This window comes from Delphinus delphis, chromosome X (assembly GCF_949987515.2).
Source record: "Delphinus delphis chromosome X, mDelDel1.2, whole genome shotgun sequence".
NCBI lineage: Eukaryota > Metazoa > Chordata > Mammalia > Artiodactyla > Delphinidae > Delphinus > Delphinus delphis.
Window position 1 is genome coordinate 47,610,079 of NC_082704.1, and position 72,089 is coordinate 47,682,167.

Sequence of the window (72,089 nt, forward strand, 5' to 3'; positions counted from 1 at the left end):
ACTGAACACAAGACCAGAAAGATGAGAAGGAGAAAACTGTCAGGAAGTTTTAGTGCACAAATGGATTGATGCAGAACAGGGAAAGCTTTGGACAACTAAAGAAATTAGACTCAAAGGCAGTAATGAAGGGAATATCAAACACGGAAGACAATTTCTTTTTTTTTACTGGAGTTCTTCTTGGCTTACAGATTTGCCTGTGTTTAATTATTGAATATTCTAAGCATACTTTCTAGAGAATGTGAAGAATGACATTTAGAATATTAGTAGCAGTTTTCAAAATCAGTATACTCACTTGTTTTACGAGGGTTGTTTTGTTCTAGTCCTGATTTTAACATCCTTCATAAGTATGAGCTGCACTTTTACAGAGGTTTTTGCCTGTGAAAATATACAGTAATTTCTATATTTGATAGCAGACATTTTTCTTTCCATTTCATTACCACATCATCCATAACCTGCAATATGTTTTATTTTTGTTGGCATAGTTCTTTTCACTGCCAATCACTTTATATTCATAAACAACAGGAAACAAGTAAATATGTAAATTTGCTATGAAATATAGGAAAAAATGTTAGAATGTAACAAAGTAGAAGAAACATATTATGATTGCATTTGAAGAGTATAACTCTATGAAAGGAAAGCCATGGCTAAGGCAGCAGGACAATTAACCTAATTGCAATCATAATAGCAAGATTTTTTTTCTAAATTATTTTTTTACTGATGAAAAATGAAGAATATATAATTCCATTGATTTCATCACATTATGCATTATATTAGGACAGTTGCCTATTTAAGTATTCATAGTTTTTAAAAATGTACTTTGAAAGACATCTAAACCCTTCCAAAATCTAATTCTATCCATTTCTAGAGTAAATATGAAGCTTAAGCTTAATTTTCTGATGTTTAAAATATTTCATTAGATTTCAAGAATACATGCATAATGAATTTTACAAGTGCCATTGATTATAAACCAACAACAATCTTAATGCAGCACCTTATGTATAATACTATTTTTATTGCTAAATATTAAAAAACATTCTACACATATTTTCACCAATATATATAATAATGAAGTCATTTATGGAAATCAAAAGAAAAATATAAACAAATAGTAAAGTAATGCTTTAAAATTTTTTCACTGAAGTTCTTTCTTGTGGGTAAGAAAATAATAGAACTCCTGTATTTCCAAGAGCCCCGTACTGCCTTTCTAGTGAAATTACATGATTTCATGGATATACACTTCATGATGATCAAAAGGAGAGACTGAGGCTTTTATTAAGAATGTACCATTAGCAGCCTGATTTATGTCAATGGGTCCAAAAATAAAACATTGGGGAAAAGGGGAAGAAAAAAGGAAAGAGAGGAATGAATACAGATGAATAGAATATCACAGGGCAAGGCAGAATCATGCAAGTGAAACATTGATCACATTACTCCTCATCAGAGACTTTTTAAAGTTGTTGCTTTTCTAAAAATGAACAAAACCCAATTTTTTTCCACTTAATTTGAATGCTTATCCTCCAAAAAAATAGTATTAGACAGCCTTAAGTTTCAAGTAAAAACAAGACATTTAATCCTTTGAAAATTGCAATTTTTATATTTTAAATGAGGACTAAACAATATAAGATCAATAAATAGATTACATGGAAATTTCTGCTCCTTAGGAGGTAACAGAATATTTTTTTAATGTACATCTAGCTATGTATTTGGGAAAACACCACTCAGATGTGAATGTACCAGTCGATTCTTCCCTAAACTCTGAAGCTGTTCTTGAATAGATGACATAATTATCTTCATATTCTAATATCTAGAAAGACTATAACTCTTAAAAGGCATGTAGTTTTTTTCAGAATGATAGTTACACTAAGAACATGACTACTTCCATTTTGTATTTAGAAAATAAACCTAGAAAGATAAACAAATGTTTTAGAAAGATTCCTGCAGTTTATAGTATACAGTGTTGAGATTTCAAATTAAGTAGTTATTAGAGACCAATAGAAAACTTCTTAAAACATTATGCACACAAAATTCTATAGTAATATATTTGTGTGTATGTTTGTGTGTGTGTGTAAAATCATAGAGGTGAATCACACTATGTACTCCATAATATTCGATTTTACTACTTTAGCACTTACTCGTTATGATTATTTTAGGGACTTTCTATAACATATGCAACTTATTAGAGAAAGAGTGAATAATTCAAGGAAACTAAATATCTCTCTCTGCCTCAAATTTTACCATGCAGATGTCAGTTTAATAAATTTTATTATAAATATACATACTGAATATACTGGATACACATATTCCACTAATAAAATAATCATGAAGTTAATTACTGAATGTGTAAAAACACAAAGATTTTATTTTTTTATGACTAAGTGTATTCTTCCTCTAATATTTTCTTACTTGCTTAAACCTGCAACCTAGGAGTAGTATTGCTGAACCATAGGGTATGTGTGTGTTCAGCTTTACTAACGCCAAAATACTGTATAAAATAGTTGACCAATTTACACTCCCACTAGCAGTGTTCGAGAATTCCCTTTTATCCACATTCTTTCCAAAGCTTTGTATTGTAAAATTTCTTTATTATTGTGAAATTAAATCATACAAAACATTATATCATTATAGTCTTATTTTGCTTCCTTTTCTGAGATTGAGTTTCTTATGTTCATTGGCAATTCATATTTTTCTTCTATAAAATGCTTGCTTATGCCCTTTTTATGTTAAATCAAGTGTCTTTTGATTGATTTTTCAGCAGGATTTTTAATTTGTTTTCTCTGTATTCTGGATACTAATACTACTTTTTTACACAGTTATAAATATCTTCTCTTTATATGCTGGTCATCTTTTCATATTTTTAGATTGTCTTTTGACTGTCAAAATATCTTAATTATGTAGCATCCAAATTTATTTCTCATTTCTTTTATAGTTAGTACTTTTTATTTGCTTAAGAAATTCTTCCCTATCCTGATAGCTTAAAAATATTCCTTTATATTTTATTTTAAGGGGCTTAAAATTTTGTTTCTTTTTAAACTTAGATCTTTAATGTTTCTGGAATTGATATTGTGAATTAGAGATGCATACCTTTTCCATATAGATAGCCAATAATCTTAGCATAATCTTTCGACTAGTTCCTTCTTTACCCACTATTATTTAATGTAACTTCTGTAATATATAAGAATCCATAAATTTGTTGTTTCTTTTCGTTCTCCATATCCTTTTTGATTTTTAAGTGTGTCTATCCTTACACAAGTAATATTCTGATTTAATTGGTATAGGTTTATAATAAGCCTTGACATTTGGTAGGATACATATCTCTATATAATTATTCTATTTCAGTAGTTTCACAGCAACTTTTGGCCCTTTGCACTTCCATGTACTTTGCATGATCAACTTATGAAATTCTAGAAAATTACTGCAGTGATTTTATTGAGGTATAATTGTTATACAAAAATGTATATAATTAATGAATAGAATTTGATGAGTTTGTACATTTGTAAACATTCATATTACCATCACCGGTAATAAGGATAATAAACATATCCTTCATCCTCAAAAGTAGAAGGGTTCCAATTTCTCCACAACATTGCCAACACTTGCCATCTTTAGTGTTTTTTGGGTTTTTTTAATAAAAATCATCCTAGCAAGTGGGACGTGACATCTTATTGTGGTTTTGATTTGCATTTCTCCAATAATTAGTGATGTTGAGCAACTTATTCATATAACTGTAGGCCACTTGTATGTCTTCTTTGGAGAAATGTTTATTCAGGTCCTTTGCTCATTTGTTAATTGGGTTATTTTTTATTTTTCTGTTAAGAAGTTCCTTACATATTTTGGAAATTAACCCCTTATCAGGTATGTTGTTTGCAAATATTTTTTTCCCATTCTGTAGGTTACCGTTTCACTTTGTTCATCATTTCCTTTTCTGTGAGGAAGCTTTTTAGTTTGCTGTAATCCCACTTATATATTTTTGCTTTTGTTGCTTGTTCTTATGATGTTGTATCCAAGAAATCACTGCCAAGGTCAATGTCAAAAAGCTTTTCCCCTATATTTTCTTATAGGAGTTTACAGTTTCAGATACTGTGTTCAAATCTTTAATATATTTAAAATTATTTTGTATATAATAGAATATAACAATTCAATTTCATTCTTTTGCATGTAAATGTCCACTTTTTCGAACACTATTTGTTGATGAGACTATTCTTTCTCCATTGTGTATTCTTGGCACCTTTGCAAAAGACCAAGTGTTCATGGGTTTATTTTCATGCCAGTAATATATTGTTTTGGTAACTGTAGCTTTGTAATACATTTTGAAACCAGAAAGTGTGATGCCTCCAGCTTTGTTCTTCTTGCTTAAAATTGCTTTGGTTATTTGGTGTCTTTTGGAGTCCATATTAATTTTAGAATTATTTATTATATTTCTTTAAAAATGTCTTTGGAATTTTGATAGGGATTGTACTGAATCTGTAGATCACTTTGAGTAGTATGAACATTTTCACAATATTAAGTCTTCCAATCCATGAGCACAGGATATCTTTCCATTTATTTGTGTCTTTTAATTTCTTTCATCAATGTTTTATAGTTTTCAATGTATAAGATTTTTACCTCTTGGATCAGGCTTATTCTTCAGAATTTTATTCTTTTTGATGCTACTGTAAATGAGAGTGTTTTCTTAAATTTCTTTCTGGATAGTTTGTTGCTGGTGTATAGAAATGCAACTGATTTGGGCATGTTGATTTTGTATCCTGCAACTCTACTGGATTTGTTTATTCTAACATGTTTTTCTCTGGAGTCTTTAGAGTTTTCTAGATGTAAGATCATGTCATCCGCAAACAGAGATTATTTTAATTATTCCTTTCTTATTTGGCTGCCTTTCATTTCTTTTTCTTGCCCCATTACTTTAGCTAGGAATTTCAATACTATGTTGAATAGAAGTGGTGGGGTAGGCATCCTTGCCTTGCTCCAGATTATAGAGAAAAGCCTTTAAGTGTTTAAATATTGAGTAATATATTAGCTGAAGGTTTATTTTAGATTTTATTTTATTTATTTATTTATTTTTTTGTGGTACACGGGCCTCTCACTGTTGTGGCCTCTCCCATTGCAGAGCACAGGCTCCGGACGCACAGGCCTAGCGGCCATGGCTCACAGGCCCAGCTGCTCCGCGGCATGTGGGATCTTCCCAGACCAGGGCACGAACCCGTGTCCCCTGCATCAGCAGGCTGACTCTCAACCACTGTGCCACCAGGGAAGCCCTAGATTTTATTTTTTACAGCAGTTTTAGGTTTATAACAAAATTGAGAGGCAGGTACAGAGATTTCCCATATACTACCCTGCTTCCACATGTGCAAAGCCTCCCATATTTCACATCACCCACCAAAATGGTACATTATTTAGAAGGAGAAACTATTGACATGTCATAATCACTCAAAATTCATAGTTTCCCTTAAAGTTCACTCTTGTGTTATACATTCTATAAGTTTGACAAATATATAGTGACATTTATCCATCATAACATAATACAGAGTATTTTCACTGCCCTAAAAATCCTCTCTTCTCTCCCCATTCATCTCTCCCCTCACATATACTCCTGGCAGCCTTTGATCATTTTATTTTCTCCATAGTTTACCTTTTCCAGAATGTCACATGGTTAGAATCCTCCATATTATTTTCCACAGTGGCTGCACCAATTTACATTCCCACCAACATTGTACAAGTGTTTCCTGTTCTCCACATCTGTGCCAACATTTGTTATTTGTGTTCTTTTTGATGATAGCCATTCTGACTGGTGTGAGGTGATATCTCATTGTGGTTTTGATTTGCATTTCTCTGATGATTAGTGATGTTGAACATCTTTTTATGTGCCTATTGACCATCTGAATTTCCTTTTGGAAAAATGACTATTCAGTTCTTCTGCCCATTTTCAAATTCTTTATTTCATTTCTATTCTTTATTTCATTTCTTCCTGTTCTTATATTAATTATTTGTATCTATTGCAGGATTTTTCATTGTATTTACCAAGATGTTTCCTTTGAAATACTCATTGTTATAATAGTCTATTTTAATCTGGTAAGAACTTAACTTCAATAACATGTGAAAACTCTATAATTTACTCCCCCTCACACACTTTATATTATTAATTTCTGAATTTATTTTTATATTGTCTATTGTCAAGTATTTTGTGATAATAGTTATTCTTAATACTTTTTACTTTTTTTGTGTGTGTGATACATGAGCCTCTCACTGTTGTGGCCTCTCTCATTGTGGAGCACAGGCTCTGGACATGCAGGCTCAGCAGCGATGGCTCATGGGTCCAGCTGCTCCACAGCATGTGGAATCTTCCCGGACCGGGGCATGAACCCATGTCCCCTGCATTGGCAGGTGGACTCTCAATCACTGTGCCACCAGGGAAACCTGACTTTTAACTTTTATATTAGGGTTAAAATGATTTATGTGCTACCATTAGAGTATTACAATATTCTGTGTTTGTATATTTACAGGAATACTTTGTTTTATTGTGTCTCACTTTATTGAGATTTGCAGATACTGCATTTTTAATGAATAAAGGCTTTTGGCAACCTTGTGTTGTCAAATGATGGTTGGCATTTTTAGCAATAAACTTTAAAAAATCAATATGTATACATTGTTTTATAGACATAATGCTATTGCATACTTAATAGACTACAGTATTGTGTAAGCAGAAATTTTATATGCATTGGGGAACCAAAAGTTTCTGTGACTTGCTTTCTTGTGATATTTGCTTTATTACAGTGGTCTGAAACCAAACCTGTAATATCTCTGAGGTATGACTGTACCTTTCTTAGTGAGACTTGTTTTTCATATGCTTTCATGTTGCTGCTTAATATTTATTCATTTCAACTCAAAGAACTCCCTTTAGCACTTCTTTTAAAGAAGATCAAGTGATGACAAACTCCCAGAATTTTTGTTTATTTTGGAAAGTCTTCAGGTCTCCCTTTCATAGGAAGGACAATTTTTTTCTGAAATAGTTTCTCAGTTGGCAAGTTTTGGTTTTCACTATTGTGAATACATCACTTCACTCTCTCCTAGCCTACATGGTTTTAGCTGAGAAATCTGCTCAGAATCTTATTGTAATTACCTTGTATGCAACTAGTTATTTTTCTCTTGCAGCATTCAAACGTCTCTCTTTTCCTTTGATTTTGACAATTTAATTGTAATACATCTTAGTTTAACTCTCTTCTGTTTCAACATATTTGTGGTCCTTTGGACTTCATGAATCTGGATGCCCATTTCCCTCCCCAAATTTGGGATTATTCAACTATCATTTCTTTAAATATGGTTTCTGCCTCTCTCTCTCTTTTCCCCTTCTAGGACTCCCATAATGTATATATTGCTCCTTTTGATGTTGTCCCATAAGTCCCACAGACTTTCTTTACTCATCTTCATTCATTTTCTCTTTGTTCCTCTGACTGGAAATTTCAAATGACCTTTCTTTGAGTTCACTAATTCTTTCTTCTGCTTGGTTGATGATGCTGAAGCTCTTTATTGAAAAAAAATAATTTAATTGGATTCTTGTTTTAATAAAATACATGTTATTTACTTTACTACCTGGTTTTTGGAAGGAGTTAGACAAAAGAAAATAATCATGAGGGAAATAAGAGAGCAAACTTTGACTACTCATGAAGATGACCTCACCTTCTATTTTACAAATAGAAATGAATCACCTCAAACTCCTATTATAGACACAAACAACCTACCTTCATGCCCTCAATTCTTGCCGCCCATATATATGAATCGGACTTCATCTTCTTGTTGAAAATGAATCCTTTTATGTTCTGGTTCCAAATAATTTTCATCTGAAAGGAATTCTTTAATTATTTTCCTATTTATTTTATCTCTGTCTTCTCCTTCTGGTGACATTTCCCCCCTTGTACACAAAAATTCTCAAGTCTAATTGCCTAAGGGGGGAAAAATCCTCTTCATTTACTGTGTCCCTTTCTTTTTTTTAACAGCTTTATTGGCATATAATTGCTTTACAATGGTGTGTTAGTTTCTGTGTTATAACAAAGTGAATCAGTTATACATATATATGTATATATATATATATATATATATATATATATATCTCCCCGCATCTCTTCCCTCTTCCATCTCCCTCCCTCCCACCCTCCCTATCCCACCCCTCTAGGTGGTCACAAAGCACCGAGCTGATTGCTCTGTGCTATGTGGCTGCTTCCCACTAGCAATATAATTTACGTTTGGTAGTGTATACTTGTCCATGCCACTCTCTCACTTTGCTCCAACTTACCCTTCCCCCTCCCCATATCCTCAAGTCCATTCTCTAGTAGGTCTCTGTCTTTATTCCCACCTTGCCTGTAGGTTCTTCATGACCATTTTATTTATTTTTTGATTCCATATATATGTGTTCGCATATGGTATTTGTTTTTCTCTTTCTGACTTACTTCACTCTCTATGACAGACTCTAGGTCCATCCACCTCACTACAAATAACTCAATTTTGTTTCTTTTTATGGCTGAGTAATATTCCATTGTATACATGTGCCACATCTTCTTTATCCATTCATCTATTGATGGACACTTAGGTTGCTTCCGTGTCCTGGCTATTGTAAATAGAACTGCAATGACCATTGTGGTACATGACTCTTTTTGAACTACGGTTTTCTCAGGGTATATGCCCAGGGGTGGGGTTGCTGGGTAGTATGGTAGTTCTATTTTTATTTTTTTGAGGAACCTCTGTATTGTCCACCATAGTGGCTGTATCAAATTACATTCCCACCAACAGAGCAAGAGAATTCCCTTTTCTCCACACCCTATCCAGCTTTTATTGTTTCTAGATTTTTGGATGATGTCCATTCTGACTGGTGTGAGATGATATCTCATTGTAGTTTTGATTTGCATTTCTCTAATGATTAACGAGTTTGAGCATTCTTTCATCTGTTTGTTGGTAATCTGTATATCTTCTTTGGAGAAATGTCTATTTAGGTCTTCTGCCCATTTTTGAATTGGATTGTTTGTTTTTTTGATATTGAGCTTCATGACCTGCTTATAAATTTTGGAGATTAATCCTTTGTGAGTTGCTTCATTTGCAAATATTTTCTCCCATTCTGAGGGTTGTCTTTTGGTCTTGTTTATGGTTTCCTTTGCTGTGCAAAAACTTTTAAGTTTCATAAGGTCCCATTTGTTTATTTTTGTTTTTATTTCCATTTCTCTAGGATGTGAGTCAAAAATGATCTTGCTGTGATTTATGTCATAGAGTGTTCTGCCTATGCTTTCCTCTAAGAGTTTGATAGTGTCTGGCCTTACATTTAGGTCTTTAATCCCTTTTGAGTTTATTTTTGTGTATGATGTTAGGGAGTGAACTAATTTTATACTTTTACATGTACCTGTCCAGTTTTCCCAGCACCACTTATTGAAGAGGCTGTCCTTTCTCCACTGTACATTCCTGACTCCTTTATTAAAGATAAGGTGACCATATGTGCGTGGGTTTATCTCTGGGCTTTCTATCCTGTTCCATTGATCTATATTTCGGTTTTTGTGCCAGTACCATACTTTCTTGATTACTGTAGCTTTGTAGTATAGTCTGAAGTCAGGGAGACTGATTCCTCCAGCTTCATGTTACGTTCTCAAGATTTCTTTGGCTATTCAGGATCTTTTGTATTTCCATACAAATTGTGAAATTTTTTCCTCTAGTTCTGTGAAAAATGCCAGTGGTAGTTTGATAGGGATTGCATTTAATCTGTAGATTGCTTTGGGTAGTAGAGTCATTTTCACAAAGTTGATTCTTCCAATCCAAGAACAAGGTATATCTCTCCATCTATTTGGATCATCTTTAATTTCTTTCATCAGTGTCTTATAATTTTCTGTATAGAGGTTTTTGTCTCCTTAGGTAGGTTTATTCCTAGATATTTTATTCTTTTTGTTGCAGTGGTCAATGGGAGTGTTTTCTTGATTTCCCTTTCAGATTTTTCATCATTAGTGTATAGGAATGCCAGAGATTTCTGTGCATTAATTTTGTATCCTGCAACTTTACCAAATTCATTGATTAGCTCTAACAGTTTTCTGGTAGCATCTTTCGGATTCTCTGTGTATAGTATTATGCCATCTGAAAAGAGTGACAGCTTTACTTCTACATTTCCAATTTGGATTCCTTTTATTTCTTTTTCTACTCTGATTGCTGTGGCTAAAGCTTCCAAATCTATGTTGAATAAGAGTGGTGAGAGTGGGCAACCTTGTCTTGTTCCTGATCTTAGTGGAAGTGTTTTCAGTTTCTCACCATTGAGGACATGTTGGCTGTGGGTTTGGCATATATTGCCTTTATTATGTTGAGAATGGCCACATTATGCCTACTTTCTATAGGATATTTATCATAAATGGGTGCTGAATTTTGTTGAAAGCTTTTTCTGACTCTATTGAGATGATCATATGGTTTTCCTACTTCAGTTTGTTATTATGGTGTATCACGTTGATTAATTTGCATATACTGAAGAATCCTTGCATTCCTGGGATAAACCCCACTTGATCATAGTGTACGATGCTTTTAATGTGCTGTTGGATTCTGTTTGCTTGTATTTTGTTGAGTATTTTTGCATCTATGTTAATTTATGATATTGGCCTGTAGTTTTCTTTCTTTGTGACATCTTTGTCTGGTTTTGGTATCAGGGTGATGGTGGCCTCGTAAAACTAGTTTGGGTGTGTTCCTCCTTCTGCTATATTTTGGAAGTGTTTAAGAAGGATCGGTGTTAGCTCTTCTCTAAATGTTTGATACAATTCACCTGTGAAGCCATCTGGTCCTGGGCTTTTGTTTGTTGGAAGATTTTTAATCACAGTTTCAATTTCAGTGCTTGTGTTTGGCCTGTTCATATTTTCTATTTCTTCCTGTTTCATTCTTGGCAGGTTGTGAATTTCTAAGAATTTGTCCATTTCTTCCAGGTTGTCCATTTTATTGGCACAGAGTGGCTTGTAATCTCTCATGATCTTTTGTATTTCTGCAGTGTCAGTTGTTACTTCTCCTTTTTCATTTCTAATTCTATTGATTTGAGTCTTCTCCCTTTTTTTCTTGATGAGTCTGGCTAATGGTTTATCAATTTTGTTTATTTTCTCAAAGAACCAGCTTTTAGTTTTATTGATCTTTGCTATAGTTTACTTCATTTCTTTTTCATTTGTTTCTGATCTCATTTTATGCTTTCTTTCCTTCTGCTAACTTTGGGGTGTTTCTGTTCTTCTTTCTCTAATTGCTTTAGGTGTAATTTTAGGTTGTTTATTTCAGATGTTTCTTGTTTCTTGAGATAGGATTGTACTACCATTAAATTCCCTCATAGAACTGCTTTTGGTGCATCCCATCGGTTTTGGATCATCATGTTTTCATTGTCATTTTTTTCTACATATTTTTTGATTTCCTCTTTGATTTCTTCAGTGATCTCTTGGGTATTAAGTAGTGTATTGTTTAGCCTCCATGTGTTGGTATTTTTTACAAACATTTTCCCATAATTGATATCTAGTCTCATAGCACTGCGGTCAGGAAAGATACTTGATAAGATCAATTTTCTTAAATTGGCTTGATTTGTGACCCAAGATATGATCTATTCTGGAGATTTTCCAGGAGCACTTGAGAATAACGTGTATTCTGTTGTTTTTGAATGGAATGTCCTATAAATATCAATTAAGTCCATCTTGTTTAATGTATCATTTAAAGCTTGCATTTCATTATTCATTTTCATTTGGATGATCTGTCCATTCGTGAAAGTGGGGTATTAAAGTCCCCTACTACTATTGTGTTACTGTCAATTTCCCCTTTTATGGCTTTTAGTGTTTGCCTTATGTATTGAGGTGCTCCTATGTTGGGTGCATAAGTATTTACAATTGTTGTATCTTCTTGGATTGATCCCTTGATCATTATGTAGTGCCCTACTTTGTCTTTTGTCATAGTCTTTGTTTTAAAGTCTATTTTGTCTGATATGATAATTGCTACTCCAGCTTTCTTTTGATTTCCATTTTCATGGAATATCTTTTTCCATCCCCTCACTTTCAGTCTGTGTGTGTCCCTAGGTCTGAAGTGTGTCTCCTGTAAATAGCATATATACGGGTCTTGTTTTTGTATCCATTCAGCCAGTCTGTGTCTTTTGTTGGGAGCATTTAATCCATTTACATTTAAGGTAATTATCGATATGTATGTTCCTATTCCCATTTTCTTAATTGTTTTGAGTTTGTTATTGTAGTTCTTTTCCTTCTCTCTTGTTTCCTGCCTATAGAAGTTCCTTTAGCATTTGTTGTAAAGCTGGTTTGGTTGTACTGAATTCTGTTAGTTTTTGTTTGCCTGTAAAGTTTTAATTTCTCTGTCAAATCTGAATGAAATCTTTGCTGGGTAGAGTAATCTTGGTTGCAGGTTTTTCCCTTTCATCACTTTAAATATGTCCCCTGCTCCCTTCTCACTTGCAGAGTTTCTGCTGAAATACCAGCTGTTAACCTTATGGGGATTCCACTGTATGTTATTTGCTGTTTTTCCCTTGCTGCTTTTAATATTTTTTCTTTGTATTTAATTTTTGATAGTTTGTTTAATATGTGTCTTGGCATGTTTCTCCTTGGATTTATCTTGTATGGGACTCTCTGTGCTTCCTTGACTTGATTAACTATTTCCTTTCCCATATTTAGGAAGTTTTCATGTATAATCTCTTCAAATATGTCCTCAGTCCCTTTCATTTTCTCTTCTTCTTCTGGGATCCCTAAAATTCAAATGTTGGTTCATTTAATGTTGTCCCAGAGGTCTCTGAGACTGCCCTGAATTCTTTTCATTTTTTTTTCTTTATTCTGCTCTGCAGTAGTTATTTCCACTGTTTTATCTTCCAGGTCACTTATCCGTTCTTCTGCCTCAGTTATTCTGCTATTGATCCCTGCTAGAGAGTTTTTAATTTCATTTATTTTGCTGTTCATTACTGTTTGTTTGCTGTTTGGTTCTTCTAGGCCCTTGTGAAATGTTTCTTGCACTTTCTTCATTCTATTTCCAAATTTTGGATCATCTTTACTATCATTATTCTGAATTCTTTTTCAGGTAGACTGCTTATTTCCTCTTCATTTGTTAGTTCTGGTGGGTTTTTACCTTGCTCCTTATCTTCTGTGTGTTTCTGTGTCTTCTTATTTTGCCTAACTTAGTGTGTTTGGGCTCTACTTTTCCCAGGGTGCTCTTACATAGTTCCCATTGTTTTTGGTGTAGGTCCCCAGTGGCTAAGTTGGTTCAGTGGGTTGTGTAGGCTTCCTGCTGGAGGGGAAAAGTGCCTGTGTTCTGGTTGATGAGGCTGGATCTTGTCTTTCTTGTAGGCAGTCCACGTCTGGTGGTGTGTTTTAAGGTGTCTGTAGCCTTATTATGATTTTAAGCAGCCTCTCTGCCAATTGGTGGTGTTGTGTTCCTGTCTTGCTAGTTGTTTGGCTTAGGGTGGCCAGCACTGGAGCTTGTTGGTCTGAGTGGAGCTGGGTCTTGGCGTTGAGATGGAGATCTCTGCAGACTTTCCCCGTTTGATGTTACATGGAGCTGGGAGGTCTCTGGTGGACCAATATCCTGAACTTGGCTCTCCCACCTCAGAGACACAGCCCTGACGCCTGGCTGGAGCATGAAGAGACTGTCATCTGCACAGCTTAGAATAAAAGGGAGAAAATGAAATAAAGAAACAAAGAAGAAGATAAAATAAAATAAAATAAGGGCTTCCCTGGTGGTGCAGTGGTTGAGAATCTGCCTGCTAATGCAGGGGACACGGGTTCAAGCCCTGGTCTGGGAGAATCCCACATGCTGCAGAGCAACTAGGCCCGTGAGCCACAACTCCTGAGCCTGCATGTCTGGAGCCTGTGCTCCACAACAAGAGAGGCTGCGGTAGTGAGAGGCCCACGCACCACGATGAAGAGTGGTCCCCGCTTGCCACAACTAGAGGAAGCTCTTGCACAGAAATGAAGACCAAACACAGCAAAAATATATAAATAAATTAACTCCTACCCCCAACATCTTCCAGAAATAAATAATAAATAAAATAATTTTTAAAATAAAAAATAGGAAATAATTATTTTTTTAAAAAAATAAAGTAATAAAAAAGAAAGAAAGAGGAGAGCAACCAAAGCAGAAAACAAATGTACCAATGAAAACAAGAGCCAAAAACCATAAAAAAAAAGAAAAAGAATAAAAAAGAAAAACGGGCAAACAGAACCCTAAGACAAATGGTAAAAGCAAAGCTGTACAGACAAAAATCACACAGAAGTATACACATACACACTCACAAATAGAGAAAAAGGGGGGAAAATATATTTATATTGTTGCTTCCAAAATTCACCTCCTCATTTTGGGATGATATGTTGTCTATTCAGGTATTCCACAGATGCAGGGTACATCACGTTGATTGGGGAGATTTAATCTGCTGCGCCTGAGGCTGCTGGGAGAGATTTCCCTTTCTCTTCTTTGTTAGCAGAGCTCCTGGGGTTACGCTTTGGATTTGGTCCTGCTGCTGTGTGTATGTCGCCTGAGGACGTCTGTTCTTCGCTCAGAGAGGATGGGGTTAAAGGAGCAACTGATTTGTGGGCTCTGGATCAGTCAGGCTGGGGAGAGAGTAGGTTATGGAGTTCTGCATGAGCCTGTGGTGGCAGAGGCTGGCGTGATGTTGCACCAGTCTGAGACGCACCATGTGTTCTCCTGGGGAAGTTGTGTCTGGATCACGGGACCCTGGCACTGGCGGGCTGCACAGGCTCCCAGGACGGGAGGTATGGATAGTGATCTGTGCTTGCACACAGGCTTCTTCATGGATGCAGCAGCAGCCTTAGCGTCTCAAGCCTGTCTCTGCGGTCCATGCTGATAACCATGGTTCGCGCCCATCTCTGGAGCTCCTTTAAGCAGCACTCTTAATCTCCTCTCCTCACACACCAGGAAACAAAGAGGCAAGAAAAAGTCTCTTGCCTCTTCGGTAGCTCCTGACTTTTTCCCGGACTCCCTCCTGGCTAGCTGTGGTGCACTAACCCCCTTCAGGCTGTTTTCACGCAGCCAACCCCAGTCCTCTCCCTGGATCTGACCTCCAAAGCCTGAGCCTCAGCTCCCAGGCCCCACTCGTCCCAGCGGGTGAGCAGACAATCGCCTCAGGCTGGCGAGTGCTGGTTGGTGCCGACACTCTGTTTGGGAATCTCTCCACTTTGTCCTCCACAACCCTGTTGCTGTGCTCTCCTTCGTGGCTCTGAAGTTTCCCCCTCTGTCACCCGCAGTCTCTGCCCGTGAAGGGGTTTCCTAGTGTGTGGAAACCTTTCCTCCTTCACAGCTCCCTCCCACTGGTGCTGGTCCCATCCATATTCTTTTGTCTCTGTTTTTTCCTTTTTCTTTTGTGCTACCCATGTACGTGTGGAGTTTCTTGCCTTTTGGGAAGTCTGAGGTCTTCTGCCAGTGTTCAGTAGGTGTTCTGTAGGAGTTGTTCCTCATGTAGATGTATTTCTGATGTATTTGTGGGGAGGATGGCAATCTCCATGTCTTACTCTTCCACCGTCTTGAAGCTCCTCCTCTACTTGCATTCTTAAGCTCCAGTATTTTTGTTTTTTGTTTTGTTTTGTTTTTCTTCTTGTAATGCTTTCTATTTCTTTGTTGAACTTCTTATTTTGTTAATGTATTGCTTACTGATTTTGTTTAGCTGTCAATCTATGTTCTCTTGTAGCTCATTGGGCTTCATTAAGACAATTATTATGAATTTTTGTCACCCAATTCTTAGATCTCTATTTCTTTAAGGTCAACTTCTGGAACTTTATTAGTTTCTTTTCATGTTGTCATGTTTCCCCAATTCTTCATTATTTTCATAACCTTGTATCATTTGCTTGTACATTTGAGGAAGATATCACCTCTTCCATTCTCTAGAGTTTGTCTTCAGTAAAGAAATAACTTCACCAGTCAGCCCAACCTGGGGTTCTGTGCAAGCCAGCTGGTAGCATCTGCATGTTGGTAGAACCCAATGCCAGTGGTCTTCTGTCAGTCATTTCTGGCTGGCTGTGCTCTGCATTCTGGTAGGGCTGGATAGATGATATCTGCAGTCAGTTGGGGCATCTGGAAGTCTCCACAGCTTGGTAGGGCCAACTGGCTGGGCTTCATGATCTGGTAGGGTCATAGGCCGTGCTGCTGGTTGGGACTGCTAGCAAGGTTAACTGGTTGAGCAAGACTGTTGACTAAGCTTTCTGGTCAGACAGGGCTACTGGCTAGACTCACTAGTCAGTGGGACCACTGATGAGGTTCCCTGCTTGGGAAGGACCTGTCACTTGCCTCGTGTTAGGTGGTATTTTGACTGATCTCTGGAGTAGGACAGAACTCCTGACTATGTTCCTTGGTTAGGTAAGCCTACTGACTGAAATCCCTGGTCAGATGGGGCTCCTGAGTAAGCTTTCTGGTCAGATGGGTCCATTAGTTGGGCTCCTTGGTGAGGAAGGGATACTGATTGGACTCCCCAGTATTGTGGGACTAATTGGAGGAGTTCTGCAGCCAGGTTGGCTGTTTGGGACGGCTCCTCAGTTGGGTAAAGTCATTGCTAAGGTCTTGATCGGAGTGGCAGCTCCTGGGGACATAGAGCGATGGGCCTAATATCAAGATATGTTCATCAGTTACTGAGATCTCCCTTTTACTTTGTTCCAGGTGGTCTAACCATACCAATTCCCCCCATATTCTTTGTGAGGGAAATCAGAAAGAGGCCTCTCAGGCAGCACCCTGGAACAGTGGAGAATCTGAATATTCACCTGAGTGTCTCTTTCCTCCACTGGAGAAATCACAGGCCAAGGGGACTGCACTCAACAGGGTACTGAGACAACCTGGGAGACTGGCATGTGAATAAACTGAAACCATTCCTATTATTCTTTCCAATGCACTTTTTCTTGTTTTCTTTCTTTTTTTTTTTGTGGTTTACTCTCTCAAAGACATTCTCATCTGTGGATAGTTGCTAATTCAGTGGTTCTGGGAGGGAAACAGGACTGGGGACCCTGTACTGTGCCATCTTTCTGATATCACTACTTTTGGGCAGTAATTTTAATTGAAATTGCATTGACACTTCAAATCAAGTTGGGGAGATTCAGTATCTATAGTATTGAATCTTCCTTTCAATGAAAATGGCATTTGCCTTTATTTATTTAGGTAGTATTAGGTATTAGTGTCTTCCAAAAACTTATTAATTACATATATAGATGTGTGTGTGTGTGTGTGTGTGTGTGTGTGTGTGTATGAATCAGTCATAGCAAAACTTTTGTTACATTTTTTAAATGATTCATAATTTAAAATTAGATTCTATAGCTCTTGCTAGTTTGTGCAACTAAATCTTGTATATTAATATTCATCTTCTAGTCTTTCATACTGATACATTTTTTAATTATTTATTTTATTTTCAAATCCTTCTACATTTAGTGTATTTTCCTAGTCTTACCACACTGACTAGCACTTTTAGAGCTATGTTGAATAACTGTAGTATAGTAGATATCATGTTTTTTAACTGATTTTAAAAAGGATATTTCACCATTTCATTACTAAGAATACTGTTTACTAAATTCTGTTAAATAATCTGTTATGATAAGAAGTGTTTTCTATACTTTCTTTTCTGACAGCGTTAACATTAATGGTGTTACATTAAATATCTTTTCTGCTTTTACTGAGATGGTTTATTGATTTTTTTGATTTATTAGAAGAATGAAATGCATTTGCACACTTTTATCAATATATAATTGATGTATGATAAAATTTAACCTTTTGAAGTATATAATTCTGTGGGCTTTAGAAACCCCATACCCAAATTCTTCAATACTGTCAGGCTCAAGCCCTAGATACCACAAATTTACTTTCAATCTGTATTGATTTTCCTATTGTTGGCATTGCATATAAATTAAATCATAAAATATGTGGCCTTTTGGGACTGACTTCTGTCATGTGATATTTCTTCTTTCATTCTTTTCTATTATAGCCATCCTAGTGAGTATAAAGTGTTATATCATTGTGTTTTTTATTTGCATCTCCCTAAAGACTAATGATACTGAGCATCTTTTCATTTGCTTATGGCCCATTTGTATATCTTTTTTTAGAGATGTATTGTATGGTTTAACCTTGAAAATATTCAATGTGAACTTCAGAAAAATGTGTATTCTGATTTTGGTAAGTAGAGTATTTCACAGGAATCATATTTTCTCCCCTCTGAGTATTTGTTATTTTGTTGTAGTTGTTATTCTCTGTTTAGTGATTTTTTTCTGAACTAATTCTGTAATGTCTGTATTCTTTCTCATATGTGACCACTGCAATCTTTCCTTAGCTTAATTGTCAACAAATATTTGGACAGAAATTTCTTAACTTCCTAGGAACAATAAGTCCCCAATCTTTGCCAAGAATCTCTGTGCATGTTGGGACAAAACTTCACACTCATATAAACTTATAAATAAGTTTATAGCTACTCTCAAAAATAGTCAAAGGTCTAGAGAAACCAAGTGAATTCCCAATTAACAAAAAGCCACATTCAGAGCAGTAGGAAATTTCATGGGGTATTTATTTACCCTTGCTCCAACTCCTCCTTTCCATGATACAGCATGGTCAGGAGGAAGCAATGGCCTAATTCCCAATGGCCTCCCTTGAACCACTGGGTAATGAGAAAATCTTATTTGTAATGTTTACCTGTCTGGGGAATACCTGAGGAACTGTTTTATTTTCGTTTCTGCCTCACTCAGGGCTCAGATAGGAAAAGCGGCACAGCTCAGTTCTTAAGTTATAAAAAGCTGCTGTAAATAGTAAGGGATTACCCATAAAAGTTGAGGGGGGATATAGAGCTTCAGATGCCTGTGACAAGAAATTACATGTAGAGGAATATGATAGAACATTTAAGCCACTGAGAAATAGCTAAGGTCATACTCTTCAGTTAATTAAGACATTCAAAAGCAGGCATGTATAAGAAAAAGAGAACATACACACAGAAAAGACAGACAAGATACGTGAACATAAAAGACCGGAGAATACCTTAAGCTTTCACCATGGGCTGATCCCAAGTCTCATAATATTTCTTGATAATTAATGAAGGCATTTCACGGCAAGGAGCCAGTCTGCAAAGACAGGAAGAGGTGGCTGTTTTCTCAAATGCCCAATTTTCAACAAAACATCACAAGACATTCAAAGATAAAGGAAAATATGGTAAATTAAAAGGAAGAATATAAAATGGCAGAAAGCATTCACGAGGAAACAAAGGCATCAGACATACTACACAAAGACTTAAAAACATGTATCTTAGATATATTCAAAGAGCTGAAGAAAAACATAGACAAAGAACTAAAGTAAAATAAATAGAGAAATTATACATGAACAAAATTAGAATGTTTACAAAGAGATAGGAATGATAAAAAGAATCAAACATAAATTGTGGAGATATAAATTAAATAACTGAATTAAAAAAAATCATTAGAAGGGTTCAAAAAGTCAGTGTTTTCTGACTTGAGCAGGCAGAAACAGATTAAGTTAACTTAAAGATGTGACATTTGAAATTTTCAAGTCTGAGGAAAAGAAAGAAAAAAAATGAAGAAAAGTAAGCAGAACCTAAGTACTTACAGGCCACAATCAAGTGGATTGACATATACGCTATGGAAGTCCCGAGAATAAAAAGGAAAGGAAAGGTGCAGAGATTATTTGCAGAAATAATTGGCCAAAAATTTTTTAAAAATCTGAGTAAAAGACATACAAATCCAAGTTGCTCCAAAAACTTCACATAAGAAGCACCCAAAGAGACCCACAACCAGACACATTACTATCAAACTGTCAAACTTTAACACCAGACAGAATCGTGAAAATAGCAAGAGACTTATCATGTACAAGGGATCTCTAGTAAGATTATTAAAGTATTCTTCAGCAGAAACCTTGTAAGCCAGAAGCATTGGGATCATATATTAAAATGCTGAAAGAAAAAAAGAAAACTGTCAATCAAAAATTCTATATCTGGCAAAAATATACTTCAAAAATGAGAGAGAAATTAAATCATTCTCAGAAAAACACAAGCTGAGGGTGTACATTACCACTAGACTTATTCTACTAGAAATGTTAATCAGAATAGTTCAAGCTGAAATGAAAGGACACAAGACAGTAACTCATAGCCATTGAAAATATAAATATACTCAGTAAAGGTAAATGTATAGACAAGTATGAAAATGTGATTATTGGTTAGCCAACTACATTTTAAAATTTTTCTACAGGATTTAAAAAACATGTAGAGAAAAATAATTATAAATCTAGCTACTGTGTACAAAATACATAAATATGTTATAAAGTGGGGGTGATGAGCTATAAAGGAGTAGAACTTTGTATGCTATTGAAGTTAAGTTGGTATCAATTTAAAACAGATTATTATATTTTAGGATATTATATGAAATTCACATGGTAATCACAAAAATAATATCTATAGAGTATACTCAGAAAGAAATGAGAAGGGAATTAAAAGGTGTCACTACAAAAAATGGCTGAAAAATTAAGAAAGCAGTGATGGAGTAAATGAGGGGAGAATGCTGTAAGAGCTACAGAAAATAACAAAACGGCAAAAGTAAGTCCTTCCCTTTCAGTACTTATTTTAAATGTAAATGGATTAAATTCCCATATCAAAATGTAAAAATAAGTATAATGGATATAAAACAGGATCCACTATGGGCTACCAGAACCCAATTTAGATCTACAAACACATATAAGTTGAAAGTGAAAGTATGGAAAAAGGAGATTCCATGCAAATATTAACAAAAAGAGATCTGGAGTGATTATACTAATATCAGAAAAATTATACTTTGTCAAAAATTGATACAAGGGACAAAGAAGAACTTTATATATTGATACAAGAGTCAACTCTCCAACAATATATAGCAATTATAAACATATAGTCAGCCCTTCATATCTGCAGGTTTTGCATCTGTGGATTCAACTAACCATATACAGAAAATATTTTAAAAATAAAAATTTCAGAAAGTTGTAAAAAATAAAACTTGAATTGACAGCATGCCAGACTATTTACATAACATTTACATTTTATTAGATATTATAAGTAATCTAGAGATGATTTAAAGTATATGGGAGAATGTGTGTAAGTTATGTGCAAATACTACACCATTTTGTATGAGAGACTTGAGCATCCACAGATTTCAGTATCCATAGGGGATCCTGGATCCAATCCCACATGAATAGGAGGGAAGACTGTATATACCTGAAAGATCAGAGCTCCAGCAAAAAGTAGTGCTAAGAGGAAATTTTATAGCTATAAATTTCAACTATTAAAAATAAGGAAGATATCAAATCAACACCCTAACTTTACATCTTAAGAACTCGGACAAAGGAGACCATCTTTTAAAGGATTCAGACAGCCGTGGGAGACAGGCTTGCAGGAAAAGTTTCATTACCTATAGTGCACTGGCACTGACTAACAAGACTTGAACTGGCTGTCACTAGGAAGTATGGTCCAGTTGCCAACAGCTAACACAGTGGAAGGGTGATATATTTCACTATGAGTATGCTAAGGACACCTCTAAACTTCCTCCATGTCAGGCAGATGAAGTTACTACTTTATTTCACCACCTTGCAGGTAACTGAAATTGCATTATCCCTGCAGCTCACTCAGTTCTATCTCTCTGCATTTAGATAGCTCCAGTGACTCTCAGAACTCCCCTGTCTGTTCTTTTTGTTCTACTCTAGAGGTGAGCCTGCCAGAGCCAGCAAACTGCGTCTTCTTTCCATAATTCACTTAACTGAACAATTCAGCTCTATTTGAAGACCTTCTGCCTTGGTCTCTGGAGCCCCCATGCTTAGGATTGTAATGAGGAACGGGCCTGAAGCAGTCCCATACCTTGGAGTTTATTTGAATATGGTTAACTCTCTCATTTTAGGGCTCTGTAAAAGATATAGTGAAATTTCTCTTGAAGTGAATTACTGTAGGAGAAAAATTGCATACATATATATTTTAAAATAAAATACCTCTATATAGGCCTACTTGAACAATTATGTAAATGAAATTTGTTTTTTAAAGTAATAACAAACTGGAACTTTTTTCTAGAAAAGGCAAAGCAACAACAAAAAGAGGCGCAGGGTGGACCTGATGCCCACCCTCCAGACACGTGTCCCAGAAAGGGGTATATTGGTTCCTTTGGAGCCAAACAGCCTCTCACTACTTCTCCCCCAGATTGCTTGGTAGTTTGTCAGTGGGTGATACTTGTTGCTGTCCCCTTGCATCATCCAGCCCTGCAGAGCCCTACAAATCCCAGTCATGTGTGAATCCATCTCCATCTAATTTGGCTGGACTGGAGTCCAGTTTGGCAATGACTGCTGAGATCTCTACCTCCTGAAAAATAGTGTCCAGCCCAGTGACCAGATGTCACATGACAAGATCATTAGGGGAGGAGATGACTCTTTTAACACTCTCTTCATTGAGATGGATGCTGGCAAACATGGGATTAGGGTAGTGTTTCTAGAGCTGGAACTCATGGCCATCATGAAGTTCACACTGGCACCTACCACCAGCTCTTCCATCCTGAGCGGCTCATCATGGGCAAAGAAGATTCTAACAATAACTATGCCCATGGGTACTACACCATTGACAAAGAGATCACTGACCTTGTCTTGGACCAAATTTGAAAGTGGCTGAACAGTACATAAGTCTTCAGGGCTTCTTGGTTTTCCACAACTTTGGTGGGAGAACTGGTTTTTGGTTCACCTTCCTCCTGATGGAATGGTCTCTCTGTTGATGATGGCATGATGTCCAAGGTGGAGTTCTCCATTTATCCACCACCTAGATTTCCACAGCTATAGTTGAACCCTACAATTCCATTCTCACCACCCTGGAACACTGTGATTGTGCCTTGATGATAGACAATGAGGTCATCTATGACACCAGTTGTAGAAATCTTGATATTGAGCACTCAACTAAACTAACTAGTTGAGTTAGCACTCAACTAACCTTAACCATCCTATACATAATCTTATTAGCCTGATTGTGTCCTCCATCACTGGTTCCCTTAGATTTGATGGAGCACTGAATGTTGATCTGACAGAATTACAGACCATCCTGGTTCCCTATCTCCACATGTACTTAACTCCAGCTACATTTGCCCCCATCATCTCTGCTGAGAAAGCCTACCAAAAACATCTTACTATAACAGAGACCACCAATGCATGGCTTGAGCCAGCCAACCAGATGGTGAAATGTAACCTTCACCATGGCATATACATGGCTTGCTGCCTGTTGTACTGTGGTGATGTGGTTTCCAAAGATGTCAATGCTTCCATTGCCACTATCAAGACCAAGTACACCATCCAATTTGTGGATTAGTGCCCCACTGGCTTCAATGTTGACCCTAATTACCAGCATCCCATTGCAGTATCTAGTGGAAACCTGGCCAAAGTACCACGAGCTGTGAGCAACACAATAGCCATTACTGAGGCCTGGATTTGCCTAGACAACAAGTTTGACTTGATGTATGCCAAGTGCGTCTTTGTTCACTGGTATATTGGTGAGGGTATGGAGGAAAGAGAGTTTTCTGAGGCCTAGGAGGACATGGTTGCACTTGAGAAAGATTATGAGAAGGTTGGAGTGGAGAGTGCTGAGGGATAGGATGAGGGTGAAAAGTATTAACCTTCTGTTGCAAATTTACACTACATTTTCTTGAGACTGTCTTATTTATGTTGCTCTGTGAAGCTGTCTATTGTGGCCCTAACTTGTCAACAAAAGTGATGTTTCCATTAACAAAAGGAATAAGAACAATCTAAACCCAAGACTTAAAGAAGGAAAAAAATAATAAAGGTTGGAGTGGATATAAATAAAGTAGCAAGTAGAAAAATAAGAGAGAAAATCAATGAAATCGAGATTGGTTCTTCAAAATGATCAACAAAATTTACACATCTTTACTTAAATTGACTAAGAAAAAGAAGCCACAAGTAGCCAAAAATCAGAAATGAAAGTGGAAATATGACTACTGATTTCGCAAAAATATATAGGATTATAAGAGTTGTGAACAATTGTTAAGTCAACAAATTAAATAACTTGAATGGACAACTTCCTAGAAAAACATAAGATTGAATCATAAAGAGATAAAAAAAATCCTGAATATACTTATACTTAGTGAAAAGACTGAATTGTCAAAGAGAAAGATAGGCATGTGTTAAAGTTGGCAAGACACATTTTACTCAGGCTACTGTAGGATGGAAGAGAGATGTTAGTATTAACTGAATTCAACTCCACTGAAACAAAAACTGAGGCTTTTTAAATGCTGAGATGTACCAAAGGAAAACTACTGAAGGACATGGAAGGGGGTTTGAGTTGAAGAGGGGGATATTGGTCAATATGATTAGGCCCTCTGTGTTTGCTAATTGGCACTTATTGAAGTGAGGCTCCTACCCTGTACAGAGACTGCGAGATAGGAACCCTATTTTTCTTAATGATTCCATTTCAAAAGGATGGCTCCTATATCCTTGAAGAAAGCATTTCTGGATTATAGTAGATTTACATCTTAAAGGGAAAGAGAAAGAATTTACAATTGCAAGTTTTCTAAAGTAAATGCTTTAATAAAGGGGAAGCCAGGGGCCTATAGTCATGTTCCAGTTGGAAAAACAGTAAATTATTTTTGCAGCATTGAGCTCTCTCAGGCAGACTTTTTAAGGGACCTAGAGTCAAGCTAGGGACATGAGCTTGGGCTGATATAAGCCATTTTACAATTTGGTCAAGTCTTTCAGTGTGTGAGGGGTAGAATGAGGGTTGGATGGAGCTGTTTCTGCCAAGAGTTTTGCAGTACTCATAGGCAAAGTGTTAGGCTTAGTAAAGAAAAGGTCTCAGAGGAACCTGACTAAAATTTGGTCAAGGAGAGAGTCTTTTTTTCTGAATAAGTATTCAAAAATTTCTCAACAACAACAAAAATCCAGGAACAGAAAGCTTCACTATTGAATTCTACTAAACATTTAAAGAAGAATTAACAACCATATTTCTTATAGTCATCCAAAAAATCAAAGGAGAAAAAAGAATACTTCCTAACTCATTCTATTAAGTCAGAATTACCCTGATACCAAATCCAGACAAATAAATGAAAGAAAAGAAAATAACAGATCAATATCCCTTATAAATATTCATGCAAAAACCCTGAACAAAATACAAGCCAAATTCCAAAGCATGTTAAAAAGATTATATACCATAATCAAATGGGATTTAGTTCCAGAAGGCAAGAATGTTTCAACGTATGAAAATCAAAGTAATACACCACATTCACAGAATGAAAGAAAACAACCACATGATCATCTCAATTGAAGCAGAAGAAATATTTTTACAAAATTCAACACTCTTTCATGATAAAAACACTCAACAAACTAAGAATAGAAAGTAACTATATCAACATAATAAAAAGTCATATGTAAAAAACCCACAGCAGGCTTCCCTGGTGATACAGTGGTTGGGAATCTGCCTGCCAATGCAGGGAACATGGGTTCGAGCCCTGGCTCAGGAAGATCCCACATGCCGTAGAGTAACTAAGCCTGTGCATCCCAACTGTTGAGCCTGCAAGCCACAACTACTGAAGCCTCCTCACCTAGAGCCCGTGCTCCGCAACAAGAGAAGCTACCACAGTGAGAAGCCTGTGCAGTGCAATGAAGAGTAGCCCTCACTTGCTGCAACTAGAGAAAGCCCGAACGCAGTAACAAAGACTCAACAGAGCCAAAAATTAATTAATTATGCAAAAATAAGATTAAAAACCCACAGCTAACATCGTACTCAATGGCAAAAGACTGAAAGCTTTCCCTCTAAAAACAAGACAAGGATGATGTTTTTACCTTTTCTATTCAACATAACAGAATTTGTAGCAAGAACAATTGGGCAAGAAAAAGAAATAAAACTCCCCCAAATTGAAATGGAAGGAATAAAAGTATTTCCATTCAGAGATGACGTGAATTTATATGTACAAAACACTAGTGATTCCATAAATTAAATGGTTAGACATAATGGAGGAACTAAGTAAAACTGCAAGAACTTTAACACAAAAAGATCAGTTGCATTTCTATATACTAAAAATGAACAATTCAAAATGAAATGAAGAAAACAATTCCATTTAATATCATCAAAAATAATAATATATTTGGGAATAAACTTAACCAAAGAGGTGAAACTTGTACAATGAAAACTAAAAAAAATATTGCTGAAAGAAATTAAAGAAGACACAAATAGAAAGACATTCCATGTTCCTGAATGGAAGTTTTAATACCTACAGATATTAATCTATAGGAATCAACAGATTCAATTCCAATCAAAACACCAATGATATGTTTTACACAAATAGAAAAAATCAACCTAAAATTCATATGGAACCTCAAGGGACTCTGAACTGCCTAAACAAGTTTGAAAATGAAGAATAAAGTTGGACATCTCACACTTCCTGATATCAAAATTTACTACAAAGCCACAGTAACCAACATAGTGTTTTACTTGCATAAATATACACTTATAAACCAATGGAGTAGAATAGAAAGCCCAGAAATAAACACAGATACAGGGTCAAATGATTTTTGACAATGGTGCCATGAACACTCAACAGTTAAACGGCGTGTTTTTAAGAAATTGTGTTGGGAAAAATGGATATCCACAAGCAAAAGAATGATGTCAGACCCTTACCTTACACCATATAACAAGATTGACTCAAATGGATCAAAGACATAAACATATGACCAAAACTATAACACTCAGAAGAAAACATTGGGGAAGAGCTTCTTGACATTGATTTGGCAATGATTTATTGGATATGACACAAAAAGTACAGGCATCAAAGAAAAATAGATCAAAATTTAAAACTTTTGTGCTTTAGGAAACACTAATAACAGAATAAAAGGGCAGCCCATGGAATGAGAAAAATATTTGCAAATCATATATCTGCTAAAGGATTAATAACCAGAATATAGAAAATAACTTTTAAAACTCAACTCAGCTCGGTGCTTTGTGACCACCTAGAGGAGTGGGATAGGGAGGGTGGGAGGGAGGGAGACTCAAGAGGGAAGAGATATGGGGACATATGTATATGTATAACTGATTCACTTTGTTATAAAGCAGAAACTAACACACCATTGTAAAGCAATTATACTCCAATAAAGATGTTTAAAAAAAGACCAAAACAAAAAAAAAAACCTCAACAACAAAAATCAAACAACCTTATTAAAAAGTGAACAAAGAATTTGAATAGACATTCCAAAGAAGATATACAAATAATAAGCTCATGAAAAGATTCCCAACATCACTAATCATCAGAAGAAATCAGGGAAATAGAAATCAAAAAGTCAGCGAGGTACCAGTTTATTCCAGTTAGAATGGCTATTATATGAAAAAACAAACAAAAAACCCAGAACATCACAGGCATTGGTGAGAATGTGGAGAAATTAGAATCTTTGAGCATTGTTAGTTGTAATATAAAATGGCACAGTTGCTGTGGAAAATATTAATGGCAGTTCCTCAAATAATTAAGCATAGAATTACCACATGACCCAATCCTTTCACTTCTGGTTATACACACCCAAAAATTGAAAGCAGGGACTTGAAGAGATAGGTGTACATGCATATTCATAGCAACATTATTTGCAATAGCACAAAACTTGAAACCACCCAAATGTCCATTGATGGATGAATAGATAAATAAAATGTGATACATACATACAATGGAATATTATTCAGCTTTAAAATAGAAATAAATTTTGACATATGCTGCAACATGGATGAAACTTGAAGGCACTATGCTAAGTGAAATAAGACAGACACAAAACAATATTTTATGATTCCATTTATATGAGGTACCTAGAATAGTCAAATCATAGAGACAGAGACTTGAGTGGTGGTTGTCAATGTCTGGAGAGAGGAGAATTGAGAGTTATTTTCCAAAAGGTACAGAGTTTCAATTTGGGAAGATGAAAATGTTCTGGAGTTGGATGGTGGTAATTTTTGCACAAAAATGCGAATATATTAATGCCACTGCCCCGAACATATAAGATGATTAAAATGGTAAATTTTATGTTATGTATGTTTTAACACACACACTCACACACACACACACACACACACACACCAGAATTGGAAAAGAAATACACACATATTTCTCCATATCAAAAGTGTACCGGATCCATATTCCAGGTAAAAGAAGGTATTTTTTTTAAATGGCTGCTCCAATTAACAGTCTTGCAGCAATTATTGGAAATACCCTTCTTATATCCTCAACAACTGTAATATAATTTGCAACAGAAAAATGCTAAACACTTTTCACAACTTGAAGAGTAAAAATATTATATTTTCTGTGATTTTCATGTTTTTGAGTTACACTTTTCAATGTGTATTTTCAGAATGATACAGGCACATTTGTGGGTCATTTGAATTTTTTCTTTTACTAATTTTCTAGTAATACAATTTAACCACTTATTTGGGGATGAATTCATACTTCTGTTTAATTTTTAAAATATATCATAAATATTATCTCTTTGACATGTTATTAATTTTCCCCTTGCTATTTTTTTCGTTTAATTTCTCTATGGTTTGCCTTTTCCATCATAGTTTTGCCTATAGTATAATGATCCAAATATTCTTCCTTTACCCTAATATTATAGACCTGTGTTCCTCATTCTTCATCTAGGTGTTTTATGAGTTCAATTTAGTTTTTAAATTCACATCACTAAACATTCCAGAAATTAATTTGGTGAATGCAAGCATAATTAAACATTAAAACAATTAAACAATAATGCATAGGAACTGATCAATCAGAACTGCCCCTGACTGCTGTTTCAGCTGAATGTAAATCCTAGGTGTATAGGGTGAAATAGGAAATTAATTGTATGTTTTTCTTAATGGTTAAGCCAGCTAACCTAACGCTTTGTGTTGAAAACATTCTTTCTCCATTAGTTTTGAGTGCCAGGTTTCATATATTTAAATTAGCAGACATATGTTGGTCTGCTTCTGTATTTTCCAATCCATTTCATGTTATTATATTTTAATGTTGGATAGGGATACCCTTCTTATATATCTTCTGTCTTCTCTTTTTCCGATTTTATTTTTGGTCCTGAGTGATTCTTACAGATTGACTTCAGAGTCATTTTCTTGAGTTCTAAAATCTTATCAAGGCTCTTATTGGACTTATTCTAAATTTATAGATTTATTTTCAGAGAATTTGTCATCTACGCAATATCAGGTCTTTGCAACTATAAATGTGGTATACCTCTCCAATTATTAAACTCTTTTTTGACGTTCCTCAGTAAAAATATATTGCTGTTATTATGCACAAGATATGTACATTCTTTCTTAAAATATTCATGAAAAAATTCACATTGTATTATTATGAATTGCATCACTTATAATTAAAATGTGCAATTTGTTATTGCTGAAAAGTAGTTTTAACTAATTTGTTCATTCACTAATTTATTTTTTGTTCTCCCCATTTAATTTAACAAGAGATATGATATATTATATATATATATATATATATATATATATATATATATATAACAAGGGAGGTATTAATTTATATATCTGAATCAATCAATTCATGATCTTTTTTTTTTTTTTGCGGTACACGGACCTCTCACTGTTGCTGCCTCTCCCGTTGTGGAGCACAGGCTCCTGACGTGCAGGCTCAGCGGCCATGGCTCACGACGGGCCCAGCCGCTCCGCGGTATCCTCCCGGACCAGGGCACGAACCTGTGTCCCCTGCATCGGCAGGCGGACTCCCAACCACTGCGCCACCAGGGAAGCCCATTCATGATCTTTTAAAATATTTTGTCCCATTTTCTTTATCATTATTATTCCCCTCTCCTCCTTCTCTCTCTCTTTTAGAATCATTTGAGAGTAAGTTGTAATCACCATGCTTCTTTAGCTTTAAGTAAATCATAAGTATCTTAAGCGAAAAGATATAGTCACAGTAAAATTATAAATATCAAGGAATTTAATTTTTATATAATAATATTATCTATTCACATCCCATATTCAAATGTCATCAATTTTTGCAATAATGTCCTTTACATCTGTTTTTCTTTCATTCTGAGATCCAATCTAAAATCGTACCTCATGTTTAATTGTGATGTCCGCTTTGTACTCTACAATCTGGAATAGTTATTTAGCCTTTTTTAGTGTTTCTTGACCTCAAAATTAAATACACAGGGTAGTCATTTTGTAGAATATTCCTCAATTTGGTGTTGTCTGATGTTTTTTCATTGTAGGATTCAGATTATTCATTTTAGGGCAAGAATGGCCCAGAAATGATGTGTTCTCTTTAGTGCATCTTATCAAGATGCATGTATTATGGATGCTGGTGATGTTAACTTTGATCACCTAGCTAAGTGGTCCTGTCAGATTTCTCCACTGTAAAGATACTATGTTTCTCTTTGTAAGTAATAAGTAATATTTGGGGGATACTTAGAGACTATGTAAATATCTTTTCCACATGAATGTTTCCACCCACTATTTTTAACATTCTTTTATAATTTTCTAACTCCGTAATTCCTTCTACATTTATTAGTTAGCATTCAAATGTAAAGAAGAGCTTTCTGTCCTCCCCATATATTTATTTAACTATTTATTCATTTATATCAGTATAAACTCATGGATTCTATAATATTCAAATGATTATTATCCATTATTATAATAATTTAATTTGATCTTAAGTTGCCTCAATTTTGGCCAGTGGGAATTCATTAAAACTACCTCTTGTGTCCCTTAGACATGTCCTCATCATCTGAGTATTTCCTATCTTTCTGGCACAAAAAGCTATTCCATGATCATCTTGTATTCTTCCTGATCCAGACTTGGAATTGCCCATTCCTCCAACGATTTCTGGAGTCTTTTAGTGGAGAATGGTATACGTAAGTGAAAATCTGATTGTTGGTTTTGTTCATTCCTACTGGGGAGTCATTGATTCTAAGTACCCTCAGTAAAAGTTTATACTGACATGTCCAAAACCAACCTGATATTACACAATTAAAATTACACAATTAAATTACACAATTAAAATTTGCATTGGGCTTCCCTGGTGGCGCAGTGGTTGAGAGTCTGCCTGCCGATGCAGGGGACGTGGGTTCGTGCCCGGGTTCGGGAGGATCCCACATGCCGCGGAGTGGCTGGGCCCGTGAGCCATGGCCGCTGAGCCTGCGTGTCCGGAGCCTGTGCTCCGCAACGGGAGAGGCCACAACAGTGAGAGGCCCACGTACCGCAAAAAAAAAAAAAAAAAAAAAATTTGCATTCTAGTTTTCACTCTTTCAATATTTGTTATTCTCATCTCTAAAAGTGAGAAAAAGTGACTTCAACTATACAGCCCTTGATGTAAGCAATGATGTTAGTAATGGGAGTGCCTTAGGCACATAAATGATAAAAAGGTAGAAAAAAATATGCCTGTTTCTCTTTAGTTTTATGTTTTTTGATGCTCTACAGAAGTATGAAGCCAGCTCAACTATTCCATGTGTTTAGCTTATATATTTTTCATCAGTTATATTTTCTAAAAACTTGAAATTGTATTTATAATCTGAAAACATTTCCAGTGTATGTCTAGATGTAGATCTCATTTTTTTAATATCGAGACTGTCAATCTGCACATACATGATTGTTTTCAACTTAAGGGAAAAAACTCTTCAGTTTAACTTTGAATATTTATTGTCAATTGTTATGATTTGTTGTTAAGAAATACCTATAATTGTTAAACTGAATATCCACTTTCTGATCTCCATATAAATTGCTCACTGTTTTCATTTTCATTTCTTTGCAGTTTAAGAACGTTAATCTTACCTTTATGGGTTTCTGTTGCTGTTTCATGGAGAACATGTTTTCTAACATATCACTGGTAATGCCAATCAGATTTATTTTTATTCAGTCTCCTTCTGTGTATGAAATAATTTTTGGAGGATATATTTTCTGAGCCTTCAGGAGTAGGTTTTATTTCCCTAGATCTACAATACATTTCAGAGAGTTTCTGTAAGACTTTTTTATTCTGGTTAAACACGCTGAGATGGTAAGAGAGATGTAAACATGATATTTGCTATGAGACAGAATGTGGTTTGGATAGGCCCCAGTAAGTCTTATAATTTCAATGGAAATAGAAAAATCATCATTTTTATATGATATAATTGTTTGCATTGAGAAGGAATATTTGTTTACATGTTTTCATGGCACATACATTTTTTTCCTGCATGCAGTGCTTAAATACTTGGCTGTTCAGTTAAAAATATAGACAGCTTACTCTCTGATACAGACTGCATCATTTTTACCCCAAACAACAGATAGAGAAGATTGATGTATCTAGATTACATTCCAATTTTTACTATGTCAAAATTATTTATCTACTACAACTACTTAAACATTCTATAATACTCTAAACCTATAAACTACCTGGAAAAACTTAATTCCCAGCATACACTCCAGATGTTCCATTGGCCAGTACCTGCACACCAACACACAATTCTTTTTGTTTATTTATTTAACTGCACTTTTTTTGTGCAGTATACTTCTGTATCCACCCAGATACAGAAGCTTCAACTCCTTTTTGGAGGTAGAGGAGGGATGCTTATAGTCCTTGAACGTAAATGAAAAGTAGTCCAAGGGCAAGTAATACTCTGGCACTTTCACAAAAATAATATCCATGCCAATGAGGGCTGGCTGGTCAGTTTTTTGGATAATAACACCCTTAATATCTATCTGACTGGCACAATTGCTCTATGTCTTGCACATTGTAGAACTTATATCACCTCTGTTTCTCTTTTTATGGCTGGACATTCCCTTCCAATTCTGACAATAGGCAGTACATTAGCCTTATTTTGGAGGAGAGTTATTATTTTTAATCTATAATTGTGTCCATAAAAATTATAAGGTAGTTGAGCAAGGCCTTGCAAGAAACCATTATTAAAACTCAGAAAATCATGATTGGTTATTGAATAAAATATCACATCTCCTTTTTCCCCCTTCTTTTTACAACAATTATAGCATTTTTTCTTTAAATCTTCACTAGTAGCTTTATTGGAAATCTTAATGTTTTCATTTTTTTGAAATGTACCATAAGAGTCTAAGTCATTTTTCTATTTTCTGAAACCTGTCACACATTTGCTATATTTTTTCAAGTTAAATTGATGTAAATATATCCTAATGTTTTGAAGGAAAATGGATTCAGGAGATGAGTCTTAAAATGTGGGGTGTCTATAGAAAGTTCCTTACTTTGACTTAAAAGTTTACTTCCCTGATATGTTTCTTTCCTAAGAACATAAATATTCTCATCAGTTAATCATATCTTTATTGAACCCTTAAGATATGCTAAGAATCATTCCAGGCACTATTATGGAATAGAAGATTAGTACAGAATACTTATCAGTTAGGGGCCCTATGATCTTATTGATACTGTTTTAATTTTTTCACTTCATCTGAAGTATGTGATTTTATAGACTATATTAGCTTAACTGAATTTATGAGAAAGTAAGCTAATGTGCTTCTCTTATGTATTTGTCATCAATCATTATTCATTAATGTAATAGTTCTTTACATGAATGCCATTATGGTAGCACTTCAAAAGCCAATGTGGTAGGAATCCAAAGAAGAATAATGCCTTTCTCTGACTTGGCTAGGAGGCTCACATACTAGTGGAGGAGATAGAAACAAATACCGATTATGAATCTAAAAAAGAGTAGATATATGTATATGTATAACTGATTTACTTTGCTGTACAGCAGAATCTAACACAACATTGTAAAGCGACTGTACTTCAATAAAAAAATTAATTTAAAAAAGAAAACCAGATATCTCAAGTTAAGGAAAAAAAACACCAATGATGGTTATATCCATTATTAACATGAACAAAACCTTATGGGAATAAAAAAGAAGTGGTTAATTTCATCTTATATACATACTCCTTGTATTTCTTTTCACGGAGAATCCCCAGTGAACAAGTGCCTGTCATATGGTAAGTGCTCAATAAATGTTTGTTGAATAAATTAATAAGATTAAAGGAGTATTCAAAGAAAGCTTTATAGAAGAAGTGATATTTGGGTGAGTCTTATGAGATAGAGGGTATATTTCCAGGAGAAAAGGGAGAGGAAACACTTTCCAGGCAGAAAGAAAAACATGAGCAAAATGACACAGAGACAAAGATGAATGACTTGTGTGAGGAGCAGCAATTAGCCAATTTTTGTAAAATAATGTCATGCATATTAAAGGTTTATTCTAGAAAAGTTCTTTAGGTCAAGAATATGAATGGCAATGGATGCAAAACAAAGAAAATTGGATTTTATTCCACAGGTAATCAGAAATCACTGATGACTTCTAAGCAACAGAATGAGAACCTGAGTTATTTGTAATAATGGAGAGGAAAAAAATAGAAAAGTCAGTCTCAGATTTTTGTAATTTTTTTTAAAGTATTGTAAAATAAAAAATTAAAAAGTCATCTCCATACATTGTAAGAAAAATTTCACCAAACTAAAGTGTGTTGTTTTCACACAGGTGATTTTCTCATAAAGTTGGCATCTTATATATGCTGCCTAATAACCAGATGATCTCTTTGTTGCTGTACTTTTTCACCTCATGAAATCTTGTCATGTATCAATTCTGTATCAGATTCTTTCTTTTACAGGAGGTTTTGGGAATATGGACAGACATTGTATTTTAACAACTGTAGTACAGGTTAGCCACTACCAACTTAGTAGAATCAAGACTTCTCTTTCACAATTGCACGAATTTTAGGTTTAAATACTACTTCTTTATGAGTGTTCTAGGACTTCTGGATAAGAATGCTTGTCATTGGCCTACCATTAAAGAAAGCAACCAATATCCATTACCTGATGCCTAATATATTTGCTGCAAACCTAATGGCTAGTGTAGGCAATTATAAGTTGTCTTTTCTCATTTAGGTGATCTTGAGACATTTTATTAACAGTAGCAAGTTGGATATTTTCCATGAGAATAGGAATTGTCTCTAACAAACGGTTTCTGAAAGTTTTCAAATAATTAGTCAATGAGGTTAAAAAAAAAACCTATAAACTAATTATATAGAATGTGAGACTGATGCTATTGGCCTAGCCATGCTTCTTCTTCCACTGTTGCCATTGTAGTTTTAAAACATTCAGATTGAAAATTTTACATTACCTGACGATATGCATGTAGTTTTAAGATGGGCTTTGTGACAGCTGCTTTACAATTTTTTTTCAAAAGAACATATTACAAAAGAGCATGCCCTTGTAACCTTTCCATGTATACTTTTCAACTGCCCATTATGTCTGTTGTAGTCCACAATGTTGTTGTATGTCTCTTCAGTATAATAATTGGAAGGTCATGCAGAATTCTAATGATCATGCAGAATTAAGAATGTAGACTCAAAAGATAAACTGTGTAGATGACAAAACGAATGTTATTTTGTTGACTTTAAGACTCATTTCACTTAGTTTGTGAATTATATTAACTTTTATAATCTCTCAAAACCTTTAATGTACTTATTTTCAGGCCAAAAAAAAAAATCACTGGTCAGAGCCAAGGTAATTGTACTAATATTTAAAGTGCGCAAGGTACTGTATTTCAGTCACTGATGTGATCATTTATAAGTAACCTATTACAATTTGTTAGCGCAGAAATGATCTTTTTCTTGTAAGCAAAGGGCACATTTTACAGCTTTCTGCACATGTCTACTCTACTTAGAAAGTTTTAGAGAAAAGTAAGATGTGGTGACATTTAGTTTTATTCTGGTTCACTGCCATTAACTTCCTGCTGCTTCAGATAGTTGTATATCCTTTATCAAGAAAGAAGAAAAATGAAAATCCTTCTCTGTATGCCAGTGAAACTTGTGAAAGTACGAAGATAATAACAAAAGAATTGAAGAGTTTAATAACTTCTGTTAGTGATCCAGTGAAACTCTTAAAGATCCGTAAGAAATATACAAACAATCAAGGGAGGGATGCTTGAGAAGGTTTCCATCAAACAGGTCTTTACTAAAGCATAATCACTCTAACAGCTGGAATTGCCTTTGAGCAGCAATCACTTACAAGCTCCATTTCTACATACTTAAATTCACATGAACAGTAGAAAGATCACAGAATAGAAGATGATTCTGATTTTGAGCTTCTTCCTAATGTTGTGATTTCATACAGAATGCAATTTCATTCCCGATTATGCCGGGCCGTTTAGTACACTCACTGCCTTGCTTTGCACCCTGGGGATCAATTCAGCTATGAAATTAACAAAGTAAGGAAGTTTTCTATGAACATATATATTCAACCATGCATTTGCTATACTTTTCTCTGCAGTGTGTTTAATGGATTTGGACATAAAACCTAAGGCGTTTCACAGGTTGTTTGGTATGTATGGGAAATCACAGTTCAGAATGAGGTTTTCATTTCAGTTAATTTAATGTTTGGAGTCTGTCAGATATACTGAGAGATGGATAGTATTACTATGTGTGCATCAAAAGAATCAGATCTTCCTCTCCTCCTCCCCTATGGTTAGCTTTCCTTGAATGTGTTCATCAAACTGATAAATGATTTCCAACAGAAAACAGAAATTCTCCAAACTTTGGAGAACAAAAAGAAGAGAAAAAGTGAAATTAAAGTTCAAATTTCATATAGAACCTTTTAGTACAAACTGGAACCTACCTCAGTTTTATTTTTCTTTTTTTTTTAATACATCTTTATTGGAGTATAATTGCTTCACAATGCTGTCTTAATTTCTGTTGTACAACAAAGTGAATCAGCCATATGCATACATATATTTCCATAACCCCTCCCTCTTGAGCCTCCCTCCCACCCTCCCTATCCCACCCCTCTAGGTGTTCACAAAGCACCAAGCTGATCTCCCTGTGCTATGCTGTTGCTTCCCACTAGCTATTTTACATTTGGTGGGGTACTCTCACTTCGCCCCAGCTTCCCCTTCCCCAGCCCCGTGTCCTCAAGTCCGTTCTCTATGTCTGCGTCTTTATTCCTGCCCTGCCACTAGGTTCATCAGTACCATTTTTTTTTTAGATTCCTTACACGGAACTAGCGTCTGTCATACAGAGTGAAGTAAGTCTGAAAGGGAAAAACAAATACCATATGCTACCTCAGTCTTGATAATTATTATTTTGATATTATAATTTTCTTTTCACTGTTGGTTATGATTATACCTCATATTTCAAATAAAAATTATTCCAAACCCCTGTACTAATTACAAATAGCAAAATAAAAAGAAGTTGAACCCAAATGTGGTGATAAAAATCAACTTTCATCTATATTACTGTTAACATAATGTTCTACCTTTCCCAGTTATCAAAGCATGGGAAGTGGATTGTAGAATAGAAATCACATTTTGAGGAAACATCTCATTTTATTAGATTAATTTAGAGGAAAAAATTTATCTAAGAAATATCTTTGTGTTCAAAAAGGATTATCCTTTAATTATGATTTGGGTGCTTTATTAAAATAGCTTTTGCCAAATTTCTTGGGCTTTAATTCACCAAATTAATTTTTCATTTCCACCAAGGGATAAAGTTAAACTTTTATTCCTTTATCCAGAAAACATCTGCTTTTTCATTTGGCTTTCCTTTGCTTGACATAATTTTATCTATCTATTCTCATTTTAAAAATGAGATAGGTGGGTTTCATTCAAATATGTATGCAAATTATGAATTTTTATCTAAAATTTATTACAGAATTATTGCATTTTCAAATGAAGAAACTAATTTGATTATAAAGTTATTCAAATTTATAAATGCAAATGTGTATGGAGGGAAAATAATAATTTCAAGCTATTGCAAATTGTAACATTTTCCCTCTAGCACATTTGATTAGTAATTACTGCATTTAAATCACTTCATAAGCTTATTCTTTTAGAAATAAAATTAGAAACTGTGAGAGTCCAATATCAAACATTAAATCCTATTAAACAAGTCTCATCAGTTCATGTTACATTGAGAGTGTATAACACTTTCAGATCAGAAAATAACACTTATTGTCTGTTTCAGTGAGCTAAATGCAGCCGTATGTCAGAAAATAGTCTTACATGTATATAATCATAGTGGTCCTTTTTAAGAAATATAATCTATAATCTAGATATGTGGTAATTACATGTACTCTGCACCAGGAAGCTGGCTAAGACAGATTTAAATCAAACTCAGAATTTAAAAAAATACTATGATCAAGGAAACTATATTTTCTGATTCAGGATATAAATTACAGTTCTCTAAAAATTTATTCTTTTGCTTCAGTTTTTTCTCATAAAAAAAAAAGTGAGTAGAAGGAAAGACATTCAAAGATAACTGTCAGTGGCCTACCTGTCAAGAAAAAGATAAGGAATGGTTTAGGAGCTGTAGTTAAGAATGTGAGTAATGGGTTCTCTATGCTTGTAAAAATAGGTTAATTCATTTTTACCACTCTGTGAGAACTAAATTTATCAAATCAAATGTTCTAAATTCAAATTCCAGTGCTTTGCTTTGGAAATCAGTAAACATTTCAGAGCAATGGTGATTGATATATTTTAGTTATTCACCTTCAACATTTTCCTTGCACATGCATTTGTGTGCCTTTTGTTTCTCCTTATTCAACAACAATGCATTGCCCACAGCAAAAATTCAAGAAATATGTGGGGATTGATTGATTCATTATTGTGAAATAAAGCAGTTAAATCTCACCCAATGAATACATTGAAAGATTTCTCTCATTTGAAGAAAGGAAGCTACACAACTAAAAGAAGGATGAGAACTTTTTCATACTAATATTTAGTTGCTATTATCAAAATATACAAGAAGACTATGCTTCTTTAATATTTTCTTAAAATGCAAGATCATGAGGGGAGTCTCTTTACGCAGAAGAAAGTAAAAACTCTGAAATATGTGGTTTGTTTTGCAAGCTTCCTTTATTCTCCAACCTATCATCTGAATACTTCATTGTCTGTGTGTAAACTCTGGTCTTATCAAATCAATCAAGATGAAATCAGGACAGAGAAACCTGAGACCTTAAAGCAGATGGGCTTTAATGCAAGTGATTTTTGTTTGTTTGTTTGCACAGATTATGGATGAGCTGAAAAGCCAAAGAGGGGACAGTGAGGCAACCAAAGTATTAGCAGTAGAAAGAAGTTCCTATTAATGGTGGGCTGAAGAGATGTGATACTTTCATTGGGTGAAAGCTAAGCTAAGGCAAGACTGACAGTGGCTGGAGCCATGGAGGAAAAACTGCTGTTTGTTCTATCCTCCAGTCTCTAAACTTTACTTCCCTTAGACTGAAGCCGACTCACTGGGGTGTCTGGGAAACAGTCTATAATGGTCAAGCTTCCTTCTATATAGAACAAAGCAGGGGAAGGACAAGCAGGTTGAAGATAAGCATGGCAGAATATGGAATATATAGGACATGCTACTCTTCCTGCACCCAAGAAGTCAAAGACACATGGTAGTAGCTCCACAAATGCATGACAATTGTGGATTTATTGAATACAAGGTACATATTACATTAAAGAGTGAGGGAGCTTGGCTGCAGTTTTTCTGAGAATAAACATTAAGAAAGATTGCTAGACACGGCAGTTCTAATTCAGCTTTTATTTCATGTTTTAGTTCATGTTATTCTAGTCAGACAGACATATGGGTGGATGGGTATATATTATATTATACTATATACATATATATCATAGATGCACACACACATACAAACACAATAAATATTAAAACTTTGAGAAAGAAGATTGCTAGACAAAGCAATTCTAATTCAGCTTTTATTCCATGTTTTTCTAGTCTGACAAGCATATAGGTGGAGCAATATAGATATAGATATATTTAACATACATATTTGTATGATATAGATACTACACACACACACATACACACACTTATTTGTATACACTACCACTTCAGTTGGACAAGGATATCTTGCACCATTTATTCAATGATGGATTTATACATTAATTGTTACTTGAAAGACCAAGATTTTAGCTCAAAAAAAGAGATATTAGGTTTATCTTCCCTGTCTTTGATCTCAGTTTTGAAAACATGTTCATATCAAGAATCATCTATCATTTTATCCTCAATGTCATACTTTGCACACAGGTGCTGAAAAAAGTTTCTTAACTAGATAACCCATTGAAGGAAATCATGTGCAAACTTCACTACCTCTTAAAATACCTGCAATAAGAACATACACAATTCAAACATGTAAATTATGCATGAAAGAATGAAAATGCCTGATGTTTCAAGTTATTCCCAAAATGACTGGAAACTCTTTATCAGCTTGGGAAGGGCAGAAAAGTTATTATCTTTGTCAGAGAGATCAAAGTCTTGGAATCATTTTCTGCACATTCTTGTTTGTTATACAATTAGTTGGTAAATGTGAAACTTTTTTTTTGTGGACTGTCTCTCATACCATCCCTTCCTTTTATCCTCCCACCATTCTTTGGCATAGTTCTAAGTACTCAGTAACATGTAATAATTTTTATAAATTCCTGACAGGGTAACAGGAATAGTTATGAGCAAATTTATTTCTTTATTCATGGAGAATCCCATATAAGTTCTCCAGGATAATTGGCACCTTCACAGTCCTGCCTGAGGCCAGCTGGAAAGAATGTTATGATAATTAAGGGTTGTCACACAGGAATTTGGAAATAAGGAAACATTTTGAGTGAATGGAAAAAATGATCCAGAAAATTTATCTTTTATTTTACTGAAGTATGGTTGATTTATAATATTATATTGGTTTCATGTATACAACATAGTGATTCAATATTTGTATAGATTATACTCCATTTAAAGTTATTATAAAATCATGGTTATATTATCCTGTGCTGTACAATACATCTTTATAGCTTATTTACTTTATACAAAGTAATTTGTACCTCTAAATCCCCTACCCCTATATTGTCCCTCCACCCTTCTCCCCACTGGTAAGAGTCTGTTTCTGTTTTTGATTTTTTCAAATTGGAGTAGAGTTGCTTAACAATGTTGTGTTAGTTTCTGCTGTACAATGAAGTGGATCAGTTATATGCATACATATATCCCCTCCCTCTTGGACCTCCCTCTCACCACCCCCCATTCCATCCATCTAGGTCATCAAGCTGAGCTCCCTGCGTTATGCAGCAAGTTCCTACTAGCTATCTGTTTTACACATGGCAGTGCAAGTACATCAATCCCAGTCTCGCAATTCATCCCACCCCCCTCCCCCCACCTCATGTCCACACGTTGGTTCCCTATGTCTGCATCTCTATTCCTGTCCTGCAAATAGGTTCATCTGTACCATTTTTCTAGATTCCACATACATTCATTAATATACACTATTTGTTTTTCTCTTTCTGACTTACTTCAATTCACTCTGTATGACAGACTCTAGGTCCATGCACGTCTCTACAAATGACCCAATTTCATTCCTTTTTATGGCTGAGTAATATTCCATTGTATATATGTACCACATCTTCTTTATCCATTCATCTATTGATGGACATTTAGGTTGCTTCCATGTCCTGGCTATTGTAAATAATGCAGCAATGACCATTGGGGTGCATGTGTCTTTTTGAATTATGGTTTTCTCAGGATATGTGCCCAGTAGTGGGGTTTCTGGGTCTTAGATTCCACCTATAAGTGATATCATGCAGTATTTATCTTTCTCTGGCTGACTTATTTCACTTGGCATAATACCCTCCAAGTCCTTACAAGCTGCGGCAAATAGTAAAATTTTATTCATTTTTATGTCTGACTAGTATTCCATTTTATATATATATATATATATATATATATATATATATATATATATATATATATATATATACCACATCTTCTTTATCCATTCATTTGTTGATGGACATTTTGGTTGCTTCTAAATCTTGGCTATTGTAAATAATGCTTCTATGATCATTGTGGTGCCTATATCTTTTGGAATTAGTGATTTCATTTTCTTCAGATATATCCAGCAGTGGAATTGCTGGATCATATGGTAGTTCTATTCTTAATTTCTTGAGGAACCTCCATACTGTTTTCCACAGTGGCTTCACCAATTCACATTCCCATCAACAATGTACTAAGGGACTCTTTTCTCATTTTTCATCTGTTATTAAATTCTAATTTCATACCATTGAGGTTGGTAAAAATGCTTAATATAATTTCTATCCTCTTAATTTGCTGACATGTGTTTTGTGGTCTATCATGTGATCTATCCTAGAGAACATTCCATGTGCACTTGAAAAGAATGTCGATTCTGTTTTTGGATAGAATGTCCTGTAGTTATCTACTAAGTCTCACCTGTCTAAATGTGCCATTTAAAACCATTGTTTCTTTATTGATTTTCTGTCTTTTGATCTATCCATTGATGTAAGTCGGGTGTTAAAGTCCCCTACTTTTATTGTATTATTGTCAATTTCTCCCTTTATGTCTGTTAGTATTTGCTTTATATATTTAGGTGCTCCTATATTGGGTGTATATATGTTAACAGTTGTTATATCCTATTCTTTTATTGGTCCATTTATCACTATATAATGCCCTTCTTTGTCTTGTTACAGACTTTGTTTTGAAGTCTATTGTGTCTGATATGTGTATTGCTGCCTCCAATTTCTTGTCATTTCTATTTATATGAAATATATTTTTCCATCCCCTCACTTTCAGTCTGTGTGCGCTTGTAACTCTGAAGTGAGTCTCCAATAGGCTGCATATAGATGGGTCCTGCCTTTTTTTTTTTTTTAACCAGTCAGCCACCCTATGTCTTTTGCTTAGAACATCCATTGACATTTAAAGTGATTATTGACAGGTATGTACTTATTGCCATTTTGTTACTTGCTTTTTGGTTGTTTTTGTAGTTCTTCTTTCACATTTTCTTTTTCTTTTAGTTCCTTCCCTTGTGGTTTGATGATTTTCTTTACTGGTGTGCTTGTGTTCCTTTCTTTCTACTTTTTGTGTATCTACTGCAGGTTTTTGGTTACCATGGGGTTCATATATGTTGACCTATATCTACTTGTTTTAAACTGGTAGTCATTTAAGTTCAAAAACATTCTAAAAGAACTACAAATTTTCTATCCTCCCCCACATTTTGTGCTTTTGATGTTATATTTTACTTCTTCGGGTTTATCCCTTCACTATTATTGTAACTGTAGTTGATTTTACATTTTTTTTTTTGTCTTTTAATCTTTGTACTAGATTTTTTAAGTGGTTCATCCTCAGCCCTTGCTATATATTTTCCTTTACTAATAGGATTTTTCTCTTTTCCTATAGATATTTACTTCTTGTTATAGCCTTTTCTTTTCCAGTTAGTTAAAAACTTTTAACATTTAATTTAATTTAATTTTACTGTTGATGAACTCTTAGTTTTTGCTCATCTGAGAAGTTATTTTTCTCTCCTTCAATTCATAATGGTAATCTTTCTGGGGAGAGTATCCTAGGTTGCAGGTTTTTTCCTTTAGCACTTTAAATATATCATTCTACTCCTTTTTTCCTTTAGCACTTTAAATATATCATTCTACTCCATTCTACTCGCCAAATTTCTGCAGAAAGATCAGATAATAGCCTTATTGAGGTTCCCTTTTATATGACTCTTCATTTTTCTCTTGCTGACTTTAGAATTCTCTGTCTTTAACTTTTGCCATTTTAATCATTATATGTCTTGATGTGAGTCTTTTTAGGTTTACCTTGTTTGGGATCCTCTGTGTTTCCTATCCCTGGATATCTATTTCCTTTTTCAGTTTCAGGAGATTTTTAGCCACAATTTTATCAAATGTATTTTCAACCTTTTTCTTTCTCTCTTCTCCTTCTGGGACCCCTATAATGCAAATGTAGGTAAGCTTGATGTTGACCCAGAATTTCCTTAAACTGTTCTCATTTTTTTAATTGTTTTTCTTTCTGCCATTCTGAAGTTGATTTCCATTATTCTAGCTTCCATATCACCAATGTGCTTTTTTGTATAACCTAGTCTGCTGTTAATTCCTTCTAGTGTGTTTTTCATTTCAGCTATTTTATTATTCAGTTCTGACTCGTTATTTTTTATATTTTCCAGTTCCTTGTTAAAATTCTTAGTGTGTTGATCTACTCTTTCCCTAATTCAGTTAGCATCCTAATGACTAATGCTTTGAACTCTTTATCTAGTAAATTATTTGAGTTTCATTAGTTGTTTATTCATAGATTTTTTCTTGTTCTTTCAATTGAAACAAATCCCTCTGTCTTCTTATTTTGCTTAAATTTCTGTCTCTGTGAAATTAGGTAAAATACCTTTGTATTTCAGTCTTAAAGGGGTATCCTTGTGTGGGAGCATCCCTATAGAGTCTGCATGTGCCCAATGGCTTTGTTGGGAGAGCTGGATCTGATGTGAGCACGACTCACATCTCCCCTGGGGTGTGCTGTCAGTTATCACCTCGGTAGGAGGTAAGGCTTGAGTTAGAGGGGCGAGGGCCAGAGCTAGGTGTGAGATGGAGATTCTCCTCTGCTCAGTGGCCAACCCTACACTATTGGGAGTGGTGACAGGTCCCAAGTTGCTAGAGCAGAAGACCTGAGGGCCAGGTCCAAGCTGGTTCTGTTCCCTCCTAGTGTGTACTCTCCCCCTTTTCAGCACCAGTAACCTTGTGCCAGAAGGGAACAATGCTGGAGCAAGAGGACCTGGAGCAGGTACTTGGCATGGGTCAGAGTATGGGCTGTGGCAGTCCCAACCCCAGTCAGAGCTCTGGGCTGCTCCTGATCCACTGCCTCCTTAGGTACCAGTAATGGCTTCCCCCACCCCTTTCAGATGCTGGTCTGGGTCTGAGGCATCTCTGTCTCTCACAACTAAGCATTTCCCTGGGCCACAGCAGCCCTTGCCCTAGCGTGGAGCTGCATTGCAGAGCAAGCCAGGCCAGAGCAGGTGCTTGACTCAGACTGATGCATGTGCTTGGTGTTTGTGGGAAACTGGTTAGTTTCAGGCAGTTTCAGTCTGTTTCTTCTACCTTATTTCAGGAGTTAGCAAGTATGTGCATACTCTTCACCAGAGTCTAGATTTCTTTCAACCTTTCTGTTAGTGTCACTGGTTTTCAAACCAGCTAAGGGGACTTGTCTTCCTGGTGTCAGATCTTAAGACTGGGGGTGGGGGGTGCAACCACATACACCCCAGAGAGGATCTCTGCCCATGTAATCCCCTCCTCTTCTGTGTCCTCTCCCAAGGATACATGTTCTGACCTGATTGCTTCTCTTCCCTTCCTACCTGATTCCATATGAATTATTCTTACAGCCTTAGTTGTACAAGAGTGTTTCTACAACTCTCCAGTTAGTTTTCAGTGAAAATTTCTCCACATGTAGTTGTAGTTATTATGTGTTTGGGGGTGGAGGGCAGGGAGAGCTCTGTGTCCTCCTACTCTGCCATCTTGGACTTAAACCAGAAAACTTATCTTTTTATAATTTTTTAAAATTTCACAGAGTGCAGAAGAATAAGGGTTGATGAGGAATAATTTAAGGTGAACCTAACTTATAGATCAGATGTAAACATAGCTTAAGAAATTTTTAAAAATCAAGTTAACTAAAGGTTAAAATTTAATTTATTGTGTTTATCAATATACTCTCCCAGTTCTATTAATTTGGCTGATTTCTAATTTCCTTGGACAATATTATTAAGTAGTTTTTCTCCCAGAAAATATTTTGTTGTTTTTACATTCACATCCTAATTTTTATCCCTTAACCTCTCTTTAAGGGGTTATGTGTTCTTATACCATTCTGAGTTTTCTCCTCTGGGAAAAAATATCATCAAATAAGCTAATTCTCAATAAGATGTTGTATCAATTTTCCTGAGATAAAACACCTTTGATTAAGGTAAACAGAATCAAGAGAAAATTTTATAAACATTAACTAAACATTGATTAATTTGATGATTATTTTCTTAGCTTCAGAGTGTTTTGATGATCAATTTCCCATAGGATAATGACAAGCCAAGGAATGCCAAGGATTGCTGACAACCACCAGAAGCAAGGAAGAAGCAAGGTAAGATTCTTTCTAGAGTTTTCAGAAGTGATTATGGCTCTGCCATCACCTTGATTCATACTTTTAACTTCATGATAATAAATCTCTGTTGTTTTCATCTGCCCAGATTGGGGCAATTTGTTACAGCATTAGGAAGCTAACTCAGTAGGCAATAAACTTTTTGAAACTATTGTCAGTTCCAGAACCCATGCCAGAACTGACTCAGGAAGAATAAGCACATAAAAGTGGAGAGTTCAAGTATTATTTTTGACAGAACTTGGAAGAAATCAACCCCAGAGAAAGAAGGGCTCATCTTCAGTTAGGAAATATCTAATTCAGGTAATACATGTGGATACGATCATGAAAGGAACTGAAATGGACTAAAAAAGAAAAAGCTCGAGAAGGTGTGGGAAAGTCTCAGGGAACTATCCTTTTAGGGAAGAATGGAATACCTTGGAAGGAGGACCCATTTGTTGGTGGATTGGTAGTAAAGACATTAAAGTAAACAAGCAGTGAAAATTAAAGGTCTTAAAAACAAAGTTGAATCACAAAATCGTAAGACATATCAGCTCTTTCTCCTCGACAAGATGAAAATGGCCTAATGAAAATAAACTGCATTTTACCACACCTCTTGGTATGGTGAACTAAGGAAACAAGAAGTCACACAGACACCTCACAACCAACTCTGATTGCTGATCTTTAAGAACTGAGACATTAGCAGAATAAACCGAAAAGAGTAGACCTAAAACCATAGAAAACTATCATTAGAAGAAAATAGAATATGAGAATTAAAATTTACATGCTGAAAACTCTTCTCAAAAGATACACACATAGAGCAGAGGAAACTTACCATATTATCCCAACCTGAAGTAAATGTCCTGAAACAAGCATCTAAATTCATGAAAGATTATTCAAATAATAAATTCAAAAACTTAGAAAGTAAATGGAAAAAAAACTGAGAAAATATGAAATGATTGAAACAAAAAGTCACCCCAGAAATGAAAACTAAAATAATAGGCTCACAAGGGAGAATAAATTCAACTGAAAATGTTTCAAAAGTAAATAAATGAATGAAAACAGCCTGGAAAAAAGAAAAAAAAATCAAAGATAATTTATTCTTGTAGAGACATGCGAATATCTAACATACATACCTTTAATTGGAGTCTATGAAAAAGAATTTTAAAATAAATGAAAAAGAACAAGTGCTTAAAAAAGAAGGGTAAGGCAAGGATTTTATATGGAGCAAAGCAAACCTTTAAGTATCTAAAATCTAAGTAGAGAGCCTGATGTCCATTCTATGTAGGATAGTACACAGCCCTGAGATTGAAGAAGGTATTTTTTAACCTTTTATTGTATATTGGAATATAGTTGACTAACAATGTTGTGATAGTTTCAGGTGTACAGCAAATTGACTCAGTTATACATACATATGTATTGATTCTTTTTCAATTTTTTTTCCCATTTAGGTTGTTGCATAATATTGAACAGAGTTCCCTGTGCTATACAGTAGGTCCTTATTGGGTTTTTTTTTAATTGAAAAGCAAACTATTTTTGAGTGAAAAATTAATAAAAGTGATATTATGCAACTTCCCTTTAAAAACTATACTAGAGCAGAAATATGTAAACAGTGGTCTCAGATAGGCTTTAAGATGGTCTGTGGAGTCTCAGAAATTTTATGAGAAATTATATATATATACATATTATTATTTTTATACATAATATATATATATATGTTTATATAACATATAAACATATAATAATTGGAGGGAGGTATCTATTTCCTTCATAACATTTTAAAAGGGGTCAGTGACCTAAAAGGTATTTAAAAATAACAGTTCAAAGTGATATAAAGTATGAAATTATATCTACATTATTTCTGTTAATATGGATAAAATAGGATATAAACTTCTCATAAAGTGTTTATATGTTCACAGAAGAAAGATTCTCAATGACTTCTCTTTTTTCTTTCATTTTGTGGAGGGGTAAGATGTATTCATGCTCCATTTAGCTCTATGGCTGCCTCTGTAAGTTGATCAATAGTCTTTAATAATGACCATGACTATAGATCTTCCTCAACCATTACCCAATCTCCACTTTCTTTCAAAATCAGCATTGACTATAAGCAAATCTTGCTATACGACTATAGCAAATTTTGCTGAGGACGTAAATTACAAGCAAACAGCTCATTACCAGTGCAACCTTAGCCCCTTTTATTTCTCTTTCCTAATCAGATATTTTTTCCTGAGATGCACCAAAGCAGAATCTCTGCTTACCTTCCTAGGATAAATGCAGGAACCTTTGTAATTTCTTAACACACTTTCAGATTTTGCATAAACAGGGACTCATCATACAGAATGCAATTAGGAAAAAGAACAACAACAACAAATCCCACTAGGTTTGTTTAATACTAGGAAGAAACACATATATTCCTGACCTTACTCCACATCAGGTACAAAAATGTAATTGAATATTTTTGAACATTGCATACTAAACGTGGAGAAAGTTACTGCATCAAATGCAAATGTGTGGTTGAATAAGAAATTGCACTTGCAAGTTTATTTTAAAATCATAATAATTTATATTTATATATGTTTATCTTACATTTTGCTTTTCCATAGCTACTTTTTGATATTAGTTAGTTATCTGCATAATTCTGAAAAATAGCTATTGTTGATCTTGTCTTGCAACTGAGATCCAAAAAAGTAAAAAGGCCAAAAAGTTGAATATTTGGGGATAAAAATTTGTGTTAAATAAAATTCAATATTTTTTTAGATTTCCAATCCCACATTCAAACCATCAGACTATATTTTATCAAAAAATGGAAATAATTTTAATAGTGAATCAACACAATGAGTAATTAAATTTGGAAATGCATGTCTTATTTTCTAATTATACTAAATATGCAAAAATGGGTATATTGATGGTATGAAGCCTAAAATCATAATTCTCTGAACCCAAATTCTGAGGAAAATCTGACAACATAAAATGTAAAATCAGTCAGCAAAAATCTGTTTAAGCATTGAAGTTCACTTCTGACTATGGGAGTCATAACGTGAATCATCAGGGATATGGTAAAATTTTAAATATATTAATTATTGGATATTACTTTAGAATTACTTTATGTATTTCAGATTTAGATTCAAATAACATTTATTGAGTACTCAGTAAGCTAGCATTACATGTTTTATCTCATTTAATCCTATCATTGAGGGAGGTATATTTTATTATATTTAAGAAAACTAAGGCTCTAAAAAATAGACTAATTGATTTCAGATTTTGCAAATAAAATAAAGTATTTAAATACAGATATCCTTAATTCAAATCCAATAGTCTTTCTATAATAATAATTCATGTTACTATTAACTGCTAAGTATTTTTGAGCACATACCATTGTCAGTCATTTATTTAGTGCTTTTTTTTACTATGAAAAACATCAGGAGGTAAGTACTAATGTTAGTTTCATTTATGATGCATTATAAACATGTAGAGTTAATATAGATAATGTTACATATGGATATATAATTTATCAATTTGCTATCTTACATTTGTAAGTGCACTTTGACACATTATCTCTTTTGATTTTCTTTTGACAACACTATTGTTATTACCCATATTTCTTAGATGAGGCCATTGAAGCTTAAAGAAGATAAATTAATTGTACAAGTATATACCATTAGTAAGTTTTTGAGTTATATTTTGAAGTAAAGCCATCTAATTCTTGGTCCAATCAGCTTTAGTTCAATTTGTTGAATTTATATATATATATAAATTGACACAAGTAGTGACACAAGTAGTGGATAGACTTTCCACTACAAAAAAAAAAAAAAAAGCAACAACAACAAAAAAAAGCACAAAAAAAAAGAAGTACAAACTTCCAGTTAAAAAATAAATGAGTCATGGGGATGAAATGTACAGCATGAGGAATATCATCAATTATATTGTAATATATTTGCATGGTGACAGAAGAAAAAAGTACAAGTTAAGTTTGATATCAAACTTATCTAGAAAATGCAATTTGAAAGGAAATATATTAAATTGAACATGTATCACCCATAATCCCAACCCCAAGAGATAATCATCAGTAGCATTTTGATGCATTTCCTCCCGATGTCTACATAATTTTTTTTCAGTTGATGTGTAATTGACCTGAATCGCTATATTAGTTCTAGGTGCCCAATATTGTAATTTGATATTTCTATAGATTACAAAATGATCACTATAATACGACTACTGATGCTACTGAAGATTATCTCTGGGGGTTGGGATTATGGGCGATTGTTAATTTCCTCTTTATGTTTTTATGTATTTCTAGTTGTCTTCAATGAACATGTATGTTTTCTCAAACCGTGTTTGAAAATTATTGGCCAATTTATTATGTACAAATACATGCAGTGCACTTTGGATTTAAGAAACTAATCCTTCATCTAAACTAATCCTTTAATTATTTTAATGTCATACAAACCCTTAATAAAAAGGAGTATTCATTTGAAATGGGATTGTGAAATAAAAAGTTAACAGTCTAAGAGCAAAATCTATTTTTAAAATGTTTTGTAGCACTGTTAAGTACAATGCATAATTTTACTATCTGTCACCATGCAAATATATTACAATATAATTGATGATATTTCTCATGCTGTACATTTCATCCCCATGACTCATTTATTTTTTAACTGGAAGTTTGCACTTCTTAATATCCCTCACCTTTTTCGCTCATCCCCCAACATCTCTCCCCTACGGTAACCACTTGTTTGTTCTCTATATCTATGAATCTGTTCTGTTTTGTTATATTTGTTCCTTTGTTTTGTGTTTTAGATTCCACATGTATGTGAAATCATATCATATTTTTTTCTCTGTCTCACTTATTTCACTTAGTATAATACTCTTAAAGTTCATCCAGTATAATACTCTCAAAGTCCATCCATGTTGTCACAAATGGCAAGATTTCATTCATTTTTATTGCTGAGTAATATTCTATCATATATTTATAATATTTTTTCATATATATAATATTCTATCATATATATATATACACCATATCTTTATCCATTTATATATTGTAAATAATTCTGCAATGAACATAGGAGTGCATATATATTTTTGTTTTGTTTGCTTGTTGTTAACATCTTTATTGGAGTATAACTGATTTACAATGGTGTGTTAGTTTCTGCTTTATAACAAAGTGAATCAGTTATATATATACATATGTCCCCAAATCTCTTCCCTCTTGCATCTCCCTCCTTGCCACCCTTCCTATCCCACCCCCCTAGGTGGTCACAAAGCACTGAGCTGATCTCCCTGTTCTATGCAGCTGCTTCCCTCTAGCTATCTATTTTACGTTTGGTAGTGTACATGTGTCCATGCCACTCTCTCACTTTGTCCCAGCTTACCCTTCACCCTCCCCGTATCCTCAAGTCCATTCTCTAGTAGGTCTGCATCTTTATTCCTGTCTTGCCCCAGGTTCTTCTGACCATTTATTTTTTCTTTTCTTTTTTTTTTTTTTTTAGATTCCATATATATGTGTTAGCATATGTTATTTGTTTTTCTCTTTCTGACTTACTTCACTCTGTATGACAGTCTCTAGGTCCATCCACCTCACTACAAATAACTCAGTTTCATTCTTTTTCATGGCTGAGTAATATTCCATTGTATATATGTGCCACATCTTCTTTATCCATTCATCTGTTGATGGACACTTAGGTTGCTTCTATGTCCTGGCTATTGTAAACAGAGCTGCAATGAACATTGAGGTACATGACTCTTTTTGAAGTATGGTTTTCTCAGGGTATATGCCCAGTAGTGGGATTGCTGGGTCGTATGGTAGTTCTATTTTTAGTTTTTTAAGTAACCTCCATACTGTTCTCCATAGTGGATGTATCAATTTACATTCTCACCAACAGTGCAAGAGGGTTCCCTTTTTTCCACACCCTCTCCAGCAAATGACAAAGGATTAATCTCCAAAACATACAAGCAACTCATGCAGCTCAATATCAAAAAAACAAACAACCCAATCCAAAAATGGGCAGAAGACCTAAATAGACATTTCTCCAAAGAAGATATACAGACTGCCAACAAACACATGAAAGAATGCTCAACATCATTAATCATTAGAGAAATGCAAATCAAAACTACAATGAGATATCATCTCACACTGGTCAGAATGGCCATCATCAAAAAATCTGCATATATATTTTTGAATTTGTATTTTTGTTTTCTTTGGAAAAATACTCAGAAGTAGAATTACTGGATCATATGATGTTTATTGAATTTTTCACCAAAAGATCACTTCCATCACTCAATTCAATTTTTAACCTTTATAGAATAACTAATACATACTATTTTGTATAGAGACATTATCTCGTCTTTCAAAAAATGTTTAAATGCTACATATTTTAATAAACAATTGAGTGGATTCTACAAAGGGAAAATGTTTTCTGTTGTTGTATTACTGTTATTAATGCCAATTATAATTTATAATATGAAATAATGGAATAAAATTAAAAGTGACAATAGAATTAACAAAATAAAACCATGAAAAATAACAACAATAGAAAAAACAGTAATAATTTTTGGAATATGACTGAAATAAAAACATATGTATATTGTGAAAAAAAAGAATTACTGGATTATATAGTAGTTATACTTTTAATTTTTGAGGAAACTCCATATAGTTTTACTTAGTGGCTCTACCAATTTACCTCCCCAACAACAGTGAACTAGGGTTCCCTTTTCTCCACATCCTCACCAACACTTGTTATTTGTTGTCTTTTTATATTAGCCATTCTGCCAGGTGTGAGGTAATAGCTTATTGTGGTTTTGATTTGCATTTCCTTGATGATTAGTGATGTTAAACATCTTTACATGGACTTGTTGGCTACCTATATGTCTTCTTTGGAAAAATGTTTATTCAGGCACTCTGCCCATTTTTAATTGGGTTTTTGTGTGTGTTTGTGTGTGATACTGAGTTGTATGAGATCTTTGTATATTTTGGCTATTAACTCCTCATTAGATATATGGTTTGCAAATATCTTCTCCCATTCAGTAGGTTGCCCTTTCATTTTTGTTGGTAGTTTCCTTTACTGTACAAAAGTTTTTTAGTTTGATGTAGTCCCATTTGTCTATTTTGCTTTTATTTCCCTCACCTGAGAAAGCATACCCAAAAAGCTATTGCTAAAGCCATGTCAAAGAGTGTACTGCCTATTTTCTCTTCTAGGAGTTTTAGTTTCAAGTCTTACAGTTAAGTCTTTAATCCAGTTTGAGTTAAGTCATAGGTTAATTAACCATAAAATTGTGGGTTCATTCCTGGGCTCTCTATGCTATCCCATTGTTCTCTATATCTTCTTTTGTGTCAAGACCATACTGTTTTGATTACTGTAGCTTTGTAGTATAGTTTGAAATCAGGGAACATGATAACTTCAGCTTTGTTTTTCTTTCTCAAGATTGTTTGGCTATTCAAGATCTTTTGTTTTTTTTCCATATAAACTTTAGAAGTATTTGTTCTAGTTTTGTGAGATATGCCATTGGTATTTTGATAGAAATTGCATTGAATCTGCAGATTGCCTTGGATAGTATAGTAACTTTAACAATATTAATTCTTCCAATCTATGAGCACAGTTTATTTTTCAATTTGTTTATGTCATCTTCAATTTCTTTCATCAGTGTCTTATAGCTTTCTTAGTAGAAGTCTTTAACCTCCTTTGGTTAAATTTATTCCTAGGTATTTTATTATTTTTCATACAATTGTAAATGAGATTGTTTTCTTAATTTCTCTCTCTGATAGTTCATTTTTACTGTATAGAAGCAACAGATTTCTGTATATTAATTTTGTATCTTGCAACTTTACAGAATTCATTGATGAGTGTTAACAGTTTTTTGGTGGTGTATTCAGGATTTTCTATATATAGTATCATATCATCTGCAAACTGACAGTTTTACTTCTTCCTTTTTAATTTGGATGCCTTTTTTTCCTGTCTGATAGCTGTGCTATGACTTCAATACTTAAGAATTTCTGTTTGGTGGTCTTTTGGAGTTTCAATCTCTTTGGTAAATTATTCCTTCTGTTCACTAATTTTATTCCTGAGCTCATTGAACTGCCTTTTTGCGTTTTCTTTTAGCTCATTGAGTTTCTTCATGACAGCTATTTTGAATTCTCTATCAGTTAAATAGCAATATTCCATAACTTTAAATTTGGTTTCTGGAGAATTGTCATTTTCTTTTTGTGGTACGGTGTTACTGTGGTTCTTCATGGTTCTTGATTACTTGTTCCTTTGCTGGTGCATTTGAAGTAGCAAACACCTTTTTGTTTGATTCTAATGATTCAACAGACTAGAAATTATAGGTCTTTCTTTTGTTTTTCAGTAGGTGGTGCTAGAGCACAAGTTTTTGGTTTCTTTTTAACCCAGTCTGTCTCTAGTTATATTTGAGAATTTGTACTTTCCACACTTCCATTTCCTCTGTCAAATGTGTGACCCTATGCCCTCGTTATAGCTACATGTGCCACGGGGATCAGTGATGCCTTGTTCCTGCCAGTGTCTCTGGCATCACCACCTGGTGCACAGGAGTGGTGGGCTCTTCTTCTGCATCTGAGATCCCTGTCACAAGCTCTACCCCTGTAGGGGGAAAGGGAATTGCACAGGTTCCTCTGCCATGTCCAGTGTTATAATGTTTGTGGGCTCCACCTCTGCGAGTAAGGACAGCAGGCCAGAGTTGTGGGCACCTCAGCAGCTGGGTAGACAACTTCCCAGGCCAATGGCAGGATTCTTAAGCTTTTATGTCTTCTCTGGTTCTTACAGCTCACCATCGTGGCTACTGGAAACCTCTCTTTTGTTTTCCTGAGGTGGCTCTATAGGTCAAGCTTGTGGTTTCTCACTTGCCCACACACCCTGGCCTGTGTACTTCCTATCTACTTGTTCTTGCTCTTGCTGCCACAATTGGGAGTGTGCACAAAGAGACAACCACAGATTGGGGAGAGGTGTGGGTTTAGAGCTTGGGACTCTGGGGGTGCCCAGGGACCTGGAAGGGAAATCCCTATGTGTAGTATTACCAGAGGGTCATGATTAGACTTCCTGCTGAGCAGGTATCAGGAACTGTGTCCCTTCAATGCCCTTTGATATTCTTATTCACCTCTTTCATGATCTCCTGCCTCTGCCCAGTCATAGAGGTCCCACCTTAGTACTCTGGGTGGTGCTGGAAAGAAATGGGTTTCCTCCTGCTGTGTTCCAGATCACTGAGGTAGCCAGACACTCACTCACTGCTCTCCTTTTCCTCAGCGGGAAAGATAGATGCCACCTGATAGTTCAGATCCATGCAGTTTCGCCTTGGTTGGGTGGGGGATGGTACTGGTAATCTTCTTCTTTTTTTGTTTGTTTGTTTGTTTGTTTTTTGCGGTACGTGGGCCTCTCACTGTCATGGCCTCTCCCATTGAGGAGCACAGGCTCCGGATGCGCTGGCTCAGCAGCCATGGCTCATGGGCCCAGCCGCTCCGCGGCATGTGGAATCTTCCCAGACCGGGGCACGAACCCGCGTCCCCTGCATCGGCAGGTGGACTCTCAACCACTGCGCCACCAGGGAAGCCCGTAATGTTCTTCTTATAGTCATCTCTGTTGCATCCAAACTTTAAAATCACCCCACACAGCAAGACTTATTTCTGCATACCATTTCTTTGGTATCTGCTCAACTCAGCACTCTCCAGGATTTTTTCCAGCCATGGCAAGAGTGTTTGGAGTAGGTTCATTGCTTGGCTTGGCCCCATAATGAGGTCTGCCTGCCTATTACTGGACTCACAGGTAGATGAGATTACTCCTGGGCCCCTTGGCATATGGTGTTGGATCCCATAGCTCCCATAAAGGTGCTTTTGTTAGTGGATGAATGTCTAATTCTTTGTTGAAAAGGGGGACAAAAAATAGGAATGTTTTATGTCACCATGATGCTGAAGTCACTCCCACAGTCTCAAAACTATTTTTAATTCTATTATTTGATCCATAAAAAGCTCTATAAAGGCAGGAAGGCTATATTATTTCTACTCTTACACATGATATAAGAAAGCTTTAGAGACTTGGTGGTATTACCTGATCTGATTTTTCCAGGGTCACACACAGTAACTTGGAGTTAGAACTAGAGCTCACATCTCCAAAGCAATATATTTCACTCCATTTTATTTGCTAGATGTGTAGTAGTCTAGTCTTTTATGTATTTATAAATAAAAAAATATATTTATAAAAATGTATTTTATTTTCTTTTTTACTTAATTTTTATTGGAGTATAGTTGACTTACAATGTTGTGTTAGTTTCTGCTGTACAACAAAGTGAATCAGTTATATATATACATATATCCATTCTTTTTAAGATTCTATTCCCATACAGGTCATTACAGAATATTGAGTAGAGTTTCCTGTGCTATACAGTAGGTACTTACTAGTAATCTATTTTATATATAGTAGTGTGTATATATCAATCCCAATCTCCTGATTTATCCCTCCCTTTTATATTTATAAAATATAAAATGTATTTTATAAATGAATGGAATGAAGATTTATTTGTTTTCCCAAGAAACTGCCCCAACTTCCCCCAAAATAAACGTAAGAGATTTTAAAACCTCAAGTTTCATTTTGCTCAGGTTTTGAGCTAAATGTGGTCAAACAGCAAGGTGAACATAAGTTCTGGTTTTCCCGGGATAAGTCTTGATTTTTACCTGTTTTCTTTATTTAATTATCAACAGTACTCCTTCACTCGAAAAGTGTCTCAATTTTAATAAGAAATAAGGTGGCTATCCTATAAATATCAGAAACCTCTTCTGCTCTGGTGGGAAGAATCTAAAAGTAATCTTGATGCCCAGAAGTCAGTAGTTAGTCTGCTCGAAGTAGGAGCTAGATACTGTATTTCCATAAAGATCTAGCTTTTCCCTCATCTTCATTAGGCTCCTTAATCCATATTCTAATTTCACTTCCCTTTCCAGAATCTTGTCAGTTTGACTATGAAACTCATCACTGCAAGATAGCCTTGCCTCTCTGACCCAAGGTAGACCTTTTATCATGCCCAGTGACCCAATCCACATATGTTCAGTGTGGAGTGCTGATAAACTATATCAATAACCTCATTGCCCACTCTGTCTCTAATTTCTCCCTCATATCAATTCAAATACAATGCTACTGTTCTTACATTTCTGAAACACATCATCAAACCCTCATGCTTGAAAATGTGAATGCTTCTAAATTTCATTTATAATGAATTCTTAAATGTCTCTGATTCAGCCTCTTCTTGCGTATAAAATTTATTTTTTATTTACCTCATTTCCACTCTCATTCTATATTCTTTTATATCACCATACATATCATCATACATATAATCTTAATTATAACCCTGAAAGATAAAAATTGTTATTGCTATTTTACAGATAAAGACATTTAAAGTGGATAAATCACTTGTCCAAGTTAAAAACAAAGAAGAACAAACAAAAACATCCCTCACAGTTAATATAGCAGATTTGAATACTTACCTGACAAACTACTAAGACTCTGCTCTTTCTATTAATTTATGCTTTATATATTTCCTTGTGAAAATATTACTATTGTTAAGATAGAAAATCTGTAGATAAAATTCCCCATCTGCCACTGCTTTTTGTCATATACAGAGAATGCCTCATGCCAAATTTCTGATTTGTGCTCTGTGTGGGAGTCGAAAAATGGAACAAAATTAAAAGACTCAGTCAGAAAGTGACTTTTAACATTGTAATCTTAGTACCACAATATGAGAGCTGAGAATGACCATAGAATGATGAGGTAAAAGAAAAGTAAGAATTTCACACACATGAGATACTGAGTCAGGCTTTTTGAGTCCCTGGTTGACACCTTATCAATCAATAGATATTTTATTTCCAAATCTACTTTTTGATCTTATTTTACACTCTTGTATAAGTTAGGACAGTCTCAAAATACTATTCAAGAATTTTTTGGTTAGAACTAATAGTAAATATTACTGCAGGACTGTAATTGAGAAAGTACCATAGAAAATGCTAGTCTGGAACTTAAGCATTTAAGATTAACTGTTCCAAACTGTTCATTGAGGAGATAGAACATGAAATCTTTTGACTTTTGTATTGTCTAATGCCCTTTCTACAGAAACTGATTGGATTTTTATTTACTGAAAGCTTATCTTTCAGTGCCAGGTAGTCCCTTATTAATTGCTGCATTCAGCATCATCAGACAATCATCAAACTGGATAAAGGGCAGTTTGGGTTCTTTGCTGTGTTTTTTGCCTGTGTCCAAAATAGCAATTGCAATTTCAGCCAACTCGGTGTGAAAAAATCAATAAATATACAGCAGCCTTGATGAATCTGCAAATTATTTTTAAAATGCCACTGTCACATTATACCCCACAAAGGGTAGCGTCAATGAGATTTTTCACAATAAAATATGCATTCACATTAGAGCATATTTCAAGCTTACCTTGATATAAAATTTTGATGGAGAATCTTGCACCAGTATGGATATGAAAAGAGGTAAGGAATACCATTCTTAGAAGACATTCTTTTAAGCTAGGAAAGTTTTTCTGACAAGCTTTCAGGATGAATAGACCACTGATATTCTTCACTGTATTCATGGTCCTTTTACTTAAGAAGGTGCATTTCCTCGTATTTTGAGTACTATTTTCCTATTTAAACTGTGGGGAATAGATTTTATTCAGTTTTAAAATTTGTTGAAAACTGTAAGAAATTTGGTTAAGGTATTTGTCAGTGCCGATTGAGGAGACTGTTTAAAATGAAATAAAATTTTGTCATGAAAGATAAATCACCTCCATTGAGGCATGTCATATTTTTACCTCGAGATATTTGGCATCGTTAGCATCATTTAGTCTAACTTAACTTTTTTTTAAAAAAATGAACAAGAAAGTGTCTTCCATTGAGCCTCTGATATTGCCTAATAACCTTAATATAACTTTGCTATATCTTTGACATCATTTCTGAGAGTGCCCCCTCTCCTGCATAGCCTTTTTTAAGATATGACTGTTTATTTGCCTACAGTCAATATTTCTCAGAATCAGGGGAAAAAATGATGTGCATATTATCTCCTTATTCTCCATTGCCCTTTCTTTTCCAGTGTATTGGCTTCTATCTCTTCTGAGAAAAAAGTATACATATGATATATTAATGTGATTTATTAATATTAATATTATATACTATATTATATAATGTGTATATATATAATCTCCCTGCTTCTTTAAGGGACATACCTTTTCAGTATACCAAGCTCTTCTCTTCCTTGTCGCTATCATCTACAGACAATTCTCCTATCTTCTTTTATTAAAAGCTTTGTCACTATGCTGTCTTCCTCACTATCTTACTTCTTAGCATCACTGAGGATCAATTCAATGTCTATGTGCACATACCATTCAACATCTTTGCCTCACTGTTCTCTTACTTCTAATCAGTAATTACCTTCTGCTTCACCCTACATAAGCCGACCTCTCCTATGATCACTCTCTGATTTTGTCATCACCAAAAACATTCTACCTACAGGATCACGAATTCAAGCATCTTAGTCTTTTACCGTAATCCTTTTTTGCAAACCATGTTTTTCAGCTACGACTTTTGCAATTATTTTTTGCTTTACATTATGTCCAGTACATAGAAATATTTTACCATCTCCACTCCCTTTTATGCATGTGTCATTATGCTGTATTACTCACTGCACTTGCATGATTCTGTCATTTTTAGAATTTGAGGTCTCTCACTTTTATTCATTGGAGATTTTAGCTTATGGCTCATTTGTATTGTCTCTTACATTACGTTTACCAAAATATTCGGTGACTTTAATGTCAATTCAGATGATCCATACAACACTCCAGTCTCTTGGTTCACTTCCTTTTTCATTTTTTTTCTTTTATACCACTTAAACCATCCATTCCCATGGTTATATGCTAGTCTAGTCATTACCAGTAATGTGCCCTCTCCAAAATCTCAGTTTCAATCATCCTTCCCTCTGAACACAAGCTTCTGACTTTCCTGCTCACATCTTCTAGAAGAACCACCACAATTTTTCCACCCCATTATGACCATCAATTTCTTGATCTAATCAACTTTGCTGCCTAACATCACCACACATCCTTGCTTTCTTTATTACCCAGCTTTGTTAGTATAGTATCTGATTATAATCACTCTCTTGAATATATACTCACATATCTTGCTCTCTTTCCCTCATCCTATTTGAAAATACCCCAACTATAATTAAATCCAATTTTGCACTGACTCCACATCTACATCAAAGCTGGTTAGGGAAAAACACACAACAATGATGATTATACTCCCTGATTATAAAGTTAAGACCACAATGTTAAATGGCCATCAGTGATGCTCAGAAATTCTATTACATTTCTGTGCTTATTAATTCACTCTCTTAATTTATCAGTCACATATTTTACAGTTTCTCATTTCTTTCCAAATTCCAACATTACTGTCACTCCCCCATATGCACTCAATAATCATGCTTATTAGCTCACTGAGAAAAATAAGAACCATCAGAGAAATTCTATATTCTTGCACTACCAGGTCTTCTACCAAACTCACATAACCTTATTTATCTTTCTATTACAATGGATGAACTGTCTGTTCACCCCAAACCAACCCTTTCTCATATGCACTGGATTCCATTCCCACCCCACTCCCATCTATTCAATGACTGTGCTTTGGAAGTCATCTCCTCTCTCTTGCAACATTAGTTTTTTTCTTCTCAGTGGTTCATTTTCATTAGCCTACAACCATCTTTTTAAAATCCCTAATTTTCCCCCAAGTCTCCTGAACTACTGCTCAAATCTATGTTCCCTTTTCATAAGAATCCCTCAAAGAAAGTAGTATATCCTCACCTTCTGCAATTCTGGTCCTCCTACTCTCCTTTGAACAAATTATGATTTGGCTTTTCTCCATATCACTCCAGTGAAACAGAACTGTTGATTTGAAGACCACTAGTGGCCTTCACATTGCAAAATCCAATAGTCACATCTCCATCTTCCCATTATTTGAGCTTCAAAGAGCATTGGACACAGTTATCACTCCCTGCTGTAGATTACATATTTGTGTCTCCCCAAAATTCATATGTTGAAATCTAATGCCCAATATGACAGTATTGGGAGGTGGAGCCTTTAGGAGGTTCTTAGGTCATGAGGGTAGAGACATCCTGGATGAGATTAGTGCCCTTTATAAGAGACTCCACAGAATGTCTAATCCCTTTCACCACATGAGGACACAGAGAGAAGTTGGTAGTCTCAGAAGAGGGTGTTCACCAGAATTCAACCATTCTAGCATCCTGATCTTGGACTTCTAGCCTCATGAACTGTGAGAAATAAATTTCCATATTTTATAAGCCCCCCAAAGGAATTTTGGCATAGCAGTTTGAACGGACTAAGACTAAGATACCCCTTACTTCTTGAAAGCCTTTCTTCTCTTGACTCTAGGTACTATGCACTGCTTCCTTCATGTGTCACTTGATACTCAACCTCAACCTTCTATTTTTTTTAATTTATTTATTTAATTTATTTATTTTTAGCTGCATTGGTATCTTCATTGCTGCGTGCAGGCTTTCCCTAGTTGTGGCGAGCGGGGGCTACTCTTCGTTGCAGTGCAAGGGCTTCTCATTGCAGTGGCTTCTCTTGTTGCAGAGCAAAGGCTCTAGGCACACAGGCTTCAGTAGTTGTGGCGCACTGGCTTAGTTGCTCTGTGGCATGTGAGATCTTCCCGGACCAGGGCTCAAACCCGTGTCCCCTGGGTTTGAAATACAGTTATATGTTGATGGATGCCAAATTCATATTCTTAGCCTTAGACTTTGCAATTAAACTTCTATTTTATATAGAACAGATTATTTGAATATCTATCAAGCATGATCAAACAACATGGCTAAAAACAAACTTTTATTTCCTATGTACATCCAAACTGTTTCTCTTCCAGTGATAGCACCATTGTCACTCCAGTAATTCATGCAAAAGATTTAGAGTAAATCTTTAATTCTCTTTCTTTCTCGCTATTCACATCTAATCTATCAGCAATCACTCTTGGTTGTATATTCAAATTATAGCCTCCTAATTGAGATTCCAGCCTAAACTTTTACCTCATATAGTCTATTCACAACAAAATAGCCAAAATTATCTTAATAAAAACTTAATCTCTTCAATTATCTCACAATCCTCCACTAGCTTACTAAAATAAATCCAAAACCCTTTCAACAACCTATCAGGGCTTACCCATCCTCTGGCTACCTGGTGGACTTAGGTTCTTATCATTTTTCCCTGAAGTCAACTACAACACAAAATTGCTTCTTGGTGTTCCAAAGATGCAACAAACATGTCTTGCTGTTTGTTGTTCATTTTCCTATACATTCTTACTTTTTGTTGTAGCCTTTTCTTTCTTGTTTAGACGGACCCTTTAACACTTCTTTTATGGTCAGTTTAGTGTTCATGAGCTCTTAGTTTTTGCTCATCTGGGAAGTTCTTTACCTCTCCTTCAAATCTGAATGGAAATCTTATTAAGTAGAGTATCCTATCTTGTAAGTTTTTCCCTTTCATCATTTTAAATATTCAATATATCATGCCACTCCCTTCTGGCCTGCAAAGTTTTTGTAAAAAAAAAAATAGCTCATATCTTTATGGAGCTTCCCTTGTGTGTGACTCTTTGTTTTGCTCTTTTTACTTTTAAAATTCTCTCTTTAGGTTTTATATTTTAATTATTATATGTCTACTGTGGATTCCTTGGATTCATGTATTTGGAACTCTCTGTGCATCCTGTAAGTAGATATCTGTTTCCTTTTTCAGGTTCAGGAAGTTTTCAGCCATAATTTTGTGAAATATATTTTCATTTTTTAAAAATAAATCTTTATTGGAGTATAATTGCTTCACAATACTGTGTTAGTTTCTGTTGCACAACAAAATGAATCAGCCATATGCATACACATGTCCCCATATCCCTTCCCTCTTGAACCTCCCTCCCATCCTCCTTATTCCACCCCTCTAGGTCATCGCAAAGCACCGAGCTGATCTCCCTGTGCTATGCTGCTCTCTCTCTCTTCCCTCTGTGAACCCCATAATGAGAAGGTTAGTACAATTGATATTGTCTCAGAGGTCCCTTAAACTGTTCTCATTATTTTATTTGTTTTTTCTGATTTTGTGTTTTCCATTATTCTATCTTCCAGATCACTTATGCATTCTTCTATATCACCTAGTCGGCTTTTATTTCCTTCTAGTGTGTTTTTTATTTCACTTATTGTATTCTTCAGCTCTTACAGTTTCATTATATATTTTCTAGTTCCTTGTTAAAGTTCTTACTGTGTTCATCTATTCTTTTGCCAAGTTCAGCTAGCATTCTTATTACTAATTCTTTGAGCTTTTTATCTGGTAAATTATTTATCTCTTTTATTAGTTGTGTTTTCATGTTTTTTTCCCTTGTTCTTTCATTTGAATCAAATCCCTCTGTCTTCTCCTTTTGTTTAACTTTTCTGTTTCTATGAACTAGGTGAAACAGTTACCTATCCCAGTCTTGAAGTGGTCTCCTTGTATGGGAGTGTCCCTATACAGTCTGCATGTGCCCTGTGGCTTTGGTGTGAGAACTGGATCAGAAGTGTGAAAAGGGTCACACCTTCCCCCAGGGTGTGCTGGCAGCTATCACCTTGGAGTGAGGTGGGGCTGGTGATAGAGAAGCTAGAGCCAGAACAAGGGTATGCCAGAGTGTCTTCTCTGTTCAGTGGTCATCACCATCCTATCATGGCCAGGGGCATGGGCAGTTCCCAAGGTGCTGGAGCAGAAACCCTGAAGTTCATGTGTGAGCTGGTTCCATTCCTTCTGAGTGTGCACTCTTCCCACTCACAGCAATGTTACCTTTGCCCCAGAGGTGAGCAGTGCTGAAGCCAGAAGAGCTGGAGTGAGTGCCCAGTACAGGCTGGGGTGCATGCTGTGATGGTCCTGGCATACCCATCAGAGCTCTAGACAGCTCCTAATCCACCACCTCCATGAGCACCAGTCAAGGTCACACTCACCCCATTCAGATACAGTGCCAGGTTGGAGCAATCTCCATTTCCCCAAAGTACTTACTTTCTATGGCCTCAGCAATGGCAGCTTTTGTCTGGTGGGGAGCTGCACTCGAGCTATTGGTGCCAGGGTGCACACTGGGGCCCTCGCAGGGAAACTGGCAAGAGCCCTGGGCAGTTTCAATCTGCTTCCGCTGTCATGATTCTGGGAATAAGCAAGTGTGTGTGCACTCTTCACAAGCGGAGTCTAGGTTTCTTACAGCCCTCGCCTAAGTCCCACTGGTGATCAAGCCAGCTAAGGGGACTCATCTTCCAGCTGTTGGAGTCCCAGGACTGGGGTGTCCAATATGTTATTTGAACTGCTCACTCCATAAGGAAGATTTCGAAGCCCATGATATCCCCCTCCTCTTCTGTTCCCTCTCCTAGGAGTGCAGGTTCTGACCTGATCACTTCTTTTTCTTTCCTACCCGACTCCTTGTGGATCTTTCCTAGCAGTCTTGATTGTAGAAGAGTTTTCTGCCAGTCTCCAGTTTATTTTCAGTGATAATTGCTCCAAGGGTAGACATATTTTTGTTGTGTTTGTGGAGGGAGGTGAGCTCGGCGTCCTCCTGCTCTGCCACCCTGATCTCCTCTTCAAAATGCAGTGATTTTTGACACATTGGTTTCATTAAGTCTACATCTTAAATTATCAATATTTAACCATGAACTATCACATAGCAATATATATTGTTCATTTGAATATAATGTATATCTATGCATTAAATACACTATCCATCCAATATAGAATGAATTTTTTACAATAAGGACTATCAAAAGAGAGAGTAATATATTTCAGAAGAATATTTTCAAAAATCCAAGGTGAAGTGGAAAATGTACAGGAGATAACTATATTCTGATGAAATAATAGGATTCTTGTTATACTAAAGTGAAATACCATGTACATTCGAGTCTGGAAGGATGTTATAAAAACAATTTACAATTTTGTGGATGTTCCTAATATTTATTGTGAAAGAATATTCTGATAATTGTATAATGGCTTTTATTCATTCTTCAACTGCTGCACAGTGGAAATGTAGAATATTTGAAATTAAATTGTTAGAATGGTATAAACGAGACTTCTAGAATAATTACACTGGCATTTATACGATCCACTGAATGACACACTTGGATTACTCAAGAACATTTCCTTTACACAATTTGAATCATAAAAAATAAGTCCAGGGCTTCCTTGATGGCACAGTGGTTGGGAGTCCTCCTGCCAATGCAGGAGATGCGGGTTTGAGCCCTGGTCCAGGAAGGTCCCACATGCCGCGGAGCAACTAAGCCCGTGCACCACAGTTACTGAGCCTGCACTCTAGAGCCCATGAGCCACAACTACTGAGCCTGTGTGCCACAACTACTGAGCTTGCATGTCACAACTACTGAAGCCTGCGTGCCTAGAGCCAGTGCTCCACAACAAGAGAAGCCCGCACACTGCAATGAAGAAGAGTCCCTGCTTGCCGCAACTAGAGAAAGCCTGCAGGCAGCAGTGAAGACCCAACGCAGCCATAAATAAATAAATTAATTAATTAATTAATAAATAGATTGAGGATTGACTTCACTAAGTTGCCATTATTAAAAAAATAAGTCCAATGTTCCACTTTATTAAGTAGTAAGTGGTTGAACATTTATGGGAAACAAATAGATTTTTTTCTCCTTTCTCATTACCAATTCCACTCTAATGGGAAAGGCACTTAAAGATATGAAACATATTTCATACTGAAAATAAATTAGTATTAGACTTTCAGTTAAGACAGATATATTGCCTTGAGCCAGGGAGGGTGTGGAATAAAGTTTCTGAAACTCTATTAAACATAAGTCTGGCTGTGGTTTCATGTCTCTAGGTCTATAGTCATTCAAATTCAAGTTAAAGACAGAATTAAAGATGAGTAACTTGAGATAGAACTGGCAATTCATTCTTTTTGGGTAATTTCTGTAATTAGCAATTACAGTAAAGTACTATCATCTACTTCAATTTCAAAAGATTATGTTGTAGATAACCTAAGTAAAGAATGGAGAGGTGATACATTTTCTAAATTCTGAATTTCAGGGAATATTGCCAAGGTGATTATGTTTTAGATATTTGGCAGGGGATATTTGGACTAGATCCTAAATGGGAAATCCTTTAAGAGAAGCAGATGCTTTATGATTCTCTTGGTGATATGTGTTTTTACTCTTTCTGTTTATAGTTTGAGAAGTAATGTGAGTCAGTAAAATTCACATCAAGGCTACAAGAAACCATAGAAAGATATTTTGAGGAACTAAGAGGCAGAAAAATTGGTCCCAGTTGAATTACTGTGAAACTGATGAAAGAAACATGCTGAGTTAAAATGTTAATTTGACTTAATTCTCTTTTTCTTTTTTAACATCTTTATTGGAGTATAATTACTTTACAATGGTGTGTTAGTTTCTGTTTTATAACAAAGTGAATCAGCTATACATATACATATATCCCCATATCTCCTCCCTCTTGTGTCTCTCTCCCACCATCACTATCCCACTGCTCTAGGTAATCACAAAACACTGAGCTGATTTCCCTGTGGTATGTGGCTGCTTCCCACTACCTATCTATTTTATATTTGGTAGTGTATATATGTCCATGCCACTAACCCACTTCGTCCCAGCTAACCTTTCCCCCTCCCCATGTACCCAAGTCCATTCTCTACATCTGAGTCTCTTTTCCTGTCCTGCTGTTAGGTTCGTCAGAACCTTTTTTTTTTTTTTTTTTTTAGATTCCATATATATGTTAGCATATGGTATTTGTTTTTCTCTTTCTGATTTACTTCACTCTGTATGACGGACTCTACGTCCATCCACCTCACTACAAATATTTCAATTTCGCTTCTTTTTATGGCTGAGTAATATTCCACTGTATATATGTGCCACATTTTCTTTATACATTCATCTGCTGTTGAACACTTAGGTTGTTTCCATGTCCTGGTTATTGTAAATAGAACTGCAATGAACATTGTGGTACATGACTCTTTGAATTATGGTTTTCTCAGGGTATATGCCCAGTAGTGGGATTGCTGGGTCATATGGTAGTTCTATTTTTAGTATTTTAAGGAAGCTCCATACTGTTCTGCATAGTGGCTGTATCAGTTTACACTCCCACCAACAGTGCAAGAGGGTTCCCTTTTCTCCACACCCTCTCCATCATTTATTGTTTGTAGATTTTTTGATGATGGCCATTCTGACTGGTGTGAGGTGATACCTCATTGTAGTTTTGATTTGCATTTCTCTAATGATTAGTGATGTTGAGCATCCTTTTATGTGTTTGTTGGCAATCTGTCTATCTTCTTTGGAGAAATGTCTATTTAGGTCTTCTGCCCATTTTTGTATTGGGTTGTTTGTTCTTTTGATATTGAGCTGCATGAGCTTCTTATAAATTTTGGAGATTAATCCTTTGTCAGTTGCTTCATTTGCAAATATTTTCTCCTGTTCTGAGGGTTGAATTTGACCTAATTCTAAGGAAACAGGTAGTACTCAAGTTGATTCATTGCTTTTCCTAAGCTAACTCTTCCAAGCTCTGTTGGCACAGACCTGAGATAATTTCAGCATCTATAAACTCCTCCATGTCAGGAATTGGGCTGTTCACCTCTTTTATATTTTTCTATAGTCACACAGTAGAATTAATTAGTATTGGCAGTCTGACAGTAGAAATGCTTATAATTTTCTCATATGATTAATATTGCATTACATTATTTGGAATATTTCCAATACCTCTAAGATATAATGATTTGAAAATAGAGAGGAAGAAATGAAAGGGGTTTGGCACTCAAGCTTATCTATATTAATCAAGAATTCTAAGAATAGAAACCTGGTTGAGGCAAAGCAAAATGCTTTTATTTGGGGTTTGTTAGGACTGCAGACTGGAAGAACAAATCCAAGAAAGCACTTCAGCTGTGTTCCACTGGACTACAAAATGGGGGAAGCTTATAAGGGCAAAAACTACAAGGTTACATAAATTGTCAACAATTAGTATTGGAGCTGGCAAGAAATAAGGATATTTATGAAGCAAGTATTGGTTGAGGTTCAAAGTGATTACATAGTTATGAAGGGAAGGGGACTTTGAAACTACAAGGTTGTAGCTAGCAGCTGCTAGCAAATAGTGTTTTGAAAACATAGGTGGTGTTGACCTTGAGTTTGATACAGGTCAGAGAGTTCAAGTTCTCAGTGATGCAGAGATGGGTCTGAAACCATATCCACAATGACCACTCAGCTCCATTTAGATGCCTGAACCATTGTTACTTCATTTTAATTTTTTAATGATCTTACATATGTCATCACCTAAAATATATTAAAATATATGTTGTTATTCAGGCCATAACTCTTATTCTCATTTATTATTAAAGTTAATTGAATATATCTTAATAGTGAGGAAAATTGAAATCCAGTTCAACCCCACAATTTAATTCCTTATAGTAGTAAAGTCCATGGTATTCCTTTATGAGGTCACTGGCCATATTTTATCCATATGTATGTATAGAACACATGAATCAAACAGATAGGTGTATTGAGTACAAACTTTACGCTGGATAGAGTAAGTGATTAAAGAAATCTCAAATGAAAACTAAAATCTAACTGGAGTACAAAAACTAAATCATGTGACATGATTAGAGAACAAGAAATTACTAAACTTTATGGTATTGACAACTATTAACTCCCTAAGAGTCAAGGATTGTAACTTTCTTTTTTTCCACTATCTCCCAGTAGTAGCACAATGCCTGAAAAATATTGGTCACTCAATGAATATTTTTAATAAATAAATATATACATAATAAATGATTATATTTATTTGGCATTTCTCATCATTTAAAAATCTCTATTTCTTCATCACAAGATGAGACTTCTGTGCTGTAATTATCTTAACTGCTTCCTATTCACCTCATTGTTGAGGAAAACATTTCTGCCCTAGAGTTGTGGGGATGACCAAACACATGACACCAGAACCTGGACAAATGTACTGACAGCAGTTTATTAGTTACATATATTTACAGTCCAAATGGTGGTTGCATTCAGGATCAGAGTAAATCATCAAGGTTTGTCATAGGTAGGGTTTATAGTATCAAAATAATGAGGTATCCCCTGGTCTCCCTAGAAGATGTGACTGGCTTGTTGAATTCCACAGGCTGGCAAGGGCCTGAAACCCACTACTCAGGGATAAACAGGAACTGCACTTAGTCCTTTTGATAAGGAGCATTGTTTGACTAAGAGATTTTATCTGTGGGAGGAGAGTGGGGGAGCACATATTGAGCCTTAATTTTAGGCTTTGCACCACAGTCATTCTCTCAGCTTAAATGAAGAGCTGTCATTGTTGCTTTATTATTTTAGGTCTCTCCAACCTAACAAGGAGATCTTTCTCTAATAGTTTTTGCTATTAAAATAGGTTTATGACTATTCACTGAGGTGGGAGAATATTTGCATATTTTGACTTTCCATGTGTGTTTCTATGAGGAAAATGATTATGTTTGCTTCACCCTAGTTTTTTAATTATTTTATGGCTATAACCAGAAGTAGTTCATAACCTAGAAACTTGTAGACCTCTTGTTACCATATTGTCTAACTTCCTACTGAATCAGCTGCCATCGCAAAATTAATTTCATCACCTCGCCAAAATGAGGTTAGCTGGGAATTAACAGAATGCATTCTGAATTCAGATCTACTTTTTATCAAGCTTTGTACCATTGGACAAGGAATTTAGCCTGAACCTCAGACAAAATTAGAATAATACCTAGTATAGTTATTTTGAAAATTAAATAATTTAAAATAATCAAAGTATTTAGCCAGGACTTACGACGATGGAATTGCTCACTAAATGTTAATCCTCTCTAGTCACACTCTTCCAATGCTATTTAGAAGATTCTTGCATGAAATCAAACTACCTTTTGCTTTTTGAAATATCTCATCTGCTTTCTCATTAACAATATATATAGGTCCTGTGCCAATATTTTATATGATGAGGGTTGTTTTCCCCTAACACACCGTTCCAGAATTGAATGCTCTCTAGTTATAAATACAGGATACGTTCTCAAACCCTCTGTCACAGAATAAAAGAATAAACATGTGGTTCACATGCAGGAAAAGTTGTAACCTTTTCTCCTGATTTGTAAAACTTAGATGTTTTAAGACCCATTACAAAACATATGAGCTTTCTTACCCTCCTTTCAACCATTATATTCTACTATACCAGGATTTTCTTCAGGCTTACTTTCTGTGGCTGTGTTTAGACCTATTTTTTTGACTTTAGGAGATGCTAAAAGTGGAACTGTGAGATTTTATTTGAGATACAGTTGTTCCAGACCCAAGTTTAGCTTTTGATTATCCTACAGTATTAAAGATATATTTTTTAAAATAAGATTGTCAGCAATAATCATGACTCTTACAAAAAAGAAGAATGAGACAGTTCTACAAGGCTATAGTTTTATTTCCAATGTGGGTCCTTTTAGGAAAGTTGTAGCTATAAAGGATATAGGTGAAAAAATAGATTACAGAATTTTCAATGAAACAAAACTCAAAATTCCATATGAATTAAATAAAAGATCTTAATAAAATAATGTGTCATATTTTTAAAGTAAGTGTAAAAGTCTTGAATGTCCTTTGTTGTTTATATATGATGTTGAAAAACTTATCTTGACTGCTGATGTTTCATCTTTACCACAATGTTTCTTATGAAAAACTATTATTGCATTCTGTAGTAATTGTCCAAAGCAATATTGTAACTTGGTGATACTGTAGCAATCCATACTTTTACAGACCATTACTGCATAATTGAATCATCTGTATTACTAGCAATGTGTGACTAGCCTGAATGAAAGCTAAACATTCATGTCATGATTCTACTAACTGCTTACACTATTTATTGATTCCAAGGTACCAGTTTTGAAATATGTGAGGAAACACTGCATCATCTGATTCTTTTCTTTTGTTCCAGAGCAATTACATAAATATTATGAGTCATTTAAAAATAACATACTAATGTTAATTTTAATTAGTGCCACAAAACTTGAGCATTATCAAGATGTAAGTCATTCATAATTGAATTATATTTTAAAGATTAATAAAGACTGCAAAAAAAGACTGTATTGCCTTATAGAATTTTTTTCTTAGATTTTATAAGAGCCAGTAAGTCTAGGTTTGTTTCAAATCTACTGTCAAATCAGTGACAACTGCAAAGAAATCATGTTATATTATTTCTGATTAGAGACATCATGCCCAACATTATTTACCTTAATTTTGTTTATGAAATTTTTCGACCATAGGGAAAATTACAAAAGATAACATAACAAACACCTATACCTCTGCAATTACTTTAAAATATATATTAACATTTTTCCATATTTGCTTCAGATTTCTTTGAGATTCATGGAAACAAACCATCGTAATACATCTTTTTACTATAGGAGTGTGGGTGTGCATGTGTGAGTGTGTGTGTGTGTGTGTGTGTGTGTGTGATAACAGACATGTATTCTATTATTTTAAATGGAAAATAGTGTTTTCCCAACTCATTAAAAACTTAACCAGTTTTCCCAGCCATCATTAAAACACATTTAAATGCCTGTTTAACAATCTAGAAAAAAAATCTACATAATATAAAGCATTCACAACAGAAATTACCTAATTAATTAATGCTTAGTCAACCGTTTAGTATGTTTGTGTGCAGTTAATCAACAATAATATGTCCTTTTGCATTGCAACAAACATGATATAACATGTTGAAAGGCTAAAAATAGTTTCTAAACTAAAACTGTGTTTGTAGTGGCCACAGATCTCAGAAAAAGTGAAGACTTGGGTTCATAATGGGCCAAAATGTCAGGGAAAGTTTGGGGAAGATAACTGTGATAACACACAACACATTTAAACCATGTGAACACAGACATAATCCTATCTGTAGAAGAGCTGCAATATAACTGCCGTACATTGTATACTCTCAACAGTACCCATGCACAACTTAAATGTTTTCACCGGTACCCACGAGATGATATAATATAATTTTTTTAATTTAGATAGTGAATTTGGGAAAATATTACAAGTTGTTATGGTGAATATCTGATAGTGAAAATCTAAAGATAAAGAGATAGTTGTATGTGCGGAAAGCTTTGAACAGTATTGAATATATCTATTTATACTATCTGCACATACCTGTACCTATATATGTTTTATTAATATAATAAATGCTTTGTGTGTCTTTGTAAAATTTAAATAAATGGTATCTTACAGCACACAC

The 72,089-nt window shown here is 35.0% G+C and overlaps 1 pseudogene; it reads left to right on the forward strand.

Annotated features, from left to right (window-relative positions):
- The first annotated feature begins 22,231 nt into the window (after window positions 1-22,231).
- On the forward strand, window positions 22,232-23,596 carry LOC132418955 (tubulin alpha-1C chain pseudogene; annotated as a pseudogene).
- The last annotated feature ends 48,493 nt before the right edge of the window (window positions 23,597-72,089 follow it).